The following is a 72,089-nucleotide window of genomic DNA, read 5'->3' as shown; positions in this document are numbered from 1 at the left end:
ACCTCTGGACCACAGCAACTGGCAGAACATTGACTATTTTTGTTCTGCCAGTAAAATAGGGACAAAAGTAGATCATGTAGCTGTTTGCCTGAAACCTAAGGATACGGGCTTAAAGCACAGTCTGCCTATCCCAGGTACATTAAGGACCAGATCTAAGACACCCAGTGCATCTATAGCAAGCAGCCACAAGCTGATTCCATCATAAGCGACTCTAGTAAGTACACTCAACCAACAAGACTGTGTAGCTCTCTGGCTATTTAAAAGTGATATATTTCTTAGTTTGCCTGTAAATCGCCTGTAACAAGGTTTATGGCAGTCACACTATTCATATGCAATAATTGATATGATTATCATTCTAGAAGCCATAACTACATTGGAAAGAACTGGTAAATTAAGTAAATTAGATGTTAAAAGCCAAAGGTCATGCTGTGAATTAGAGATAGATTCCCGAGAGTAAAACAGCATCTAATGCAGCGCAAGATTGACCTCTAGTGGCTATAGCGAAACACTGCACGCAGCTTTCCAGTCTCTTTGCAAAAGAGCTCCTGCTGTTCAAGAAGAAATAAAGCCGTCATTAATATACAGCTAAAACACACTCCAGAGGGTAGGGGCATTGCAGGAAAGAGAGATGTTAAAAGAGATGCAAAGAGTGTCTGTGCAGAATAAAAACAACATCAAAAGGCAGGTTTCAAACCCTAGGCAATATCTTTACTGGTAGAAACCAAAGGTTGAGAGCACTTGGAAAATATATTTGTCTGCATTCTGTTCAGGCATTGCTGAGTTCACTTACTGGTCCCATGCACTTGAAAATAACAATCCCCCCCCTTTGTATGTTGTACTATAAAGGGTTTTCAAAAAGAAACCCCCTATTTCTGAATAAATCAGTCCAATTCACCGATTTCAAGGACAACAGCAGAAATCTGCCCATGCCTTACTGCGGCTCAAGAATACCTCTTTTCCATCCCTCACATAAAAATATTCTCTGTCTTCAATGGTGACAGAACAGACCACCTTATCAAGAGAGAGAGTTCGAAGAAGACAATTTGCCTAAAGCTGTAATCATGGTGCATATGCAAAATGAATATGCCCCCCTCAAGCACTTGAGGACATTTTGCTGACCACAGATCAGCAGCAAATGACACCTGATAGGCACTCGTTTAAAGTGCAGAGTATGGAAAGCTAGCCACAGCATTTTGATGCCAGAGGCTGAAAATCTCTTGAGTAATGTATCCACGTTCTGGCAGCAAAAACACTTTATCTACAAGTAACACTTGGTTCCCCTTCATGGACTGCTGCCTTGTAGTGGCAGTGTGAGTAACTCAGAGAAGCTATGGGCTATGCCGTGCAGGGACACCCAAGACGGACAGGTCATCGTGGAGAGTTCTGACTCAATGCGATCCACCTGGAGCAAGAACTGGCAAGCCACTCCATTATATTTGCCAAGAAAACTCCATGGTCTAAAAGATATGACACTGGAAGATGAGCCTCTCAGGTTGGAAGGCATCCAACAGGCTACTGAGGAAGAGCGGAGGACAAGTATAAGTAGTTCCAGAGCTAATGAAGTGGTTGGGCCAAAGCCGAAAGGACACTCAGCTGCGGACATGCGTGGAAGTGAAGGGAAAGTCTAATGCTGAAAAGAAAAATACTCCATAGGAACTGGGAATGTAAGATCGATGAACCTTGGTAGATGGATGTGGTCAAACAGGAGATGGCAAGAATAAACATTGACATCCTGGGTGTCAGTGAACTAAAATGGACAGGAATGGGCAACTTCAATTCAGATGATTATCATATCTACTATTGTGGGCAAGAATCCTGTAGAAGAAATGGAGTAGCCTTCATAGTCAACACAAGAGTGGGAAAAGCTGTAATGGGATACAATCTCAAAAATGATAGAATGATTTCAATAAGAATCCAAGGCAGACCTTTCAAAATCACAGTAATCCAAGTTTATGCACCAACCACTGATGCTGAAGAGGCTGAAATAGACCAATTCTATGAAGACTTAGAACACCTTCTAGAACTGACACCAAAGAAAGATGTTCCTCTCATTAAAGGGGATTGAAATGCTAAATTAAAGAGTCAAGAGATAAAAGGAACAACAGGAAAGTTTGGCCTTGGAATTCAAAATGAAGCAGGACAGAGGCTAATAGAGTTTTGTCAAGAGAACAAGCTGATCATCACAAACACTCTTTTCCAACAACACAAGAAGCAACTCTACACATGGACATCACCAGATGGGCAATATCGAAATCAGATTGATTATATTCTCTGCAGCCAAAGATGGAGAAGCTCTATACAGTCAGCAAAAACAAGACCTGGAACTGATTGTGGCTCTCATCATCAGCTTCATATAGCAAAATTCAAGGTTAAATTGAAGAAAGTAGGAAAAACCACTGGGCTAGTCAGGAATAATCTAAATCAAACCCCTTATGAATACACAGAGGAAGTGAAGAACAGATTTAAGGAACTAGATTTGGTGGAGAGAGTGCCTGAAGAACTATGGATGGAGGCTCATAACATTATACAGGAGGCAGCAATGAAAACCATCCCAAAGAAAAGAAAACGCAAGAAAGCAAAGTGGCTGTCCAACGAGGCCTTACAAATAGCAGAGAAAAGAAGGGAAACAAAATGCAAGGGAGATAGGGAAGGTTACAGAAAATTGCATGCTAACTTCCAAAGAATAGCAAGGAGAGACAAGAGGGCCTTCTTAAATGAACAGATATAGAGGAAAAGTAATAGAAAGGGAAAAACCAGAGATCTGTTCAGGAAAATTAGAGATATTAAAGGAACATTTTGTGCAAAGATGGACATGATAAAGGGCAAAAATGGGAGGGAACTAACAGAAGCAGAAGATATCAAGAAGAGGTGGCAAGAATACACAGAGGGATTTAGATGCCAGAAAGATTTAGATATCCCGGACAACCCAGATAATGTGGGTTATATACAGAATACATCATGCGGAAGGCTGGACTGGAGGAATCCCAGCAATTAAGATTGCTGGAAGAAGTATCAACAACCTCAGATATGCAGATGATACCACTCTGATGGCAGAAAGTGAGGAGGAATTAAAGAACCTCTTAATGAAGGTGAAAGAGGAGAGTGCAAAAAATGGTATGAAGCTCAACATCAAAAAACAAACAAACTAACTAAGATCATGGCCACTGGTCCCATCACCTCCTGGGAAATAGAAGGGGAAGATACGGAGGTAGTGACAGATTTTACTTTCTTGGGCTCCATGATCACTGCAGATGGAGACAGCAGCCATGAAATTAAAAGACACCTGCTTCTTGGGAGGAAAGTGATGACAAACCTAGACAGCATTTTAAAAAGCAGAGATATCACATTGCTGAAAAAGATCCACATATTCAAAGCTATGGTTTTTCTAGTAGTGTTGTATGGAAGTGAGAGCTGGACCATAAAGAAGCCTGACCGCTGAAGAACTGAAGCTTTAGAACTGTGATGCTGGAGGGGACTCTTGAGAGTCCCTTGGACTGCAAATAGAACAAACCTATCTATCCTGAAGGAAATCAACCCTGAGTGCTCACTGGAGGGATAGATCCTGAAGCTGAGGCTCCAATACTTTGGCCGTCTTGTGAGAAGAGAAGACTCCCTGGAAAAGACCCTGATGTTGTAAAGTGTGAAGGCAAGAGGAGAAGGGGACGAGAAAGGACAAGATGAATGGATGGTGTCATCAAAGCTACCAATATGAATTTGACTCAACTCCAAGAGGCAGTGGAAGACAGGAAGGCCTGGCGTGCTCTGGTCCATGGAGTTACAAAGAGTCGGACACGACTTAACAACTAAACAACAACAACACTTGGTTTTTCTTTCATGACAAACGAAAACTAGTGCCTGAAGTGGCTGCTTCCTTCTCCCTTGCTTCTAAGTAAACGTGCCAGCAATAGGGCTGTGAATCTGAGGCCTGTTTTCTATCCTTTCTCTGCTTCACCAGCCAATGTGCCGTAATGAAGGTGGCAGCATTGCTTATTTCTTTGGCAGTAGATCAGAGATGAGAACAAGCTATGAATCCAGGTTCTTCCATCAGAAGTTAGTTGCAAATTTGAAACAGAATAGAAGCCCCTGCATTGCATGGATTTCCTTTCCTTTTCTCAGGTGTGGGAGACTATTCACGTAAGAGAAACAGTCCCTAAATGTCTGCCTGCAGACATACCTGCCCATCGTAATGCATGTATCACAGCATGCACAAACACATGTTTTGTCATCTACACAAGTCTGCGGCTTGACTTGATACGAATTGAATCTGTGGTGCCCTTTCCTCATCGATCTAGAATCACTCACTTCATATTACTATCGGCGGCGTCATCTTAGAATTGCAGAGCTGGAAGGGACCCTATGGATCATCAAGTCCAGCCCTTGTCCAGGAGGCACACTGGAGAATTGAACTCCCAACCTTTGGCTCCGGAGCCAGAGACCTAGGACACTGAGATATCATTTTGCTGTCCACAAGCAAAGATGTATTTCTGGTTATGGTTCCTCTCATTTCCAAACTTGCATTGACCAATTACATCCTGCGACTGAAGCTTCTTCCCTAGTTACTCCCCACTCCAGATCATAGCAGCTACAATTTGGGAAAGTCTTTGCAGCCCTTTCCTGCACAGATTTGCTCCACTCAGCATCGGAACGTTGATGCTAGGATGGGCAAAAGCCATCTGAATTTTATCACTACAGTGTCCTCCCATTCTGAAACAACCACCAGAGACAGGGTCTTCTCCATGATTGTGTCTTGTTTTCTGAAACTACCATTTCATGTTCATCCTGCTGCAACCTACCCTGACGTTTCTTATGTGCTGGGTAAAATGTTTATGCTACTGTATATATGATTTTACATTATGAGCCTATGGTGACGTTCATAGGGTTCTCATGTGTTCTTCCATCCAAGCAGTGACCAGCCCTATTGTTGCCTAGCTTCTGCAAGGCAGGTGCATTATTGTTTTGTAGTTGGCCTAATCATATATACTCTTTATGATGGGTTGACTGATTTCAACACTCATAAAAAAAAAACTCTGCAGTGACTTTGTCTTTCATTGCATGTTGCTCTTGATTGTTTGGTTTATATTCCCACTGGGAGAAGAGCCAGCTTGTGTAGCCATTGGCAAGCTGCACCATCCCTCCAGAAGAAGGGAATGGTAAACCACCTCTGAGCACTCTCTGCCTGAAAGACCCTGGAAACAGTCACCATAAGTCAAAATCGACTTGACAGCACAAGATTATTATTCATTATTATGGTAAATTTGTTATAAATCAGATTGAGAAACCTGGGTAGAAGGGAAGATAGACGTATTGACCAGTATCCTATTCAGCTTCCGAAGAGTAGGAAATATCAATGGCATGGCAATGTGGAATCACATCCCTTGTGCAAGTACTGCCATGGGCCCAACTGGAAGGTAGATTTTCTTCGCAGAAGGATATTAGCCACTGTAAACAAGTAAGTAACTAAATAAATATTCAGAAATATGTAGGAATAAGGGATTTGTAGGAAATGGGTGAATTCAAGAAAAAGCACTCTAAAATATAAAAAGTACAGTACTCTGAAACGTAAGCATTATGTATATTTCAGAGTACTGAATAGTCTCAGGAAGGTCGGCTGTTTGACTTTTCTGTAAAATAAGATGAAACAAAAAAGTGCTACTGTGGATTATCCTTTTACCCAATGCAAGAGAGGGAAGGAGGGGAGTAGGGGCTCACACTGGAATTAATTTATCAGGCCCAAATCATTAAGTGAAAATATATCATCTTTATTAGGTTCTTGGGCGAGCCACAAAGGCTCATTCGTCTTAAGTGTATCAACTTTCTAGCTCCACTGTCAGATAGAATAATGACAGACATTATAGAGAACACAACCTGTCAAGAAGCAATGGATTTGCTCATAAGTCAGACTGTATAAATATACACATCCTTACTTTTACTAGGGTGGAGGAAATGCTAAGGGAGTAACATGAAGTCTCTTTCTTTCTGGACCCAGAGGGAGAGAGAGGCATGCCATGATCCATGTATAGTGTTTGACAATGAAATATGGCTTCCCTTAAACAAAGTGTGTGTGTGTGTGTGCGTGTGTGTGTGTGTGTGTGTGTGCGCGCGCGCGCGTGTGTGCATGTGTGTGTGTGTGTGTGTGTGTGTGTGTGTGTGTGTGTGTGTGTGTGTGAGAGAGAGAGAGAGAGAGAGAGAGAGAGAGAGAGAGAGCAAGCAACTGAACGGCTAAATTACAAATGTATGGGCAGGGTTTACGAGTGGCATATGTCATTTGATTCTTGAGATTCTGGAGCCCAGCTTTAATATGCCAAATAACCTTAGCTAGATTTAGGAAATCTCAAATTATTATCTACACTGGGCACATTGTGGATTTGAACTGAGTTTAGGATTATGAAATTCTGTTGGCGTTGTAGAAAGACTTCTCCTCACCCTATATCTGTAAATGTGCTTATCTCTTCCAGGATGTTATCGTTACCTCAGAAACCACTGATTCCAAAACCATAGTCCTCAATGTTTATAGTACCTTTTGCATTCCTATTTCCTTTTATCTCTCCATGTCTCCCTCCCACTCCTGCTCAATACTTTGTAAAAAAAGATCTGCCTAGTCATTCAGCTGCTCTGTCTCTTGCACTCTACTTTGTTCACGATCCAGCTCAGTGAGCATGTTGCTAAGATTTTACATCACTCAGTCACCAGTTATAGCAAAAATAGTAGGGCTGTTCTCTGAAGCTAATGCATACTTTGCTGGGGGAAATCCTGCAACCAGCTATAGATCTGTGCTTTTGTAGGCAAGGAAGTTATCTCATCATCACTTTTTTCCCCTCCTGATTTAGTCACAAGAATGCATACAATTGTGAAGAGATATCCTTGTTCTTTAAAAAACTAAACACTGCCTGCATTATCTCTACGAGAATGTTTCCTGTAAACATTCAGTTCCTGAGATATCAGCTATCACAATCACAGCTAACATTTCACTCAGAGTTGTCATCCTGGTATTGGAATATATGAATAAAATAAGAAAGTGGGGATCCATGCAGATCCAAAGATCTCTATGTGTTCCCCTTGCCCATGACCGCTCAAGGACACAGCAGCTGTTGCTTTGTTAAAGACCCCTTATCTTCGACATTTACTCAAATCCGAGCCCTGGTTGATGGCTGGATTGTTCTCTTAGCTACTCAGAAACACTTGCTTAAAGACTGAGGTCCTATGTTAATATGCAAAATACTATATGAAACACACCTCATTTAATGTTATTTATTCCCTAGTATGTGCACATGGCATTGTACTCTAATGTGTTCCCGGAAGACTACGATTTTAGCTGACTCACAAAGGAGACTGAGACCCACAGTGATACACCAGTTCTGACAAAATCTAAAGAGCCTACCAGCATGCAGGTTGCACTCATGCAAACAGCTACTATACTACCTAACGTGACCCACTCTCTCAGTGGTAGAGGTGTGTCCAACCTGGGCTTCATCCTGTGCCTTTGATGCTGTTCTGTGCTGTTAAGTTGCATGTGACCCTGCTTAATGAGTGTCCTCCGAAATGTCCTGTCCTCAGCAGCCCTTCTCAGCTCTTGTCAACTCAAGGCTTTGATTTCCTTTAAGGAGTCAGTGCATCTCTTTTTTAAAAATAATTTTTAAAACATCTAATAAAAATTCAAACAAATTGAAAAATTGCAAAAACTAAAGACACATTTCTTCATCTACATACATAGTGTTTCTCATCATCAGGACCATTTGGGATTGATCACCTATACCTTTTACTCTTTTGGAGCCCTCTTCCCCTTCCAAAAGTGCATAGATTCTTGTGTAGGATTTAGTTCCTTTCCCCTTTGTTAACACAAAATCCGTATCTGCGAACACTTCTCTATGAATTTTCTCCTTTTAACTTGTAAGTTTATCATTAACTTCCCTATACCAATCACTTAACAAAATAGATCCTAGCAATAAGCAATCTTGCTGCTGTTAATAAGTTGGAAACTAATTCCTTGGTTGCCTAATTACCTATATTGCTTTCCAGATATTGACAAATGTGCTATTCTAGGACATATTGCTAAATTTAAGTTGCTTATTTCATTTATTTCACTAAAAACCAATTGCCAAAATTGTTGGAAGAATTTTTGGTCAATTTCTTTTAGTTATCAGAGTCCAAAATACAAAAATACAAACTGCGGCAGCACAGTGGAAATGTGAAGGAAAATAAATAAAAAACTGAGATTCCATCCAGCTTGTTTTTCACAATGAAACTAGCCCTTTGCATATAAAAATCATTCTACAAGTAGCTTAAGTAGAAAAAGAAAAAAACATATTTACTTATAGTTGATCTTTAGTTACAACCAGAAGAGTAAAACAATAAAAAGGTGGTGGATCTCTCAGCCATCTGGAAATGGGAGAAATCCATGTGACTGCATGGTCTGAAGGCAAGGAATCAGTGACTGCACGTCTGCTCTGGTTGAAAGTCAGAGAAGAAAAGACAGAGCAAAAACAACAACAACAACAACCAAAAGCAGAGAGGAAGAAATGGTGAGGGCTTGCCTCAAGCCCAGAAAAAAGAACAAAGGCTGCCTTTGAAGGTAATACAGAAGCTTCAGCATGTGCAAAATGCAGTGGCCAAGTTCGTCTTGGGAATGCTGATCCTGGCATGCCTGCACTAGCTTCTTGTATACTTCCGTGACAAATTCAAAGTGCTGGTTTTAACTTATAAAGCCCTTAACAGTTTGGTACCTTGTTACCTGATAACCTCACCCTAAGATTGTCCACCTGGGCTACCCAGACCAGCCAGACGGCATGTTTGCAGGTGGCCACCCTAAGAGAGGTTCAGAAAACTACCACCAGAAACTGTGCCTTCTCGGTGGTGGCCACAACGCTACGGAATGAGTTACCCATAGATACACACCAGGCCCCCTCCCTGTTGCCCTTCTGAAAACAGATTAAAACCATACTGTTCAAATAAACCTTTGGAAACATCTTACACATGTAACATATTTGGGGCCCATATTCTGAGTTGATCTTGGTTTCAATTTGCTGTCCACGTTTCCCAGTGTCAGGCTGCATGCAAATAGTTAGGTTCTCTAACAAAAAAATGCAATACATACATTCCCACCACATATGCAAATAATTACCTACATACTCTCTTTCCACCATTAGAATAATTAGCATCAATTTGTTTATGTTTCACTGTAGTTACATACTACTTCCAAATCTATTTATAATTTTTTTACCATTATTGACATAGTTTGCAATATTCTAGTATTTGACATATTTTCCAGGCACTAGAATTTATTTCTTCTCCCATAGCTGATTCAGTTCTTCATTCTTATACTTCCAATATATTACCCAGCCTGAACAATAACCACTTTCATTCTTCTTTAAATCTTCTTCATAACAATATTCAACTGTCACTCCTTCCCATAGTCAATCTATCTCATATCTGGTCTTTCTCTTTTACTTTTGCTCTCACCTTTTCCTCTCATTGTTTTCTTCCAGTGAATCTTGTCTTCTCATGATGTGCCCAAGATATGTAAGCCTCATTTTCATCATTCTTCCCTCCTGAGAAAGTTCAGACTTGATTTTCTCTAAGACCCATTTGCTCATCTTTCTGGCAAAGTCATCCAGCACCATATTTCAAACAGATCAGTTTTTCCCCGTCAACTTTCTTTTACGGTCCAGTTTTCATATCCATACATGGCGATCAGAAGGACAAGAGTGTGAATGATTTTGGTCTTGATAGATCCTTGCATTTGATTATCTTCTCTAATTTGTTCATTGCTGCCCTTCTGAATCTTCATCTTCTTCTGATTTCTTGGGTGCAGTCTCCCTTTGGAATGATTACTGAATCAAGATATACAAAATCTTCAACCATTTCAATTTCTTTGTCAACATTAAAGTTGTGCTGTTCTTTTCTGGCCTTAGTGCCTTTGATAGCAACTTGATATTCACAAATCAGCAGATGACATTGTCTCATAAACTAAAGCTTAAGCATTTCATCGAGTCATAGCACGAGACTTAACTTCTGTAAAAGCCAATTCTTGATTTCTCTTTCTTCTTTATTTTACTGTTGTTGTTGTTCGATTACTATGTATTTGCCTATGTTTTTATTGTCTGATTTTATACTGGAAGCCGCCTAGAGTGGTCCAGCAGGCCAGATAGGCGGGGTATAAATCAAATAAATAAATAAATAAAAAGCAAAGGAACGGGCGAGGAAAAGAATGATAGTGTCAAGAGGATCATATTCTCCTTTCTGCAGAAGTAGGAATCCCAATTTTTCAATGTTCTGGACTACATGGAGAAGCTCAATTCCTAGAAGAAACTGTCCTTTAAAGCTGTTGCTCTCCATGTGAAGAATTCTAGGGGAAGGAAGCTAGTCTGATCTCTCTCCTTACAATATTCTGATTAATCCTAATCTTGAATGGGGTTAATTAATCTCTCAAGACAGAGCGACAGTTGCTGACTTCCAGACTTTGAGGTCAAGTCACATGTGTAATTTGCTGTGTCATTTTGCAAATCTTCCTGCCATGCGTCTTAGAGAAACAGCCTTAATATGGTGCCTTTTTTATTAAAAATGGGAGCATCCGCATGCTTAGTTTTGCCAGATAGCACAGTACATATTTATAATACCAATGTAACTATAAAGTACAGAGAAAATAAATTTAGAGGTAGCAATGTGGATTAGAGCTGTGATGAATTGTGTATGTCCTTTCACTTAAAATTCCCTTTTAAATAAATGAAGTTTCATTCTAGTGGCTTTGAACTACACTCACACCAGTATCCTGCTCAATATTTACTCATCATCATCATTTTAGAACTGCAGAACTGGAAGAGGCCTATTGGGTCATCAAGTCCAGTCCATCAAGGAGGCTCAATGGGGAATCAAGATCTCAATTGGATATTTACCTCCAGGCTCAAATACATATTACATGCCAAGGCAGTTTTTTCCTCCTCCTTTGGGAGCTGCAGTGATCATGTGTGACAGCATACTGTAAAAGCATTAAACGAGGTTGCCTTCAAAGAAGACTTGCAGAAAGCCTTTGGAGAGAAAAAGAATATGAAAACCAACTTGGTAGTTTTCCAACTCTGCCTCTGTCTCTGAATAGAAACCACAGCTCCCTTAGAAGGCAGACAACAGGGGGAAATGGATCTTGATCATTAAATGGATTAATTTTAATCTGGGTTGTTTTTTTTTTAATGTTTAGTATAAGATCAAAAAAGCTGGCTAGATAGCTGACTATTGAGAAAGGAGTTGGGACTTCAGTCCCCTACTATGCATTGCAGAAGAGCCAGCCTATGTGGCCATGGATTGGCAAGCTGCACAGTCCTACTTGAAAAGAGTCAATAGAAACTGAACAGGATGGTACAACTTGGCAATTGTAATTACATGTTATTTCTTGGACACATTTTGTTATAGTAAGCTCTTACGGGCTTAGCTGTACAGTGGTACCTTGACTTACGAACTTAATCCATATTGGAACGGCGTTTGTACGTCGAAAAGTTTGTAAGTCGAGCCAAACTTTTCCATAGGAATGCATTGAAAACCATTTAATCTGCAGCTGCTGTTTTTTGTTCGTATGTCGAGGCGCTGTTCATAGGTAGTGGCATTCGTTCCCATAGGAACAAATGCAAAGCCTGTTAATCCGTACTCTACCAGTACAGGGATTTTTTTTTTATTTTTTCTTCTTTTGACCTAAGATGAACTTAGGTCAAAAAAAGGGCAGGAAAGGGCTTTTTCAGGGGGGGGAGGGTTGTACATAAGTTGAGGCTCCATTCACAAGTCGAAGCAACTTTTTGTGTAACTCGAATCATTCGCAAGTACAGTGGTGCCTCGCTTAATGGGCGCCCCGTTTAACGACAAATCCACATAGCGATGTGGATTTTGCGATTGCATTGCAATGTTCCCCGTAGGTCCCATTTTCCCCCAGCTGACCAGCGGGGGCTTCGGAAGGACAAGAGCCCGCCCGTCAGCTGGCCGAAAAAGCCGCAGGCGCTTCGGAAGGAGAGCGGGGGAGCCCTCCCCGGCGCTCCTTCCCAAAAGCCGGCCCGTCAGCCGGATGGGGAATCTTCACTTACCGGTGAGTTTTCCCCCATAGTTTAATGCGTTCCTATGGGGTTTTACTTTCCATATAGTGATGTTTCCAGATAGCGATGTTTTTCCTGGAACAGATTAACGTCGCTATGTGGGATGCCACTGTAGAGACGTTCGTAAATTGAGGTACCACTGTATATTTCTCTTAAAAACAAAGGACCCATTGCTTTGTCCCAATGTCAAGCAATTATTTCCCCAAAAAGATATGTCAACAGTGAAAATTCGCCTCTTCGATATCTCTCTTATCTTAGGGTATGTCTCATTCAACGTGCAAAACCAACACCAACCCGTAGCATTCATGGTCAGCCCAGCCACACAGTTCGTGCTAAATGCAGTAAACTATGAAAAGAGATGAAAGAATATGAACCTCCCTTATTCAAAGCCACACCAGTGGTGTAAGGTACACATAACAACTATTGGCTAAAATCCAGTAGCAAACTAGAGTAGGCCCATCGAATCCATGTAACTTGCCCAACACTAGACTCACCAAATCTCCACTGACTGAATGGGCCTCCTCTATTTGTGACTTACTATTGAATTTCAGTCAATGTGTTTATCAGGGGGTCTCAGACACAAACCTCTCCCTGGCCATGCTCCTGGGACCCGATTTACTGGATTGGCGAGTAACCTAGAACCATCTGCATATGAAACATATGCTTTCCCAGTGAACTACAACCTTTCTCTAACAGATGCAGCAGAAGGGCGATGTTGCCCCCTCCATAGTCAAAATAAGTTTACACAGATCTGTGGATGTGTATGAGCAAGCACTGCCCAGAATATGGGTTCATACAGAACTGGGCTTGTGTATTCCTAAACTTTTCAAGGACAGGGACAATATAGTATATAAAAAGACACAATGGAAAGTTCATTCCATATAGTTTTAATCACCTAAAAAAAGAAGAAGAACATTTCCCCATTCAGAAGATCTTGCAACATAGATTTAGGCTTCACTTGTGATGTTTGCTCCATTCTTCAGTCCTTCCTCTTCACTTTTTAGAGGGAATGTTTCATGACCATCTTGCTTCTCATCCAGTTTTGTGGTTTCTCCTTTCTTAGGATTTGTGTGTGTCCTTATGGGTCCGTCGTCCGTCTCTTCTACTTTTTCATGTTTTCCTCTTGCCTTCTCTTCTTTCGCAAGCATCCGGTAATTGTAGTAATTCATAATAAAGAGGAATGTCCCAGCCAAGACCATTACGGAGCCACATTTAATGAACATATATTTGTAGTCTCCAAATGCATCAATAAGAGTTCCTATCAACACAGAAAGAGAAAACAGAACTTAGTAACAGGACTGCTACCATATCAAAGCAGTCCTACTGCTGTGAGTTTTAGACAGTTAACAGAAAAACAAATCTATTATATTGGTATTTAAAATAGTACCAGGTAATTCAAAAAGTGAACAACAGTTGATCAATTAAATTACACAACTTTACATAAAACAGCATCAAAGTTTGTGCCACACATAGTAAGGCTTATCTTATGCACTCAGTCATACAAGGTGATCACTCTGTATCCGATGGTCATTTGCAAAACCTTAAACTAATTCTGTGTCTGTATTTTGATTAACCATCTAGGTTTATTTGACATTTTGGGTTATTAATGTTTTGATCTGGATTTCATTATTTATGTCTTTGTGGGCCAGGGTGGGTAGTTGTGCTGTCAACCATCCAGAGTAGTGCTTAAACACTAGATGGGGAGAGTACAAATTGAATGAATGAATGAATGAATGAATGAATGAATGAATGAATGAATGAATAAATAAATAAATAAATAAATAAATAAATAAATAAATAAATAAATATTTTTGGTAAAATCTTCTATTTATTTTCTAATTCACATCAACAATGTGTTCTAGAATTATCTTCTTCTCCTTGCAACAAAATGTCTTTGAAAGCCACACAATAATAATCTACTGGAACTGTGGTGATTATTTATTCCATTGTTTTCACATGAACTAGAAATTTTGTACCAGGGAGGGTACTGTCACACCTTAAGGCAAAAATATCCTTTCACATGATCCACCTGAAAAATATTACTTCTAAGATCAACCTTGCATACTTATGCTCATGAATTTTGTTAATGCAATGCTATTAACGAAACATCAACCTGAGGCTAATTGCAGCAGTTCTCATTTTCTGCTAATCAGGATGACCTGGAGGTCTGCTTAACACATTTCTCTGGGAATTTTAATGAGGAAAGTATTGGAAAATTCAACAGTAAAAGACTCTAGCCACAACTCCTATTGCGAATAAGAGAAAGCCATAAAACTTAACAGAAAAAATTACTTAGTTCATTAAAGCAAAACCCAGTAGTGGGTTATTAAATGCCAAAGAACCAATCAATTCCCTTCTTATTAAAATGGGGAAGAACAGTGTAAAAGGCATATTGTAAACTATTACGCATCATTTTCTGCCCTCATTATCAGACTTCAGCAATTAGCTTAATCTGTCTTGTAAAACTGCACATATCTTAGTAAATGGCCGGTGTATATGTTATTCTCAATCATAGTCTCTTGGCAAAAAGAAGATAATGTGTTCCTCCCACACAAAGGGCCATAAGAAAAGGGAAAGGTTTGCTCTTGAAAATAAGGGCAAGTGACTAACAAAACGTATTCTCAAATGGCATTAACAAAACATTAGCAAGTATTTTTTGCATCTTTCACATTTCTGCATGTAAGGTTCTTACCAGACTACTTTCTTTAGTTCAGTATAAATTACAGTGTTAGCCATTAATCATCTCTGTTTTAATAACTGTATCATCTAATAAACCCCAAACTACCTAGACTGTAATATCTGGTCCAAAATTATTTCAGTTTCTGTATAGCCAATGGGGTTTAATCAAATTAAATCTTATTACATTGTTTGGCTGATGTCTGAATTCCAACCACAGAACCCATGGAGAGAGGGGGGGTGGGATAATGCTGGTTATATACATTGCAGAACTGAACCTGCCAATCTGTGGAATAACATTCTTGATGCAACAGTCCATTTATTCTAGTACTAAGAAAATCATCTTGTATCAAATAATTAAGGATTTAAATCCAGCTAAACCACTCTGAACTAATGGAAGGGCTACGTAAGATAGTGCCATTAAAAGCAGCAGTGGGGGTATCCAAAGATTTATAAAGCAGACGAATCATTAGCTATTTGTCTTGAGCCCTTTTCAGCTGTTAGAATTCCTGGTTTCATGAACATAGAGGTAAGCACCTATAGGACACTGCTTCCGTTACTCTGTGTTTTGTTCATGCAAGGAGTCTAAGGGGGAGAGATTCCTACTCTTGTGTAGCTTCTACACAAAAGAACCCAGACTTTCCAGCACTGCACTGAGAGTCCATGTGGACAGCAGCAGCCTCTTCTTTTCATTTTGCATGAACAAAAGCTACAACGAAGGGGGGGAGGTCCAGCTGGGTGATCCTCTCTAACTGTGGTGATGAAACCAGGAATTCTAACAAATGAATAGGGCTTTTATCCTGGCTCGACCCTTTTCCTTTTCGAAACTTCAAATATATCAGGCAGAAAATGCAAACAATACTGTGGGGAAGTGAAGGGAAGCTATCTGCCTCTCAGAACAGGCAGGGGGAGCCCTCCCGACAACTTTTGCCATGACTGTAGCGAGAGGTTTTGTGGCTCCAAAAAACGGCTGCTCCAGTTTCTTTCAGAAGAACTGACATCGTTTCTTAGAAGCCAGAGAACATCCCTGACATTCATGACAACATTGACGTCAAGGAAGCGTTAAGAAAGACAGCAGGATGCATTGCCCTTAGAACCCCAGCAGCTCCTGCATGCATTCCCATCAGGCAGAAAAAATAGTCGCAGCTGTTTTCAGCAGGGGCATGGAGCGCTTTGCTCCCAAGACCCACTGCTCTGCCCCTGTCATCTAGTTTTACCTCCTCCTGTGCAACCCATTTTTGCTATTGCCATACATGGAAAGATATGCAGAGCTGTGCCTCTTCGTGCACAGAGGAAGTCTCTTCCTGTGCCCTTGGCCATTGCTCCGGACTGTTCAAGATTAAAGAAGAGAAGCCCATCAGAAACCAAGCAACTTATTTGCAAGGCTCCTGATCATGGTTTATAGGGGCCGAACCATCAATTCTGAATTCCAAAGCTATCAGGTTCTGGAGGAAAACAGGGTACAGGAACAGAACTACAGAAAGGCAGGGAGGAAGGGAGGCATAGGTATACAATCCAAAAGCAAAGATGGATTATACCTTTATTAGACCACTAAAAACCACAACTACAGTATAAGCTCGTTTTTGATTCTATACAGATCTTCATTAGGCTGGGCACCACAGAACTGGATGGTGGAGAAAAAAAAACATAAACATATCAAGGGTGGCCTGGTATTCTGATATGTGTACCAGACAACCCTCTATTTAGCAAGATTAGGAGAGACCTTCCAGTCAACATCATCAGAAGTGGAATCTGCAGCCCTCATTCTGAAACTTACATTTAAGAAAGGGCTCTGGCACACACCTCTGGCCATGAGTTTTGAAACTTTTGTGATTTTACTTTTTAGGTTTTGCCCCATCCAAAGCTCCATTATTCACAGCCTGATGAAGGCTTATACAGGATTGAATCCTAGCTTACGTTTGTGATTTTTTGAGTTACTGACATTACAGACAGTCCAGCAATTAAGGGACTTTGGGCAGTGAAGTGACAAAAATAAAACGTACTATTTGTGCATTCAACTCTGTGAATGCCTAAAATGCTTTTACAGTATTATGAATAAATATTGCATCTAAATTCCCTCTGTTCAAAAGTTCTGTCATATTGACACAGCTCCTGCAGAGCTGTCTTGTAGACAGCAGATTTTGCTATCAGAAGGTTTGTTGTTGTTCATTGAAGATAATGAGCCTTTGATCGAACTGTTTATCTCAGGAGAGCAAAACCCAGTAAGAACATATGTAGATTCCAACAGTTGCAACATCAGAAGATCTCCAAGAGCAGAAGGCTTCATATTTTCTTAGAGCTGTTTACTGAAGGGAAGTCAACATAGTCTCACATATAAGTGACCAAATAAATTATTCTGAATTCTTGGAATAAGAAATGACAAGATATGGAACCTTAGGCTGCAACTGTGTATGAGAGCACATCCTACCCAAAAGCACAGTCAAATTCAAGAGGGCCACAAAACATACACACTAAACATGGGGAGGAATTAAAAAACGGATAGTGATCTTTGTAAAAATACAGTATCACTGATTTGTTATATATTTGTCCCTTATATTTGTCAGTTCCAGAGACCCTTACAAATACAAAGGGATGAATATTTCCCCATTTTTATTCATCCCCTAGGAAGATGGAAGGCTAGCCTTTCCCTCTCTTCCTATGGTCTTCCCATTCTGCCTATGGGCCTGCCGATCAGCTGACTGGCAGGCCGATATGCAGCCAGCCAGCCCCACAGCCATCCACCCCCACAGCTTATCCCCCTCCCCCCTATGTTTGCTGCTGCCACCATCCATCACCGCCCAACGCTACTGTCATCTAGTGCTGCCTGCTGCTGCCACCATCCATTGCTGCCCGCTGCGGTGACCTCCGCAGCCAAGGCCTGCCATAAGGGGCACTGGCTACCCTTTGCAAAGATGGCGGCTACAGCTTCTTTTAGAACAGGGAAGTTGCAGCCGCCATCTTTGCAAAGGGCAGCCAGATTCCCTTATCCTGCCTTAAGGGAATCCAGGCTTCTCTTAGGCAGGGAAGCTGCAGCCACCATCTTTGCAAAGGTCAACCTAGATTCACTTAAGGCAGGCCATAGCAGCGGAGGCTATTGCAGCAAGTGGTGCTGGATGTGACAGGGGTAGTGGGAAGTGGGCAGGGGGGCAGTCTGTGGGGGTAGAAGGGTCAGTTTTTTTTAAAAGACAGCCTCTAGTTGTCTACCCCCATCCCGAACCAAGAAATAAATTTGAGTTTTATCGGTTCATGGGGAGAAGATTCATGCTTCGTCAATTTTGATGAATCACGAAGCAGGACAATTCGCCAAAATGGCAATTCTCTAATCCACACCCACAAATGCATAGCTATATAATTTTCTGAATATAAATTCTCATGGAACAAACACTCTTTGGGAAAAGCGAAGAGTGGTTGGAGATAAATTTAACCACAATGAAGAATACCAATGAAGAACACACCTGCCCCAAACCATACAGCAAGGATATATCAATGTTGAACCTCTCAGTAGCTTTTTTGATGCCACTAATGTATGCTTCTGGAAGTCTGACTGGGCTGGAGCTTAGAAACATTGCACTACAGAGGTTTTACTCATACTTAGGTCATCAATTCCAGAAGGTGGTGCTGAGGGAGTATTAGCTTGGTCTCATGGCAATTATGCAATGGGTTTCGACAAAACTCTTATCTTATTCTCCTTGCTGTTTAGTATCACCTGCAGGTTTAAACTGAAGTGTAGCTAATACAAAGGTGGAACTCTATCTCTCCTTTTTATCTGCTTACAATAAGAGTATTCTCAGACAATACCTAGGCACTGCAATAAGCTGTATGGGAACTGGTAAGTTCTAGGCCAGACAAGACAGAGGTTCTTTTACTAGCTGATCATTCTGCTCACTGAGTGTTTTTCAACTTGCTCGGGGGGGGGTAGCATGTCCTACAAAAGATCAAACCCTCCCGTATATACCTATAAGAACCCCAGGTTTTTCTATACAACAGTTACTTGACGCACAGATGTCTTCTGTGTCTAGGACAGTACTTCTCAACCTCGTGGTTGTGACCCCAAGGGGTCACAACATATTTGGAGGGGCATGGGTTGCCCTATATGTGTTGTAGCCTCTGTTAAATAATTTCTTCCTTGACCTTTTGGAGCCGGATATTAAAGTTCGCATATGCATGTATGTATGAGAAACAGGCCCTTTTGGGGAAAAAATAAGCCTCTACTTTCTCAGAAAGGATGACTTTACTCCATTAAAAATGCCTTTTTATATGAAGATGGTGGAGGGAGTGGCTTGCAGGTTACTCGATTATTATAAAAAGAGGATGTGACGCAAAAAAAGGTTAGGAACCACTGGTCTAAAAGCTCTGTTTACCAGTTTAAGCTGCTATATCGGCCATGGTCCCATCACGATGGCTACATTATCCTCTTTCCAGCTTAAAAGGCTTATATTTGCCTTTGTTGATGCTCTGAAAATGTCAGCGAGATAGAAGGAGAACAACAAGAAAGCATTCTAATTGAAACTAGACAGTATGTTTACACAGGCGCTTTGTTATCTGCATCAACAATGTCCAGTATATTTCCAGGCTTAATTCAAAATACCGATACTGAACTTTACACCTTTAACAGTTTGGGACCAGTTCACCTGGAGGAATATATCCCTGGCTTTTGGGACTGTTATTCCTACTTTGATTTTTGGAACTGTTTCAGTTTTGTTTCAGATATTCCATTATGTGTTCGATGGTTGTAATTTGATGATGTTTTTATTTTGTGTCTTATTTTTTGAGTGTAAACTGCCCAGAGTGGACTTGTAGCCAGATGGGTGGCATAGAAGTTAAACAAATAAATAAATAAATTTTGGATTTAACCCTGTTGTGAGAACTGCCCAAAGAAATTTAGCTGTTACATGGCAAAATTAAAAATCAACTAATCAATACTGATCATTCAAATGATCAACAGAAACCATCTTCAATGCAACTTGATTTTTTAGAGGGAAGCAGCATATATATTATCAGGTGTTTTTTAACTAATGATGTTTTTAACATTGTTTACATTTAATTGCATTTTAGTATTATGGTAAGTTGCTATGATTTAAGCATTCATTTTTATCTGCTGTAAGTCACCTTGGATCCATTCCCTAGGAGAAAGGCAAGCTATAAATAACTTATGGGGACCCCTTCTAGGGTTTTCTGCATAGAGAATACACAAAACATAGTTTACCTTTCCCTTCTTCTGGAGGCATCCTGAGACTGTGCAGCTTGCCCAAGGCCACACAGGCTGGCTCTACTCACAGGAGGCACAGTGGGGTATCAAACTCCCAGCCTCCGGCTCCACACCCAAATACCTAAATTACTGAGCTATCCAGCAAGCATAATGATATAAATAAGGATATAAATAAATAAATTATGCTGTCCTTCTTTGTTTGACTGCCAATCTATACATCAACTACTCATCTTTCTGGCAAAGGAAACTAAGCCTTTTTGCACTGTGCAATTAACTGTAACTTGTATCTGAGCCCTGTAGACGCACAGGTGCAGCAATGCTTGTCCGATTTGGGACAGGGGTGCACAACCAAATGGCCAAACTATCCTTGGCTGGATTGGGCGAGACTATCCTAAACATGGTTGTTTTGAGGTGTGGTGTGTCATTTGTGGCAATTCCTGCACCCACAAGCAAGAATTGAGTGGAAGCCCCAACACACCTCAAAGTGACCCTATTTGGCCATTCTTCTCTTTAAAGGAACGGGTGGGGGGGATCTCCCTCCTTGTCCCCTTCTCCCGGGGGGGGGGCAGGAGGAAGCATTTGAATTTTTTTAAAAAAAATCTAAGTGCTATCTAGCACATCAGTGCTGCCTTACAAACTTTTTTTATTTTTAAAAAACGTTGCTTCCTCTCTCTCTTCCTTTCCATTTTCCAACATAGTCATGTGGTTTAAGCAAAGTAACAATTTAAGTCAACTGCTTTGGTTCAGTCCCAGCAATTACACATGCTGGAACTGAGTCAAAATATAATGATCCTATCTGCACCACAACCACCACAACAAAAAAGGCCTCTGACAGGGACCCCCAAAAAAGTGTGAGTAGGCATAGATCAGGAATGGTCTGGTTCACAATGGCATATATTGCATGTGGTTGCCAAGAAAAGAAGCAAACCAGCCCATCCCAAACCAGAACAAACTGTGGGACATATGATCATATTATCAGTATGAAAAAGGACCTTTGAAGGATTCTATAAGATCATATTTAGTAGGTTTGCAGAAGACCTGAACATTTCTTGGCAAGTGTTTTTTTGTCTGTTTGTTTGTTTCTTGAACTAAGAGGCTTCATGGTCACAATTCAAAATCTTCAGTGAAATGGAAACTGAATAGCAAAAAGTGGGCTCAGAAAAACAGAATTCAAAGTGAAGCCAGGGGCTTAAGTTGTAACATCTAATGCTTTTCAACTTGAAGTTTAAAAAAATTTGCAAGTCTTTTCAGTGAGGAGACATAAACAAATATTCTTACCCCCAATGGGTGGTCCAAGTAATATGGTACAGCATTCAACAATGGTAACCAGGCCTACAGCACTTGTGAAGCGGCTGGCACCGACAAGATCCATGAGAGTTTCAAATAGCATGGCACAAACCATACCGAAGGCCAGTCCATAAAAAGCAGAATACACCACTAACCCCGCATAGCCTGTTGCTAAGGGGCACAAGAGATGACAGGTGCCATTAAAAACTATGGAGAAACTGAAAAAATACTGAATCTTTGGCCGGATCCATTTGCTGTTTGCAAGGAGCCCCGTAGCTGGTCTAGCAAACATATCAACAATGGCAAGAATTGAAAGGAGGAAGGCTGCAGAATATTCATCGATTCCAAGGTGCTTTGCGTAAGGAGCCAGAAAGACAATAGGAGCAAAAAAGCCTAGGAACATGAGCACGTTCCCTATCAGGTAGATCAGGAAGCCCCTGTGCTTGAAAAGAGATAAATCCAGGAACTTGTTAAAATTTTCACAGCAGTCTTTGTCTTCCTTCTCTCCATCGCCAAGATCAGCCATTTCAACCATGTTTATATCTTTGTTTTTAAGAGTCTCTACAGCTTGGGCATTTGTTTTCTTGTCAGTGGGAGCAGATGGGGGTCCAATAGGTCTAAAGAGTGCTCCTGCCACACAGCAGTTCAGTAGAATTGCCCCAAGAATGAAAAAGCTCCCTCTCCATCCAAAGTTGTCAAAAAGCAGTTGGTTCAAGGGCGCAAGCGTACAAAGCATAACAGGGCTTCCTGCCATCGCAAGGCCATTAGCCAGCGGACGCCTTTTCAGGAAATACTTTCCAATGATGATCACTGAAGGCTGGAGGTTGAGCGCCAGGCCAAGTCCTAAAGCAGAGAGAGCAAAAAAAGACGAATCACCTTATCGCATCGCGTAAAAGTGTGATTTTCCCAATGTCTACTGTCTGACCCACCATATCATTGCAGATGAGGCTCCTCCAGGTAGCCAACCTGAGGAGGCCTCATAAATCTTCTACCAGAGGTACGGCCTTCTTCGCGGTGGCCCTGTCCTTGTGGAATCATCCCAGAGGAGCTTCATCTGGCCTCCTCCCTGCCTATATGTATTTAGGAGGCAATTGAAGACTCTTTAGGGAGGCCTTCCACTCTGACCCTAATTGAGTGAGGCCATCTTACACTTCCATCAGTCATTTATTATCTGTATTTTGGTTTCATTTTTTGTTTTATATACCTTTATTTATGCTCTAGCACCTTGTTTTTATTTGATTGGATTGTTTATTATGTATTTTGCTGTGAACTGCTCAGAGGAGTACTACGGCACTAGTGGAAGTGGTATATTAAATTGAAATAATAAAATAAATAAGTAAATAAAAGCCCCTCAGAGGTTAAGAAGCTCAATCCTTCAGATTTACAGTCCAAAATAGTAATTTTTCCAAGCTGTGAGCAAAACCAACCAAGGGGCTTGTGGAACCTTAGACTAAAACATTTATTATGGTGTATGTACAGTGGTGCCTTGCTTAACGAGCGCACCGTTTAACGAAGAATCCGTATAGAGATCCCTTTTTGGGGATCGCTATACGGATCAGCCCCAATCGCCGCACTCGCTTTGCGACGATTGGGGCCTCCGGCGGCCATTTTGGAGCCGCCGAACAGCTGATCGGCGGCTCCAAAATGGCCGCCGCATGACCCGAAATGGCCCCTATCAGTGTTTTCGCGCCCTCCCCTTTCTTACGGAGGTCGCGAAAACGCTGCGGGGGGGCATTTCGGGCCATCCGGCGGCCATTTTGGAGCCGCCGATCAGCTGATCGGCGGCTCCAAAATGGCCGCCGGAGCGAAAACATCGCTGGAGGGGTAAGTTTCCACGCTTATTGGAACGCATTAAACTAAGTTTAATGCGTTCCAATAGGCTTTGCTTACCCGCACAGTTATGTTTTCGTATAGCGAAGGTTAATCCGGAACGGATTAACCTCGCTATACGGGGCACCACTGTATTCATTAACTAGAAGCCAGTTCATCAGATTACTTCAGTACTGTCTTCTGTTAATGTCTTTAGCATATATTGTTGCAAAGAGTGTTAGTCTGTTTTCACACGTTGGTCAAAACACAGGTGAAATGGAGAGAAAGGGTAGAAACAAAAGAGAATCTGTTGGGGCATAACAGATTCTTTTTTCAGCGAGAGTTTTCATGAATCAAAATCCAAAAAGAGTCTGATGAAATGGATTTTGATCTACAAAATTTCACCCTGAAAGGCAGTCTTTAATTTGTCCTTTGCTTTTTTTCTCTCCCTCTTTATTTTCTTCCCTTTAGTTTGGCCAGTGTATGTATGTGCCTGTGTATGCATGCACACATCCATACATACATACTGTATATTGCAAATTTACACAAAGCAGAATAAGAATAAATAAAATTAACATGTCACATGCATATATGTGTAATCACATAGCAAAGAAAAAAACAGAGCTAAAGTTTAAATATATAGAAAAAAGCACAATGGCCATTTGCAACAGCAATATTTGCTGATAATACAAACCAGTCTAGTTGAGACTTTTATCTTCAATTAGCCTCCTGCAAAGATGCAATTTTATAGAGGGCCTAAATAACACCTTCCATTTCTAACTCTCTCATGCCTTCCCACCACTACCTATATTTTTCTGTTGTTACTATTAATAAGAAAAAATAATCTGTTAAGGAAAAACACAGAATGAGTGTGTGATGCCTTCTGATTTGTAATACTAGAGATCTGGGAATCGGCCTAGAATTGCTGTATTAGTTATCTTTTGGCTGAAATTCCAAATTTGAACCATAATGAGATGGAAAAATGTACTTTGTGGTATTTCTTTAATTGAACAGTGACATGCTCTTTAATGTTCCTACTGAAGAATGGGTTAATGGGGCATGAGTTTTCACAGACCTCTTCAACGACATATAGGCCAAAATCCTCTGATGAGGTTCCACAGCATAGCCATCAATGGCATAACTTTTGGAGGTGAAGTGTCTTGAGATAAGAAACCATTGTAGACATTACCAGTTGTATCCTGAGTTGTGTGACTCACAATGATAATGTCTACAGTGATTTATTTAACTTGATGCAATTTGCCCCCAAATACTGCTGCACAACAGAAGTGTAGCCATGGTGAAATGAAAAAGGTTACAGGTCATATAAATATAAAATCTAAGCAGATCATTACAGGACAGCATTACATGAAGACTACATGTTAGTCTCCCATCTGTTTAACCACCATGGCATCCCCCAGAGAATCCTAACAATTGCTGTTTAGTGAAGAGTAAAGATGGGCACAAAGCTAGGTTCAGAGGTTTGTGCCAGCTGGTACACAGAGCACCACAGGTGTCACACATTCACTGTCCCTGCCTCCCTGTCTGGACCCCACCACCACCAACCAACACATGCTCCTCTCATTCTCTTTGACTGTTTGGCCAGTCTCTGGCAAGAGCACAGGCTTCCCTGTCACACCTCCTTGGCTGAACGCCCACTCAGACAAAGAGGCAGGACAGGCAAACCTGTGCTCCTGCCAGGGACCAGTTGAACAGCCAAAGAGGAGGAGAGAGACGTGTTCCAGCTGATAAGTGGGTCATTGTCTGGGGAGGCAGGGGAAGGGAATGTGTGGCACGCATATGAACTGGCATGAACCTCTGAACCGAGGTTCATGCCCATCTCTAGGAGAAGACTGAGACTTCTCTGTTATAGACCAGCAGTCCTTCTCAAAGAACAAAATATCTCAGGGTTCCCTGACCAGAGAATAATGAAAATCAGCTCATGTCCACCATTTATGTATGCTCTGAATATATACAGCAGGAACTTGAATATTGTTTGGTTGTTCTGGGTTTTTCGGGCTTTTTGGCCATGTTCTGAAGGTTGTTCTTCCTAACGTTTCGCCAGTCTCTGTGACCGGCATTTTCAGAGGATAGCACTCTGTGCTCTGGTGTAGTTGGCTTGGGAGTGCAGTATTTATGGCTATGAGATAGGCTTTTGTCTTTTTCTGTAGAGGGGTGATTAGTGTGTATTGTTGTGGCCGTATGGAGGATTTTCGCAGAACGGTGAGTTTTTTGCCCATAGGAACGCATTAAACGTGTTTTAATGCATTCCTATGGGCTTTTTTGTTCCGCATAGCGACGAATCCGTATAGCGACGATTTTTCCAGAACGGATTATCGTCGCTACGTGGGGCACCACTGTACTCAGTCTGAGTCTTTGGTACCAAATCTTGAGTTCCCAAGTCTGAGTCCCAATTAAAATCAAGCTCCCCCCCCCCCTTAAAAATGAGAGAGAGTAAGTGGAATCCAAGTGGGTCAAGTCTGAGTCACTGGGGAAAAAAACTGAAGTCGGGTCACTGGTGTGACTTAAGTCCAACTTGACAGCGAGTCCCGCGACTCATCCCTGATATATAGCATCACCACTGCTGACTAGGCATATATTTAAAAAAAGCAGAGCACATGCATGGAACACCACAACAAACAGATGGCACTACATTGTGCGCAGCATATAAAGTACCCTCCCTCTATGTATTCCGGGTCAGGTCTTCTTTAGACATGTCCTCAAGAAAAAGCAGAGAAGCCTTTTGCTATTACCTGTAATGAATCCAGCGCAAAGGTATAGCTGGAAAATGCTTGTGCAGAAAGCAGCTGAAACCATCCCCAGGCCACATAGTAGACCTCCAAAGATGACCACTGGCCGGCTACCAAAACGATTGACCAAAATACTGCTGAGAGGACCTAAAGAAATTGAAATGAAAAACATGAATGTGACAAATTTTTTTCTCAGTAAAATATACTCCAAAATTAAACTGATTTTTTTAAAAAAAAAAAAATTCATAATGCTTCATGTTGTTCGGAATATCTTCAAGCTACACCTAGGCTGTTCTCTGATTTCTAGGTCCTGGGTGAAAATAATCGCAAGGTTCAGAAGAGGACATGAGAATGACTGTAATTTAATAGCAAACCAGCAGTATGTTTCATCGTGAACACATCTGACATGAGAATGTTAATGAGCTGCTGTAATGAAAACAGAAAATAGCTTTATGACTTGAAAAAAAAATTAAAATTATACTTTTTTATTCATTGGAACATAATTAATTAAACAAAGTAGCAGATCCTATGTGATTCTAGTGGGGGGGGGAGTCTGGCCAAGAGCCTATGACATGCAAAATGTTCTGTAGGTCTATGACTTTACTGTGCAGAGTTCAAACATACATAGGAAAAGTACAAAGATCATTCACAGTAACAGTAATCAGTGAAGCTAGAAATCTGAGTTATCCGCAATTGGGGACTTCTGTTGTAAATGCTCCCTTTGCTTACACAACAGGCATCTGAGAATTGCACAGACATCACAGATGGAATCTACTTTTATGCACCTCTGGCCTCACTATTTTGACTTTTGTCTAGAGTTACAGCTATACACATACTCTGAAAATGCAGAGGATACATTCCTCATCCCTTATGAAATAAGACTTAAATTAATGGAAACTTATGCCACAATGTATCTATTCAGGTGGAAACTTTCAGGTCCCACAAGACTTTTCTTCACCTACGATGTCTGACTGCCATTGCAAAAAGAGAGCAAAACCGTAGCTCCTACTGTCAGGGTTGCGCATACCTTATGTCCTTAGCCTACTCACTTGATCAAACTTTGGAGTTGTCCTTCCAGTGTCCCATTTTCTTCTTTTTTTAAAAAAATAAAATAAATCAATGCCTTTACATTTCTGCTTCTTAATTAAGAGAGTTTAGGTGAGAATGAAGTGGAAGAAACAGCTGGCAAGGAACTGCTGGCACACTCATAAAGCTGCCACTTACTTTCCTTGACCTTGCCGGGGAAGTGGCAGAAGCGTTGACAGATTCCCCTGAAAAGCTTCAGTACTGAGGAAATAGCCTCAGAGGTCTAGTCAACAGCTGCTGAAGGTTTTATCAATACAGTCTGCAGCTTTCAAAAGCGGGGAGGGGGAGTCGCTTGAGAACAATCGTTACTAGCCTGGTGCACTGAGCAGAATGGCTCATTCTGCGACTCCTTCTAATGAGAAATGTAGAGTAGAAGGGATCCTCATTGCACCCAAATTCATTAATGACAGTTGTCTGCTCAACTCCCAAGAATTCGGTGAGAAATTTTAACGATTAACTTTTCTCTCATTCCTGCTGCTAAGTCAGTAAGACAACCAATTATACTGCTTTTTCCCCACTCTTTCAATGACCTTTCAGATTCTATACATTCTATTAATCATCTGTCATCCAAGAAAACAGCTGGGAAAAGCAGCAGAAAAACAAAAACTGGTTTGCTTTCCTTATGCCAGACTTTAATGGAGGACTCTTTCCACAAGGGATTGTCAGAGCTCTTGTGGAAATATTAATAAAACCTCAGCACAGAAGGTTCCCTGATTCCTGGCATCACCAAACAGAACCCCTAATGAACACCTGGAGAGATGCTTCTAGTCCATATAGGCGCTACTGATCTAATTTAATTAATGTTCTAATTAGGCACAAGGTAAGCACCTTACAATAAAAATTAGGAAGAGAAACTCATGTGGATTATCAAAGTGTATTTTCGTCAAGCATTTTCAATGTATTTTCAATAAGCGCAATCCACTTAACCTCTGAGAGGTGTAGGTCTTTGCATGTGTTGATTTCCCCTTGCCTAAAAAGTAATTGCAGCACTAAATGGATAGAAAAAGTACTAGTGAAGCTTTTCAAGGTCTATTGTGCATTTAATTAGAAGCTTCCTTCTTGCAACTTCAGGCCAATGCAGTACAGAAATTTGTGTAATTAAGGGCACTTATGACCAGATTTATTAGTAAAGCTGCAGCAGCAATAAAACAGTAGTTAATATAAGTAGAAGTCACACACACACAGGAAGATTATAACTAAAGTTGCAAGCGGTATTTGTTGAATAAGGCAATTCTGAAAAGCACATGGCATTCATAAATGTCATGGGCATAACTAGATTATTGTGCTATACGTTGCTGATGTTCCAGCTTATGGCACCCTATGAAAGAGTGAATTCCAGAAGGACCTGCCATCAACAGCCTTGTGTAGGTCTTAAAACGCAAGGCTGTGAGTACCTTTATTAACTCAATCAACTATTTCATATTTGATCCTCCTCTTTTTCTGTTGCCTTCAGCTTCCCCCAGCATTGTCTTTTCTAGTGTTTCTTATCTTCTCATGATATCCCCAAAATGCAATAACCACAGTTTAGTCATGTTTCCTTCTACAAGGCTTGTTCAGGCTTGATTTCATCTAGGACTGACTTTCTGGCAGAAATTGGTATCTCCTGCAACACCATATTCCAAATGATTTTTTTTCCTGTTGGTATTCTTCACTGTCAAACTTTCACACCATACACATCCTTATATTTTAGGATATTTTTAAATTCTTTGATCATTATTTTGCTTCCATGGGAAATTAATGTATTGGTCCTATACTCGCTGAACATTTTGGCATGTCCTTTCTTGAGGACTGAAATGTATATGAACATTTCCAGTTTGTAGGCTATTGTTTTGACTTCCCTACTTCCTGGCATATTCTTGTTATGATTTTGATATATTTCATCTCAGTAGTTTGAAGAGTTCTATCAGTATCTCATCCACTCTATGTAGAGCATTATCCATCTACTTGATCCTCTTCAGGTATATAAAGGACAAGATAGAAAGGTGGACAGAAAAAATTTCATAGACACATTATGCGAAGTTCTTGCACATGGGAAAGGACCTTGGAAAAGCAGTAACTCAGCTGTGCTAAAGAGCACTACTGTCAAAGCGGCAAGATTCCTAATTGGTATCATTCTGAATCTGTTTTAACAACACTTGAAAACTGAAGAGAATAAAGAATTTAGATTTAAAACTACATAGTCCACTTTTCAGGTCTGTAAATGGAAGCCATGAACTTTTCCTTATGATCTCTGCATTATTAATGATCATTCAGTTGGCACTTTAACTTAGTGCTTTTTGAAATTCCATTAGTTGTCAGAACAATCTGATGAAGCCGTGTTTATATTATCAGACATCTGGGAATGTGTGTGTTTAGTCGTTTAGTCGTGTCCGACTCTTCGTGACCCCATGGACCAGAGCACGCCAGGCCCTCCTGTCTTCTACTGCCTCCCGGAGTTGTGTCAGGTTCATGTTGGTTGCTTCGCAGACACTGTCCAGCCATCTCATCCTTGGTCGTCCCCTTCTCCTCTTGCCATCACACCTTCCTAACATCAAGGTTTTTTCCAAGGACTCTTTTCTTCTCATGAGATGGCCAAAGTACTGGAGCCTCAGCTTCAGGATCTGTCCTTCAAGTGAGCATTCAGGGTTGATTTCCTTTAGAACTGATAGGTTTGTTCTCCTTGCAGTCCAGGGGATTCTCAAGAGCCTCCTCCAGCACCACAATTCAAAGGCATCAATTCTTCGGCGGTCAGCTTTCTTTATGGTCCAGCTCTCACTTCCATACATCACGACAGGAAAAACCATAGCTTTGACTATTCGGACTTTTGTTGGCAAGGTGATGTCTCTGCTTTTCAAGATGCTGTCAAGATTTGTCATCGCTTTCCTCCCAAGAAGAAGGCGCCTTTTAATTTCAGGGCTGCTGTCTCCATCTGAAGTAATCATGGAGCCCAGGAAGATAAAATTTGACACTGCCTCCATATCTTCCCCTTCTATTTCCCAGGAGGTGATGGGACCAGTGGCCATGATCTTAGTTTTTTTGATGTTGAGTTTCAGACCGTTTTTTGCACTCTCCTCTTTCACTCTCATTACAAGGTTCTTTAATTCCTCCTCACTTTCTGCCATCAGAGTGGTATCATCTGCATATCGGAGGTTGTTGATATTTCTTCCGGCAATCTTAATTCCGGCTTGGGTTTCTTCCAGTCCAGCCTTCCGCATGATGTATTCTGCATATAAGTTAAATAAGCTGGGGGACAATATACAGCCTTGCCGTACTCCTTTCCCAATTTTGAACCACTCAGTTGTTCCATGACCAGTTCTAACTGTTGCTTCCTGTCCCACATATAGGTTTCTCAGGAGACAGATAAAGTGGTCAGGCACTCCCATTTCTTTAAGAACTTGCCATAGTTTGCTGTGGTCCACACAGTCAAAGGCTTTCGCATAGTCAATGAAGCAGAAGTAGATATTTTTCTGTAACTCTCTGGCTTTCTCCATAATCCAGCGCAAGTTAGCAATTTGGTCTCGAGTTCCTCTGCCTCTTCGGAATCCAGCTTGTACTTCTGGGAGTTCTCGGTCCACATACTGCTGAAGCCTACCTTGCAGGATTTTGAGCATAACCTTGCTAGCGTGCGAAATGAGTGCAATTGTACGGTAGTTGGAGCATTCTTTGGCACTGCCTTTCTTTGGGATTGGGATGTAGACTGATCTTTTCCAATCCTCTGGCCACTGTTGAGTTTTCCAAACTTGCTGGCATATTGAGTGTAGCACCTTAACAGCATCATCTTTCAAGATTTTAAGTAGTTCAACTGGAATGCCATCACCTCCACTGGCCTTGTTGTTAGCCAGGCTTTCTAAGGCCCACTTGACTTCGCTCTCCAGGATGTCTGGCTCAAGGTCAGCAACTACATTGTCTGGGTTGTCCAGGATATCCAAATCTTTCTGATATAATTCCTCTGTGTATTCTTGCCACCTCTTCTTGACGTCTTCTGCTTCTGTTAGGTCCCTCCCATTTTTGTCTTTTATCATGTTCATCTTTGCGCAAAATGTTCCTCTAATATGTCCAATTTTCCTGAACAGATCTCTGGTCTTTCCTTTTCTGTTATCTTCCTCTATTTCTTTGCATTGTTCATTTAAGAAGGCCCTCTTGTCTCTCCTTGCTATTCTTTGGAAGTCTGAAGAATAGCATAGTCTGAAGAATAATCTGGGAATAGCAACCTCTTAATTCAATGTTACTTCTTGTTTGTTGACACAGCAAAGGGTGACTCCCAACTTTAAAACTGAAAGAATATTATTTTCAAAAGCTCTTAGAAAGTTGGATGCTTTTGAATGGCTGAGAAACCACCAAAACAAATTAGCCTGCAGTGACAAGTGGTATTCGAATGACTGACACTGCTGGTCTGTCTTGAGAAAGGCTTCAGAATAGAATCCCTGAGTCAGGAGCTTTAGTATCTGAGACATCATCATCATGTGTTGTCAAGTCAATTCTGATTTACAGTGACCCTTTTCAGGGTTTTCCATTAAGAGATACCATGGCGGCATAATTTTAGAAATGTTGTCTACAAGATCAGAACCCAAAATCAAATTCAGAAAATCAGTTTTGTTCAGACAAATTGAGAGCACGACTGGAAAAAAACAAAAATTGTAACTTCAGAAGTATTACATAACTTTAATATTAATGATGAAGAAATAGAAATAATTCAGGTTTTTCTATACCTTGCTTCAGTCATCACTCTAAATCAGGGGTCTCCAAACTGGCCCTCAGGCCACATCTGGTCTGTGTTGTTGTTTTAGCCCATTCATTCCTTTCAGTCTGTGCACATGTCCATGTGCGCGTGTGTGCATTCATGTGGGCATGCAGGGAGGCAGGAGGGGCACATGCATGTGTGTGCGTGCATGTGCATGTGTGCAAGTGGGCGTCCGTACAGATGCATATGTGCAGACGGCCACTGATACTCCCACGTGTGCGCATTCCTTTGGCCCTCAAAAATGTGGAAAATATACAATGTGTCCCTCATGCTCAAAAGTTCGTAGACCCCTGGTCTAAATGAAGACTGCAGACAAGAAATCAGAAGGAAAAATTAGTGGAATTGTTGGTTAATTTTATTTATTTATTTATTTAAAATATTTTTACTCTGTTTTTCTCCAAAAAAGACACTCCAGGTAACTTACATATCGTATTTTCCCGTGTATACAACCCCAATGTATAAAATGACCCCCTATTTTTGACCCTTGATGGAGGTGAAGGAGCAGTTAATGGGCAATTGCTCCTCCACGTCCATCTCTCCTGCTGCTGCCTCCTTTGCCCGCCCGATCACCTCCTCCAGTGGGACTGCCAGAGCTCACCTCCAGCTCACGTCACCACCTTGTCCCCTGCCCTAAGAAGATAATCGCTGGAGGAGGTGATCCAGCAGCGGCAGCAGGAAAAGGCGCCCGAGCATGCGAGGGTGCTCGTTTGCCTCTGCCTTCTGCTGAGCCTCGTCAGTCCCATGTCAGTCCCACTGGAGGAGGTGACCGGGCAGGCGGGGGAGGAAGCAGCAAAAAAAAAAAAAAAGAGCATGTGTGAATGCTCCTTCGCCTCCATCTCCTGCTGCCTCCACCACCAGAGGGGACAAGGCGGATGTGAGCTGGAGGTGAGTCCCATCAGTCCCACTAGAGGAGGTGATTGGGCAGGCATGGTTGACAGCAGCAAGAGGCACCTGAGCCTCCGTCTCCTCCTGCTGCTGTCTCAGAGAGGACAAGACGTGAGCTCTGGAAGTAGCAATTGGGCAGCGATGGCAGCAAGAAGTGCTCAAGCGCATGTGCGACTGCCTCCTTCTGTGTATAAAACAACCCTTAATTTTTCCTCTAATTATTTTACGGAAAAGTGTCATTTTATACACAGAGAAATACGGTAATTAAAACACAATATTAAAAGCTAAATATATTAAATTATTCAAATATTTAAAAGAATCAATAACGTATATTAAAAATGTTAGGCAAAAGCATTACTAAAAACTGATTTAGAAGCAACAAACTATAAATCATTCCATTCATTATCTGCTAGACAGATAAAGAAAAACCTGCCTGAAGAAAAAGATATTTGCCTGCCTGTAGAAGGACAGCAAAGATGGGGCCAGTCTGGCTTCCTGTGGGAGGGGGTTCCAGAGTCTAGGAGCAGCAACAGAGAAGGCCCTGTTCCACGTCTCCACCAAGTGCATCTGTAAGGGTGGTGGGACCAAGAGAAAGACCTCCCTGATGATCTTAACAATCAGACAGGCTTTATAAAAATGAAGAATGCACAAAAGCAGGATTGCAGTTGAATGTTAGAAAGACAAAAATCAGGATAATAGGATAATTACATAACTTTAATTCTGGCAGTATAGAATTTGAAATTGTTAAATATTTGTCCAAAGAGACACTGAAGACATATGTCCAAAGAGACACTGAAGACAAGAAATCAGAAGATGACTCAGACTCAAAGATCTTTGTGTGCTGCTATTAGAAGGCAGACATGTTAGTCCTTCAGTTCCATAGTTTTTCTGCCTATTCTCCTGCTTGCTCATTAGTTTCAAGAAACAAGCCCACAAAAGATGAATAGGGGACCTACTTCAACACTGTTCCTTTTTAAATTTTCCAAAATTTGCTGTATTTGACCATGTGAGGACTCAAAGATAATAATAATCCCGTGTCTATTTTTACCCTAACATTTGTATGCAATTGAAAAGAAAGGTATCTATGTCTAGTTCTGTTTATAGAAATTTTACAGAGAAAAATGAGATATATGCACACACAGGGAACTCAGAAAACAATGTTGCTAGAGGAGAAATAAATTCATATATGGTATCTGCGCAGTTAAGCAGTAATTTGTTTATAGCACTTTCTATCTCTGGGAATGTGCTTGCTTTATTCAGAACTTCATATCATTGTCTGTTATTAAGTTAGCACCATGCAGGTCTAACAGTTTAAGGCATTTATTTGTTTCTAGAGAAGACAATGCTTTGTTTATAGCATGACCGCACTATATTTCCATTTCAAAGTCTGTTTTGAGCATGTAAAGGCAACTGAAATCTTGGCTTTCATGATCAGAATTAACAAGCCTCCTGCTCATCTCGGGGGTGGGGGTGGGGGGGATGGGATGTTATTCCTACCAGGGCCTTCTTCAGATATATCCTCTGCTTAAAACACTTGACAGTGATTTTCAGCAAAGGTTGGTTTATATATGTGATACATCTTTTTTTTTTTGCAAGCAAACCCCTTCATGTATGAAGCCGAAGGAGAAAATGTCATGTGAACCAGGCTGCGTCCCACTGTGTCCATAAACACATTGGCATCTTTTCTAGCGTCTGTTACCAAGGAAATCATTGCTGACAGTCATGGTGGTATCTATTTACATCTCTGTTCTTGTAATGTTCTCTCCCTACAATCCTTTCCAGATAAAGGCTCATGGGGAGAAAAACTCAGCAGGAAAAAAAATGACCCGTGGGAAATTACCCTTCAAACATCATCTGTGTATAGTCTGATTCACAAATATATATTGTTCCTATATGCTGATCCAGGCTGATGACCAAGTGGATTTAAGTACATAGTTGCTGTCACAAAAGCGGAGGTAAGTTTTTTAAAAACACAAGATAACAATGAAATAATGTTTTTATATTCATTCATATCCTTTAAAATAAGATCACAGACATTTTCTGTTCTGTAAAGTTCTTAAGTAGTTGACTTTTCTTGTAGTTGTTGTTGTTGTTTATTCGTTAACTTGAGTCCGACTCTTCGTGACCCCATGGACCAGAGCACGCCAGGCCCTCCTGTCTTCCACTGCCTCCCAGAGTTTGGTCAAATTCATGTTGGTTGCTTCGATGACACCGTCCAGCCATCTCGTCCTCTGTCGTCCCCTTCTCCTCTTGCCTTCACACTTTCCCAACATCAGGGTCTTTTCCAGGGAGTCTTCTCTTCTCATGAGAAGTATTGGCGCCTCAGCTTCAGAATCTGTCTGTCCTTCCAGTGAGCACTCAGGATTGATTTCCTTTAGAATGGATAGGTTTGTTCTCCTTGCAGTCCAGGGGACTCTCAAGAGTCTCCTCCTCAAGAGTTGTAGTAGACATATCTAAAGTAAATCACTGCATTTCACTTAAATAAATCACAACAGTTTAGTGCCCACTGAATGCATGTTCATCACAAGAGTGACAGATTTCCATTCATTGCCTGCTGATACATGAAAGGCCATGTCGTCAAGTCAGATTTTGGTGTTAGGCAGAAATACACTAACTTGCCTACGGGATGCCAACTCCATAACAGGCTCATCTGTTATGCTGTCCAATTATTTTTCACCTTGAGATCAGGTCTGAGTCTTACCTTTTTCTGAATTAGGCCAACCTTTACTACCATTTCATCTGCCCTCACCATTATAAAGAAAACAATAATTTTTATCTCCTTCACAAATAAGTTTTAAAACAGTTTCAACTATTATTATTGGATTTAAAACTTATATTGAAAATGTATTGGAACTTCCTCCAGCTTGGACACTCTATTTTTTGCTTTGCTTATATGGTCAGAAGAAGACTGAGGCTTGGAAGGGCAACTAAAAAAGAAATAGAGAGGATCAGAAAGTGTTGTCAGGGTTCAGTAGAAGAGGCACCAGGACCCAGTCCAGAGCAAGACCACAGGAACAAGTTAGAAACAACCCCACAGCCCAAGCAGAGACCAACCAGATAGGGTTTTGAGTCCAATCAGGAGCCAAGTAGAAGGATGACGCAAACTGTGGTCAGGCAGCCCAGGAGTCGAAGTCAGGAGGCACAGTATCAAAGCAGAAGGGCCCAGGGACGCAAGGCAGGAAACACCAGGGTAAGCAGGCACAGCAGGAACCACCAGGCAAGGCAGGAAGGAGGAGGTTTGGCAGGCGAGGCAAGACAGACAGGCAAAACAGGAATAACACCACAGCCAGAGACCTTCCTTGCTGAGACAAAGGTCGGCAGGGAAAGCCTGTTCTCATATAGCCCAGTCCTCAGATTCCACAGGTGGCCCTCCTGAGGAGCTGGGCAACAGCTTCAGGGAAAGGACCAAGTCCTGCAGTCTCTAGAGTCTGGGGCCGATCTTGCATGCACTAAGGTTGCATGGTTCCGGCATCGCCCCAGTCCTGACAAGTGTAAGGATGTGTCACAGAAACCAAGGCCAAGTTCATCCACATGAATACATTCCCAATTACTATGCACAGGCAATAAAAATGTAAAAAAGGAGGGAAAAAACTGAAATGCAGTGTTGGAAGAACTTTCTTGTTACCATGGTCAGCCAGAAAGAAAAAGAAATGGATTATAGATCAAATCAAATCAAGTCTGTACGCTCACATGTAAAAAGTGACTTCATGAGGCTATTGCAGTAACCACTGTATGGGTCTGGATCATGCTTCGACATAAACCTACCTTTAGGTAGTGAAGAGAGGCAATTTTAAATATGGCCATTTATATGAGGTAAAAATATTTTAAATAAAGTAAAATGAAGAGGTTGAAATTTTTCCTCACATTAGATTGTTTTCCCTCATAGTCCGCAGCTATGTGAGTCATGTGAAACTTGTTTCTGCAACACACACTCTGATTTATTATGTATTTACTTAGTAAAATATTATGTATTTACTTAGTAATAGACTTAAAAGGTCATCAAGCCATTGGTTCACTTATCTATTTTGACAACCAGTCTCCAGTTTCATCATTATATCATCCTGAACACACCCAGTCTTCTACAATTTTGGGAGCTAAATGGGGGGGTGTCAGTACTTGGATGGAAGACCATCAGGAAACAGTAGTGATCTCCACAGAGAGCTAAGAAGCAAGTCTGCTAAAAAGCCTGGAAACATGGCTGCAGGTCAGTGTCAACAATATAGGGCTAGAGCAATCAATGGCCTGACTTGGTATAAGTCAGCTTCTTGTGTTTTTAGCTAAGGCTGCTTCTGCTTCTTCTGGCTAAAGACTGACCCACATACAAAAATTTGTGGTCCATCACTTCAGCCTTTTCTCTGCTTGTGACTATATCCTGGATTAATCGATAATGGCTCAAGTGGTCTAGGCTAAATCTTGTTACTTTCTAACTCTATGATGCTCTGAATTTCTGGTGATGATAATTGTTATGACAACTGTTCAAGTACAATCCAGATGAAGATTTAGAGAATGCATCAAGAACATTGTAACAAACACCTGCCCTGTGATTCTGCACAGCAAGGTGTCACAGGCTTATACTTGAAGTTTAATACTTGCATTGACAACATATCAGAGTCCCTGTGAAAGTCAATGATGCAATGGCAGAAACTGTGGTAGGCTGGAAAAGGGCAAGCTTCCCATTCCTCTATATTGGCCAATATCCTACTGTGTAGCTTCATCTACTCAGGAATGACACCAGTTTTCAGTTTCAGGGTATGTGAGCACTACCTAATATGTGCCCTGCTATCAGTGCCATCAAAGAGGTGTGGGATGTTTAGAATATGCTGATACCTCACTTCTATGACGTTCCTAACCAGACCATATTGTCTGAAATCCACCTCATAAAGGAAAGGGAAAAATAGAACTAATGAACAAGCCAGGCTAACCATATTCAGCAAATATAAACCTGCCTTTCAATACCCAAAGCTTGTGTTTAGAAATAGGAAGCTGCCTTACACACATCAGACCTTTTGCCCATCGCAGTGAGTACTATAGCTGTCTCGGTATTCAAAAAACACATTTTTCTCATGACCTACGATCGACTGCAATTCTTTTAACCAGAAATGTCAAAGACTAGGACTGAAGGTCTTCTGAATGTCAAGACAGTACAGTCGTGCCCCGCTTTACGATTGCCCCCCATTACGAAGAAACCGCATTACGACGATGTTTTTGTGATCGCAAAACGATGGTCTGAATAGGCTTTTTTTGTATTGTGATGATCAGTTCCCTGCTTTGGGAACCGATTCTTCGCAAAATGATGATTTTCTTACAGCTGATCCGCAGTTTCAAAATGGCCACTGGGTAAATAAAATGGCTCCCTGCTGTTTTCTGGGGTGGATTCCTCGCAAGACAGCCACCGAAAATGGCCGCCCTATGAAGGATCTTCGCTGGACGGTGAATTTTTAGCCCGTTGGAACGCATTAAACGGGTTTTAATGCGTTTCAATGGGGTTTTTAATTTTCGCATTACATTTTCGTTCTACAGTGATTTCGCTGGAACGAATTAACGTCGTAATGTGAGGAACCACTCTATTCTGCCACTAAGCCATCCTCTAGTCTAGCAGATGCAATCTCACTCTGCAAGACCCTGAGATTAATGAGGTTTCGGCATCTTTATCTGCATGTCTTTATATTTTACACGTATTACTAGAACCAGTCACATATCCAGTCTAATTCTGTAAGGCTTCCTCCTTCACTGAACTGATGGGGCAGGTATCTCAGGGATTAAGACCAAGGAAAAGAAAGCAGCCTCCAGTAACGCCACGCTGGAAAGACAAGAGTCGCATTGCCATCTGAGAGAACGTTATCTTGATTATTAATGCTCAGAGGAGAAAGGATCACCAAACCTGAAGGGAGAAAACAGGATGGGAGCGGGTGAAAACATGTGAAACTGTGGGAAGGGAAAAAAGAAACAAGTAGTAAAACCGAGCCAGATTCCATTCAGGGCAGCACACTGGGATCTGTTCTTTCCCCAGTGTGTCTTAATAATCAGGCTATAAATCTGGCTTTTTTCTTTTGACTCCATATGGAATAAGAGAAATGGGGAGTTTTCAATGTTACCATTATTTAGCAAAATGTTAAGATGTAGAATTTCTAGTCATCCCTAAATAAATTCAGATTAAGAAACTGAGAACAGAAATCCAGATCTCTTTTGTACACGGGGAGAGTTACACTTAAAGGAAAGGAGCAATTGTCTGTTTCCTTGTCACAGATGGCATTTCATTTCCTACTGCTGACATGGGCTAAGATGTCTCTGTCTGTGATTGCTTACTCGTGACAAGAGGTTTCACCTACTATTTCCACTAATCTCATAAACACCCCTATGATGTTAAGAGGAAGTACAAAACAAAACAAAAAGGATAGCATGGTTGCAAAGAGTTAATCAGTTCTCTTCTGCATTGCCAGTGGATATTCATCTTTCTTCCACCCTCCACTAAATCTATCATAGCTGTTATTCTTGTCCAGCGACCTTGACAACCATGGTGAAAGGCAAAATGATGAACCTTTGGGATGCAATGAAGGAAAACTGGAATATTTCACCTGAATTGGTAATGCTATTATTACTGTTAAGCAGGATTGCGGGATTTACCTAAACTGATGGTGCTCAGTAAATTTTTGATTTTAAAAGTTAAGCACTTTTAGGTCCAATTGCTTCAACTGGGGGAAAATCCCTATTGAAACCAGTGAAACATTAAAGTGCTTCACTTTGAATTGTGTACTTAAGGTTTGGGGTTTTATTTTTTCTTTCTTTAAAAAGGACATTTTCAAATTTAAAAAAAAAATACAATTCCTAAGAAAATTAGTTGAAGGGTAAAATGTTAATATTCCTATTGAAACAGGAACACACTCCTGAATTGTAAACTGCTTATGAAAATTTGAATTCTAACATTCATTAAATAAATGTATATTCACATTTTTATTTGCATGCACATTTGTTTCACCTCTAATATCAATCAAACCGGGAAAAGGTTCTTGAATGTTAAACTGAATCCTTTGGCCCTTCTTTCAACAAACTGAAGAATGAGATGCATTATTTTTAATGCTTTATTTATGCCCCACTTTGAATGGACTTTTTGTACCTGCCACTATAATTTATAGTAGTCACTGAATAATAAAACACAGCTATAAGATTTTGGATGAAAATGTTCAAGGTCAATTGTCAACTTCCTTCTTCCTAAGCACAGTACAATGACCTACAATTCCCTATTTGAACAGATGTTCTTGAGTTAAAAAAATCACAGGCTCCAGAAACAGGTTTGCATAGTAGCTTCAGAGGTATATTTTCTAAATTCATCATACAATTTGAAATGATAAATAGTAAGTAAATAAAAGTGACAAACATTCCAAGATTCAAAAGACCAAAGTCATATCACCACTCTCATAAAATGCACTATCTATCCAGTTCAGTCCTGAGGACTGCATAGACATTCATTGTAGAGTGGACCCTCGACTTACAGACGGCTTCGAGTTACAGACTTCTCTGGCAGCAAAATTTAGGTTCGACTTGCAGCCAGAGAATCGACCTACAAACCAGAAAAAACCCAAAATGTAATGAAAATGGAATAAAAATGGCCGGTTACGGCATTAATTGGTTTTCAATGCATTGTAGATCAATGGAGACTCAACCTACAGACTTTTCGACCTGCAGCCACCGTTACAATACGGAGTACACTCTTATCTACCTTGGTTGAATTTGCATCGAAGTTGACCATTTTGCAAAACTCTAAGGTGATACCAATTAAACTACACAGAGAGAGTACAGGAGAAAATTTGCCTCCCTGGTTAAGTCAAATTCTTACAACTAAATGAATATAAATGAACAAGTAGCAGAATGCCTGGTCTGGACTCAAAATTATTAAGAAGGGGGAAATGGACTAGCTTCACAATGTCCTTTGACTGCTAGCGTTAGGACCCATCCTTAGGGAAGCACCCCACAAAGGGTAGAGATGGAGCCTTTGAATCAGTGGTTCTCAGCTTTTGGCACTGCAGATGTTCTAGGTCTGACCTCCCCCACATCCCTGACCATTAGTAGAAGTAACTGTGGCTTCTGAACATTGAACTCCAAAATGCCTGGAAGGTCAAAGGTTGAGAAGCACTGCTTTAAAGACTGGGAAGAAAGTAAAAAAAAATCCTCAGACCAGAAACAGTAGACAGACTTAGACTGTCTTCCTGCAGATATATATTTAACATATAACTTGTGATACATCCCATGATTTGAATGCAGTTAATCATGTGATGAAAATTGAATGAGAATGAAGCCACATTGTTAAAACACTTGACCTTAAATATTTTATATAGAAAAGTACATTATGACATAGGCAGGTCTTTGTTAACCTTTTTTTAATTACATTGGTTAATGGCTCAGATACAAGTGCCCCATGGGAGTGGAAAGCACTTCAATTTGCCTGTGGCATGCTGCCATTCCCTCACCACCATAGCATTGGGCAGTGCCTTGCAAGGCATCACAGCCATCCAAAGCTTGCAGAAAACTTTTCAAGGCAATGAACAGCAAGGAAGGCAATGTTCAAGTCAGTGAACAGCACAGGCTGGCGTACATTATTATTATTATTATTATTATTATTATTATTATTATTATTATTATTATTATTATTATTATTATTATTATTATTATTATTAGTAGTAGTAGTAGTAGTAGTAGTAGTAGTAGTAGTAGTAGTAGTAGTAGTAGTAGTAGTAGTAGTAGTAGTAGTAGTAATCTTCACATCTAACGCAATGCATCCAAACTCCTGACAGAAGGGCCCGATGCAGATGCAATACTTGCAAAGTGTAGACTGCTTACAGAGGGGAAGGAATGCATGATCCTTTCATCTTCCTCTTTCCCAATCTAGCAAAAAGTCCTCTTTGAACAACTATTTAGCACTACAGGCTAAATCCACTTTGGTGCCAACAAATGAGACTCAAGTCAACATCTATATTAACTTCCAAATCAATGGAAGTTAATATAAATGTTGACTTAAGTCTCAGTTATTCAATGGACCAACTCTAGTTGGGATTAACAACAGGATTCAGCATTCTATCCTGTATAATGCTCACTGTTCCCCCTTCAGTAAGGTTTACACAGGCACTTCAAATGCTGTCTAAGACAAGGATCTGCAAATGATAACGGTTTCAGGCAAACAGAAGTGTCCTGCCTCATTCACCAAACAAAGGCAGAGCGGAGGTCCTGTCATGTAAACAACATGGTCTCAAAACAAAATGCCTCTTAATGAGGATCACAAGGACGAAATGAAGAAAAGCTGATCTAATATGACTGCATGTGAAAACCATTATTATCAGACAGATTTTCCATTTCTCCCTGTTACTGTCAAAGGCAGACTCGCATCAGCCAGCATAGATCAGTGCAAAATTACATCAACAGAGTTTATGATAACTGATATGTAGTACCTGGGCACCAATGGTATTTTTCTCCATAAAGCTTTTTTTCTTCAAAAGGACAAGCAACTCATGATTGAAAGGGGCACCCTACCTCAACATTTCGCAATATGGTACCCCCTGTTTTGACCATGAACCATATCCACTTACAAGGCACCTCATTAGGCAATTATACTTCAAAGTTTCATACCTATTTTTATTAGGTACCGCTTCATGGATTGCTGCCTTGTCGTGGCGAAGGGGCTTGAGTAACTCAGAGAAACTATGGGCTATGCCGTGCAGGGACACCCAAGACGGACAGGACATAGTGGAGAGTTCCGACTAAACGCAATCCACCTGGAGTAGGAAATGGCAAGCCACTCCAGTATCTTTGCCAAGAACGCCCCATGATCAGAAACAAAAGGCTAAAAGATATGACGCTGGAAGATGGGCCCCTCAGGTCGGAAGGCGTCCAACATGCTACTGAGGAAGAGCGGAGGACAAGTACAAGTAGCTCCAGAGCTAATGAAGTGGTTGGGCCAAAGCCGAAAGGACGCTCAGCTGTGGACGTGCCTGGAAGTGAAAGGAAAGTCCGATGCTGCAAAGAAAAATACTGCATAGGAACCTGGAATGTAAGATCTATGAACGTTGGGAAGCTGGAGGTGGTCAAACAGGAGATGGCAAGAATAAACATCGACATCCTGGGCATCAGTGAACTAAAATGGACAGGAATGGGCGAATTCAGCTCAGATGATTATCATATCTACTATTGTGGGCAAGAATCCCGTAGAAGGAATGGAGTAGCCCTCATAGTCAACAAAAGAGTGGGAAAAGCTGTAATGGGATACAATCCCAAAAATGATAGAATGATGTCAATACGAATCCAAGGCAGACCATTCAACATCACAATAATCCAAGTTTATGCACCAACCAGCATTGCTGAGGAGACTGAAATTGAACAATTCTATGAAGATTTACAACACCTTCTAGAACTGACACCAAAGAAAGATGTTCTTCTCATTCTAGGGGACTGGAATGCTAAAGTAGGGAGCCAAGAGATAAAAGGAACAACAGGGAAGTTTGGCCTTGGAGTTCAGAACGAAGCAGGACAAAGGCTAATAGAGTTTTGTCAAGAGAATAAGCTGGTCATCACAAACACTCTTTTCCAACAACACAAGAGGCGACTCTATACATGGAAATCACCAGATGGGCAATATCGAAATCAGATTGATTATATTCTCTGCAGCCAAAGATGGAGAAGCTCTATACAGTCAGCAAAAACAAGACCTGGAGCTGACTGCGGTTCTGATCATCAGCTTCTCATAGCAAAATTCAAGCTTAGACTGAAGAGATTAGGAAAAACCACTGGGCCACCCAGGTATAATCTAGACCAAATCCCTTATGAATACACAGTGGAAGTAAAGAACAGATTTAAGGAACTAGATTTGGTGGACAGAGTGCCTGAAGAACTTTGGATAGAGGCTCGTAACATTGTCCAGGAGGCAGCAACGAAAACCATCCCAAAGAAAAGGAAATGCAAGAAAGCAAAGTGGCTGTCCAACGAGGCCTTAGAAATAGCAGAGAGGAGAAGGGAAACAAAATGCAAGGGAGATAGGGAAAGTTACAGAAAATTGAATGCAGACTTCCAAAGAATAGCAAGGAGAGACAAGAGGGCCTTCTTAAATGAACAATGCAAAGAAATAGAGGAAGATAACAGAAAAGGAAAGACCAGAGATCTGTTCAGGAAAATTGGACATATTAGAGGAACATTTTGCGCAAAGATGAACATGATAAAAGACAAAAATGGGAGGGACCTAACAGAAGCAGAAGACGTCAAGAAGAGGTGGCAAGAATACACAGAGGAATTATATCAGAAAGATTTGGATATCCTGGACAACCTAGACAATGTAGTTGCTGACCTTGAGCCAGACATCCTGGAGAGCGAAGTCAAGTGGGCCTTAGAAAGCCTGGCTAACAACAAGGCCAGTGGAGGTGATGGCATTCCAGTTGAACTATTTAAAATCTTGAAAGATGACGCTGTTAAGGTGCTACATTCAATATGCCAGCAAGTTTGGAAAACTCAACAGTGGCCAGAGGATTGGAAAAGATCAGTCTACATCCCAATCCCAAAGAAAGGCAGTGCCAAAGAATGCTCCAACTACCGTACAATTGCACTCATTTCGCACGCTAGCAAGGTTATGCTCAAAATCCTCCAAGGTAGGCTTCAGCAGTATGTGGACCGAGAACTCCCAGAAGTACAAGCTGGATTCCGAAGAGGCAGAGGAACTCGAGACCAAATTGCTAACTTGCGCTGGATTATGGAGAAAGCCAGAGAGTTCCAGAAAAATATCTACTTCTGCTTCATTGACTATGCGAAAGCCTTTGACTGTGTGGACCACAGCAAACTATGGCAAGTTCTTAAAGAAATGGGAGTGCCTGACCACTTTATCTGTCTCCTGAGAAACCTATATGTGGGACAGGAAGCAACAGTTAGAACTGGTCATGGAACAACTGAGTGGTTCAAAATTGGGAAAGGAGTACGGCAAGGCTGTATATTGTCCCCCAGCTTATTTAACTTATATGCAGAATACATCATGCGGAAGGCTGGACTGGAAGAAACCCAAGCCGGAATTAAGATTGCCGGAAGAAATATCAACAACCTCCGATATGCAGATGATACCACTCTGATGGCAGAAAGTGAGGAGGAATTAAAGAACCTTGTAATGAGAGTGAAAGAGGAGAGTGCAAAAAACGGTCTGAAACTCAACATCAAAAAAACTAAGATCATGGCCACTGGTCCCATCACCTCCTGGGAAATAGAAGGGGAAGATATGGAGGCAGTGTCAAATTTTATCTTCCTGGGCTCCATGATTACTTCAGATGGAGACAGCAGCCCTGAAATTAAAAGGCGCCTTCTTCTTGGGAGGAAAGCGATGACAAATCTTGACAGCATCTTGAAAAGCAGAGACATCACCTTGCCAACAAAAGTCCGAATAGTCAAAGCTATGGTTTTTCCTGTCGTGATGTATGGAAGTGAGAGCTGGACCATAAAGAAAGCAGACCGCCGAAGAATTGATGCCTTTGAATTGTGGTGCTGGAGGAGGCTCTTGAGAATCCCCTGGACTGCAAGGAGAACAAACCTATCAGTTCTAAAGGAAATCAACCCTGAATGCTCACTTGAAGGACAGATCCTGAAGCTGAGGCTCCAGTACTTTGGCCATCTCATGAGAAGAAAAGAGTCCTTGGAAAAAACCTTGATGTTAGGAAGGTGTGATGGCAAGAGGAGAAGGGGACGACCGAGGATGAGATGGCTGGACAGTGTCTGCGAAGCAACCAACATGAACCTGACACAACTCCGGGAGGCAGTGGAAGACAGGAGGGCCTGGCGTGCTCTGGTCCATGGGGTCACGAAGAGTCGGACACGACTAAACGACTAAACACAACACACCAATATTTAGGCATCATGGGGAACTGTCGTGAGGAATTAAGATATGTCACATTATAGGATGCTGAGAAAGGGCACAAGTTAGAAATCCAGAAGTAAGACAGGGCCAGCCCAATATTTCATCAGTATTTCCGGGAACTATTGAATGCAAACACTAATTCACTGTTTAGTCATAACAAAGTATCTGATCCAAAGTTTAATTGCCAATTATTGTCCTTTGAACCTTCATTGTTTTATAGCCAATATTTGGCTATCATACCTTATATAACACATTATGCTTGAAGCACAACCCTGAATTGAGGTAGTGAGTTATCATTTGAAAATGGTCTCTCCATAATGTAGAGCAGTTATATAAAATTTTCCAAACTTCTCTTTTTGCTGTGAAAGTCTCCTTTTCCTGGAACTCAAAATATCAGTCTTTGCTCCCGATTAAAGTCATTGTTTCACTGACTTGCTGTTGCTGCTTGAAAAAGCAACCCTGAATGGGAAACCAGCTTCATACACTGTATGACTTTAGTGAAATCTGCATTTTGTAGAACATCGCAAAGTGAAAGTGTTCAGATGTCTCTATAGGGGAGAACAGGAACTTTATATTGATGGAGAATTAGCGCAATGAAAGCACCCCAGAAGGAGACCAGAGTATGGCTTAATAATTAATAAGAAGCTGATGGCATATACCAAGATCCAGGTCTACAGAGCCTGTGTCCTGAGCACACTCCTGTACTGCAGTGAGTCCTGGACCCTTTGTGCACGGCAGGAGAGGAAGCTGAACACCTTCCATATGTGTGCCTCTGACATATTTTTGGCATCACCTGGCAGGACAAAGTTCCAAATAGAGTAGTCCTAGAATGACTTGGAATTGTTAGCATATATGCATTACTGACACAGTGACTTCTACATTGACTTGGGCATGTCATGAGAATGGCTGATGGTTGGATTCCAAAAGATCTCCTGTATGGAGAATTAGTGCAGGGAAAGCACCCCAGTGGGAGACCACAGCTGCGATACAAGGATATCTGCAAGCAGGATCTGAAGGCCTTAGGAATGGACCTCAACAGATGGGAAACCGTGACATCTGAGCGTTTAGCCTGGAGGCAGGAGGTGCATCATGGCCTCTCCCAATTTGAAGAGGCACTTGTCCAGCAGGCCAAGGCAAAAAGGCAGTCCCAAAACCAGCAAAATCAGGAAGCTGGACAGGGGACAGATTGTATTTGTCTTCGGTGTAGAAGGGATTGTTACTTTCGATTTGGCCTCCTCAGCCACACTAGATGCTGTTCCAAGACCACTATTCAGAGCATGTTACCATAGCCTTTCAAGACTGAAGGATGGCTACACAATGATATTAGCCAACATATTATCCAAATCCAAGAAACTGCAAGCTAAATCAAAGGCAACATAGCTGCCATTGTGTGTGTGTGTGTTTAGTCGTTTAGTCGTGTCCGACTCTTCGTGACCCCATGGACCAAAGCACGCCAGGCCCTCCTGTCTTCTACTGCCTCCCGGAGTTGTGTCAGGTTCATGTTGGTTGCTTCGCAGATACTGTCCAGCCATCTCATCCTTGGTCGTCCCCTTCTCCTCTTGCCATCACACCCTCCTAACATCAAGGTTTTTTCCAAGGACTCTTTTCTTCTCATGAGATGGCCAAAGTACTGGAGCCTCAGCTTCAGGATCTGTCCTTCAAGTGAGGATTCAGGGTTGATTTCCTTTAGAACTGATAGGTTTGTTCTCCTTGCAGTCCAGGGGATTCTCAAGAGCCTCCTCCAGCACCACAATTCAAAGGCATCAATTCTTCGGCGGTCTGCTTTCTTTATGGTCCAGCTCTCACTTCCATACATCACGACAGGAAAAACCATAGCTTTGACTATTCGGACTTTTGTTGGCAAGGTGATGTCTCTGCTTTTCAAGATGCTGTCAAGATTTGTCATCGCTTTCCTCCCAAGAAGAAGGTGCCTTTTAATTTCAGGGCTGCTGTCTCCATCTGCAGTGATCATGGAGCCCAGGAAGATAAAATTTGACACTGCCTCCATATTTTCCCCTTCTATTTCCCAGGAGGTGATGGGACCAGTGGCCATGATCTTAGTTTTTTGATGTTGAGTTTCAGACCGTTTTTTGCACTCTCCTCTTTCACTCTCATTACAAGGTTCTTTAATTCCTCCTCACTTTCTGCCATCAGAGTGGTATCATCTGCATATCGGAGGTTGTTGATATTTCTTCCGGCAATCTTAATTCCGGCTTGGGTTTCTTCCAGTCCAGCCTTCCGCATGATGTATTCTGCATATAAGTTAAATAAGCTGGGGGACAATATACAGCCTTGCCGTACTCCTTTCCCAATTTTGAACCACTCAGTTGTTCCATGACCAGTTCTAACTGTTGCTTCCTGTCCCACATATAGGTTTCTCAGGAGACAGATAAAGTGGTCAGGCACTCCCATTTCTTTAAGAACTTGCCATAGTTTGCTGTGGTCCACACAGTCAAAGGCTTTCGCATAGTCAATGAAGCAGAAGTAGATATTTTTCTGGAACTCTCTGGCTTTCTCCATAATCCAGCGCAAGTTAGCAATTTGGTCTCGAGTTCCTCTGCCTCTTCGGAATCCAGCTTGTACTTCTGGGAGTTCTCGGTCCACATACTGCTGAAGCCTACCTTGGAGGATTTTGAGCATAACCTTGCTAGCGTGCGAAATGAGTGCAATTGTACGGTAGTTGGAGCATTCTTTGGCACTGCCTTTCTTTGGGATTGGGATGTAGACTGATCTTTTCCAATCCTCTGGCCACTGTTGAGTTTTCCAAACTTGCTGGCATATTGAATGTAGCACCTTAACAGCATCATCTTTCAAGATTTTAAATAGTTCAACTGGAATGCCATCACCTCCACTGGCCTTGTTGTTAGCCAGGCTTTCTAAGGCCCACTTGACTTCGCTCTCCAGGATGTCTGGCTCAAGGTCAGCAACTACATTGTCTGGGTTGTCCGGGATATCCAAATCTTTCTGATATAATTCCTCTGTGTATTCTTGCCACCTCTTCTTGACGTCTTCTGCTTCTGTTAGGTCCCTCCCATTTTTGTCTTTTATCATATTCATCTTTGCGCAAAATGTTCCTCTAATATGTCCAATTTTCCTGAACAGATCTCTGGTCTTTCCTTTTCTGTTATCTTCCTCTATTTCGTTGCATTGTTCATTTAAGAAGGCCCTCTTGTCTCTCCTTGCTATTCTTTGGAAGTCTGAATTCAAGTTTCTGTAACTTTCCCTATCTCCCTTGCATTTTGCTTCCCTTCTCCTCTCTGCTATTTCTCAGGCCTCGTTGGACAGCCACTTTGCTTTCTTGCATTTCCTTTTCTTTGGGATGGTTTTCGTTGCTGCCTCCTGGACAATGTTACGAGCCTCTATCCAAAGTTCTTCAGGCACTCTGTCCACCAAATCTAGTTCCTTAAATCTGTTCTTTACTTCCACTGTGTATTCATAAGGGATTTGGTTTAGATTATACCTGAGTGGCCCAGTGGTTTTTCCTAATCTCTTCAGTCTAAGCTTGAATTTTGCTATGAGAAGCTGATGATCAGAACCGCAGTCAGCTCCAGGTCTTGTTTTTGCTGACTGTATAGAGCTTCTCCATCTTTGGCTGCAGAGAATATAATCAATCTGATTTCGATATTGCCCATCTGGTGATTTCCATGTATAGAGTCGCCTCTTGTGTTGTTGGAAAAGAGTGTTTGTGATGACCAGCTTATTCTCTTGACAATACTCTATTAGCCTTTGTCCTGCTTCGTTCTGAACTCCAAGGCCAAACTTCCCTGTTGTTCCTTTTATCTCTTGGCTCCCTACTTTAGCATTCCAGTCCCCTAGAATGAGAAGAACATCTTTCTTTGGTGTCAGTTCTAGAAGGTGTTGTAAATCTTCATAGAATTGTTCAATTTCAGTCTCCTCAGCAATGCTGGTTGGTGCATAAACTTGGATTATTGTGATGTTGAATGGTCTGCCTTGGATTCGTATTGACATCATTCTATCATTTTTGAGATTGTATCCCATTACAGCTTTTCCCACTCTTTTGTTGACTATGAGGGCTACTCCATTCCTTCTACGGGATTCTTGCCCACAATAGTAGATATGATAATCATCTGAGCTGAATTCGCCCATTCCTGTCCATTTTAGTTCACTGATGCCCAGGATGTCGATGTTTATTCTTGCCATCTCCTGTTTGACCACCTCCAGCTTCCCAACGTTCATAGATCTTACATTCCAGGTTCCTATGCAGTATTTTTCTTTGCAGCATCGGACTTTCCTTTCACTTCCAGGCACGTCCACAGCTGAGCGTCCTTTCGGCTTTGGCCCAACCACTTCATTAGCTCTGGAGCTACTTGTACTTGTCCTCCGCTCTTCCTCAGTAGCATGTTGGACGCCTTCCGACCTGAGGGGCCCATCTTCCAGCGTCATATCTTTTAGCCTTTTGTTTCTGATCATGGGGCGTTCTTGGCAAAGATACTGGAGTGGCTTGCCATTTCCTACTCCAGGTGGATTGCGTTTAGACGGAACTCTCCACTATGTCCTGTCCGTCTTGGGTGTCCCTGCAAGGCATAGCCCATAGTTTCTCTGAGTTACTCAAGCCCCTTCGCCACGACAAGGCAGCAATCCATGAAGGAGCCGTGAAGCTGCCATTGCTGCACTTATATTTTTCTCTGCCTGACCTAACCTTTCCTGCTTAAAACATGAGCAGATTCAGGATGAGATCCAGCGGCGCTAAACAATTGCATCAGATCACACTGGAAAGGGTTGCTTCACTGAAAGTAATCTCTCTTAAAACAACCCTTCTCTGCCTACAGGAATTGCTTCAGCACAGAGCATGGTCAGACTGGTTCACAATCTCCTGCTCGTTGTTTGATCACCAGGAAACAGTACCATTGCACCTGGGTATAGCAGAGCTTGGAAATGCTTACATTTACAAATTACAACTCCTACAATCCTCTACCACCCAACCATACTGGCAGGGGAAATCTGAATCCAAAAAATAAACCATACAGGGCATGTTGGCATCTTCTTTCTTGTTTCTGCTCATCTATCAAACATCTGTTTGACAAGAAAAGAATGGCGCCCTCGATCAACTGGTTATTGAAACTCTCACAAGCAAGAATTCCTTTCACTGGGTCAGGGTCTCTTGGTTATACGTAAGAGGGAATATAAATAATCTACTTTATATGCTTTACATATGAAATAGCCCTCTGCATATATAACTATATTATCCTGGATTTCTACTTTCAGCAGAAATAGCTACATAGTGTTGAAACAGCCCCTCTTTAATCAAACATTAACTCCACAATCTTGTATGAACCAGTGCCCTGATGCACTTCCAAGGTCTCTTAAATAGCTGTTACAATTTATGTTGTACTTTGATTCTGTTTGGGTTTCATCGTCATCATCATGGTCTTTTAATGTTTTTTTTAAAATCATTTAAGGCTGGGGGGGGAGTTGGGTTCTTATGTCTATGTCCCACACTTAACCCAGGGTAGTGGCTTGCCACTAATGGATGGTATAAAAATCTAATTAATAAATAAATATTAGAAATGAAAAAAGCTTAGAAAAAACAGCAGTGGTTATTTTAGGCATGCTGTACTTCAAAAGAATTAAAACTCTGTGTAGGTATCTGTGTGTATTCTTCAGTTCCTGGATATTAAGCAGAAGCTTTTGAAGGTTCAGATGTGTAGGAAGGAGGAGGAGGACTAGACACAAGGAAATGTGGTGCAATTCTGAAGGAAATAACATTTTTTGCAAGATTCAGCAAGTTTTAATCCTGCACCTCAGGAACTGTAGAAAGAGAAAAGCTTCATATAGTGAGGTGGTGAAAACTTAATTCTCCCTTTGCAAAGAATGGGAAGACTTTCTCAGCCCAAAGGCTGAAAATCTCAGGGATATCCTACCAGAAATGTGTGGAGAAGCATCCCATGATCTGACCAGAGCAGCACTTCACCCACTCACAATACAAGACAATACTGATCAGTGGGGCAAAGCAGGAGAAGCACTGCCCAACTTTCACTCTTAGACACACACACTCATACATAACACTTATACGTACATGCAGGTATCTCCATGGTCTCACTCTCAGCCCTCACCTGTGTACACAATTAGGGTTGCAGAAGGAGAAAGACTTCAATTGGTGACAATGGGAAGCTTTTCTTAAGCATAACTATAGGGTAGCAGATGATTATCAGAAGGATCACAATGTACAATGAATGCAGTGCCCATGTTAACCTATCTCTCCCCACCAGCTGTGTTCTTCCTTGAAAACAGTTTGCACATTGCAACTGGGCTTGTTGTGGGCAGGGATGGTTCTAATGGCATGAGTGGAAGACCTTTTTCAAGCATAAGAATTGCTTAATAAATATTTTATGGCTGTCCTAGCATGGAGGGATGGGATGTTTAACTCTTGCCTCCCCAGGAAGATACTGCCATCAATGGATCACCTAAAAGTAGTAATTATGTTGGGAGGGGGGGCTTCCATGGACACCAGTGAGAGGCTTTTCTCCAAGCGATTCAAGTAACAATTGCTGTATAAGAGAAAGAGGTAGGAAAGAGGTAAGATAGTGAAACCCCTCTTGCCACTATTCTCCCACCAATGGGGTAGGTCAGTGGTTCCCAATCTTGGGTGAGCCAGGTGATCTTGGACTGCAACTCCCCAGCTGTGGTGGCTGAGGTTTCTGGGAACTGCAATCCAAGAACACCTGGCGTACCCAAGGTAGGGATCCACTAGCATTTGTTGTTTAGTCGTGCCCAACTCTTTGTGACCCCATTGACCAGAGCACGCCAGGCCCTCCTGTCTTCCACTGCCTCCACTGGTATACGTGATAAGACACACATACAGTGGTGCCTCGCTTAACGAGCGCCCCGTACAGCGATGAATTCGCATAGCGATCCTTTTTCTGGGATCGCTAATGCGAAGGCATCGCATCGGCCCCAATGGGTGAAATTCGCATAGCGAAGTTCGGTAAGCGTTTCGCTTACCGACCTTCGCTTTGCGACCTGCGGATCAGCTGTTCAGCGGGTCCAAAATGGCCGCCGGAACACCCGAAATGGCCGCGGGCAGCGTTTTCGTGCCCTTGGTAAGCGAGGGGAGGGTGTGAAAACGCTGTGCGCGGCCATTTCGGGTGTTCCGGCGGCCATTTTGGACCCGCCGAACAGCTGATCCGCGGTCTTGCTGCGGCCGAAATGGCCGCGCGCAGCGTTTTTGCGCCCTCCCCTCGCTTACTGAGGGCGCGAAAATGGCTGCCGGATCCGGAAAACATCGCTGTACGGTGAGTTTACTGCTAATTTGGAACGCATTAAACAATGTTTAATGCATTCCAGTGGCTTTTTTTGATCCGTACAGCGATGTTTTTGCATAGCAAAGGTTAATCCGGAACGGATTAACCTCGCTATGCGAGGCACCACTGTACATAGGCGTATACTGTATTATAATAATAACTGTATGCCATCAAGTCAATTCTGACTTACAGCAATCCTTTTCAGGGGAGAGAATACCCAGAAGTGGTTAATCTCTGCCTATGGATCCACTGGAAGGACAGATCCTAAAGCTGAGACTTCAATACTTTGGCCATCTCCATGAGAAGAGAAGACTCCCTGGAAAAGACCCTGATGTTGGGAAAGTGTGAAGGCAAGAGGAGAAGGGGATGACAGAGGGCAAGATGGCTGGACAGTGTCATTGAAGCTACCAACATGAATTTGACCCAACTCCAGGAGGCAGTGGAAGACAGGATGGCCTGGCGGGCTCTGGTCCATGGGGACACGAAGAGTCGGACATGACTTAACAACTAAACAACACCAACATGGAGCCAGAGATTAGGACTTCAGTTCTCCACTGTCCAGAAGAATCAGCCATTATGGCCATGGGCAAGCTGTACAGTCCCGTATACTTCCCGTGAAAATGTGCATGTATTGTTTTATCTGGAGACACAGGGCAAATTAGCAAGTTTCCCCCTTTATTATGTACACAAAAAGCAAAAGATGGGAGCAAAACCTGCAACTGGGTTTTCCCCCCTCAATTCCTGAGGATGTCACCTTGCAAAACACAGAAAATGGCTACAAATATAATTGATCCTAACTACTTCTGAGAAAATGTTCACAGCTTCGTGAATTAAAAAGAGGATGCCATTCGGCAATCAGATGCTACAAATTTGGGAGATTAAAAACTATGCATGCTTGGAACTATTTTGCTGCTGTTATGTGCTGTCATATTGCTTTCAAATTAGTCTAACCTTAATAGGGTTTTCAAGATACCTGAGATGTTCAAGAACAGTTTATCATTGCTATAACCTCCCAGAATTTCCATGGCCTAAATTCTATTCTGACACTCCATCCGTTACATCACAGTGGCTCTGGAAATATTTATTTTATTTGAAATATCTTTCATGCCACTTTCAATATTTTCACTGGTTATTAGGCAAAATTGTGTTTCAATTGTGTAAGACATTATGATCTTTTGAAATGGTTGTGTATGATTCCTATTTTCCAGACAAGCAACTGAGCCTAAAGCATGACATTGTCCCCATAATACTTGACATATACACGGGCCACCTATCTCCGGACTAGATCAGATGGAAAGCTCTTTAATCTCTCTAGATTGAGAGCGAAGACCAAAGTCCAACTGAAATGCATGCGGGACTTCCTCTTTGCAGACGATGCAGCCATTGTTGCCCACTCTGCTGAAGACCTCCAACAACTCATGAATCGTTTCAGCAAGGCCTGCCAAGACTTTGGACTAACAATCAGCCTGAAGAAAACACAAGTCATGGGCCAGGGTGTGGACTCACCTCCCTCTATTACCATCTCCACACAAGAATTGGAGGTTGTTCATGACTTTGTGTACCTTGGCTCAACCATCTCTGACACCCTCTCTCTAGATGTCGAGCTGGATAAACGCATTGGGAAAGCAGCCACCATGTTCTCTAGACTCACAAAGAGAGTATGGCTCAATAAGAAACTGACAACACATACCAAGATCCAGGTCTATAGAGCCTGTGTCCTGAGCACACTCCTGTACTGCAGCGAGTCCTGGACCCTTTGTGCCCGGCAGGAGAGGAAGCTGAACACCTTCCATATGCGTTGCCTACGACGGATTTTTGGTATCACCTGGCAGGACAGAGTTCCAAATAGAGTAGTCCTAGAACGAGCTGGAATTTTCAGCATGCATACATTACTGAAACAGCGACGTCTACACTGGCTTGGGCACGTTGTGAGAATGGCTGATGGTCGGATTCCAAAGGATCTCCTATATGGAGAATTAGTGCAGGGAAATCGCCCCAGAGGGAGACCACAGCTGCGATACAAGGATATCTGCAAGCGGGATCTGAAGGCCTTAGGAATAGACCTCAACAGATGGGAAACTCTGACATCTGATCGTTCAGCCTGGAGGCAGGCAGTACATCACGGCCTCTCCCAATTTGAAGAGACCCTTGTCCAGCAGGCTGAGGCAAAGAGGAAGTCACAAAGGAAGCAAAACCAGGGAGCTGGACAGGGGACAGATTGGATTTGTCTCCAGTGTGGAAGGGATTGTCACTCTCGAATTGGCCTCCTCAGCCACACTAGACGCTGTTCCAAGTCCTCCATACAGAGCACGATACCATAGTCTTTCGAGACTGAAGGATGCCTATACGGGCCACATTTCACTATTCAGAAACCAGGGCCTGTATCCTGTTCAGTATTTAATTGCACATGGAGTTCCAAATGCTGAAGCTCCTGCAGCTATCTGATGAAGTCTTGGTCATGTGCAATGAGGCACATGACTGACATCGTGTTAGACTGCTCTGGCAACTTCCTCCAGTGGATTTTCCAGTGCATATAGAACAGGATACTTGCCAAGGCATTTTGTGCACTCAGCTGCAAAACCAATGCAAAATCCAAAGTGATCTTTTTTCAAAATATTATTGGAAAGGTACTTGGTACTCAGGAAAAATTCACATCACTATTAATCGAAGAGCACTTGGTCTGTTTTCTATATCACAGAAAAAGAATCCCCTCCTCTGCATTTATATCAACTAATCTTCTATTCCTACTGTCTTATATTTCTATACACCTTTTCCATTTCTCATTGTTACCTGACTTAATGTACAAAAGAAAACTAGACTACCCTAGCAGCATAGCTGCAGCAATATATGGCTAAAGAATCTCTTATTTTGTCTGATGGTCTAAGGGCAATGTTCAGTAATTTTAATATTTGGCTATGTAATTAATGAGGACAACAATCCTGCCAGTTCCTACTGCTCACACAAGGGTCCATTATGCAGGCATTTGGACAGTTTTCCAACTTGCACAAGGAGAAATTCCTGGATATTTCCTTGCATAAGCTTGGAAACTGTCCAACTGCTCACATGACAGGCCACAGATTCAGATCTCTCCCTTAGTGTTGAGACAATTTTGGTCCCAGCCATTTTGTATTTGTTTCCCCCCCCAAAAAAATACCCAACAATTCTGTTGGTAGAATGAGTACGGTGTCTGGAGATGTTGTTTACAACTGCACAGGTAACAGTTAAATACCTAGGACCTAAATATCTGGCGGAACACCTTCTCCCACCTAGATCTCCTCAAATCACTCATTCTAGCCAGGATGGGCGGCTGAGGAGCCTAATGCTGAGGGAGGCCCGGAGAGAAAGAACAAGAAACCGGGCCTTCTTGGCAGTGGTCCCTCATCTCTGGAACAGTCTACCCTCAGAAATTTGTCTGGCTCCCTCGCTGGGTGTTTTGAAGAGCAAATTTAAGAACTGGCTCTTTAGGCAGGCCTTCCCTCCTGTCATTACTTAATTTATTCTTGCCGTGTTGAATTATATTAATGCTGTTGTTTTATTTTATACCGTTATTATTTTATGAATTGCTGTTAGCCGCCCAGAGTAGATTTCAGTCTAGATGAGTGGGATATAAATTAAATAAATAAATAAATACATTTGGAAATGAGTACAATAAAACACTACACAGTGGGACTGAACTGTGCCAGCTTAGCATGTGAGAATTAACCATGACTATTAGTAGTTTCACATCATAAACATCTTTTCTCTTTTGTACATTCAGATAATTCCAACTGGAGTCAGTTTTCTAGGTTAACTTAGAAGCTTGTGTTTCTTCCATTTTGAAATCAAATCCAACCCAAGTAGATAATTCTGTTTTACTCACCTCCACCATACATAGCAGCCAGCATAATGGAAGACACCCATGCAATCGCACTGTACGATGTGCCAAAGAAATCCTGGATTTCTTTGAAAAAGATTGCTATGCTTTTAGGGAAAGCATATGAAAATCCAATGGATATGAATGCTCCAAATACCACCGCCCATCCCCATCCACCATCTGGAGGGGTATAGGCTAGGCTTGTTTCTGCTGGAGGTGGCATGTCAAGGCTAAATTAAATCCCTGTAAGCACTTTTCTGGACACCCTGAAAAACAAAGTGCACACCCAGTGTCAGCTTGTATCACATTCCTTGGACACAATTAATTCACTCTAATAAACATTATCCTTTTTTTCTATTTCTAATTCTTATTGGTTTCTACATGCACTTCTCCCAACAGGCATTTCAGCAGCTATGAACTAAATCATACATCCTTGGGGAGTTGAGATTAAAAGAAAAAGTGTGAGGCCAAAAATACCAACCTACTCTAACATAAAGCTTAGGTAAAGGTAAAGGTTCCCCTTGACAATTTTTGTCCAGTCGTGTTCGACTCTAGTGGGCGGTGCTCATCCCCATTTCCAAGCCATAGAGCCAGCGTTTTTGTCCGAAGACAATCTTCCGTGGTCACATGGCCAGTGCGACTTAGACACGGAACGCTGTTACCTTCCCGCTGAGGTGGTCCCTATTGATCTACTTGCATTTGCATGTTTTCGAACCACTAGGTTGGCGGGAGCTGGGACAAGCGACGGGAGCTCAGTCCGTCGCGTGGATTCGATCTTACGACTGCTTGGTCTTCTGACCCTGCAGCACAGGCTTCTGCAGTTTAGCCCACAGCGCCACCACGTCCCTGCAACATAAAGCTTACTCTAACATAAATGTCTCGGGAGAACATTTCAATTTTTCTGAATGGAAGGAAAATATCCAGAATCTGGGAAACCACCAAACACTGGGACATTTGGGGAAGCTGGGAGGACTAAATTCAGCCTCAGATCCTGGAGTTCCCCATCACAACTGCAGAGATGAGTGCTGTGTCTTATCATGGAGCTGCCCCATGATAAAATTAAATTACAGGCTTCCATATGCAGGATGAAACAATAACAATCTGGTAAAGGTTTTCCCTGGACACAATCCAAATGCTGGTACTAAAGCCATAAATGGTCTAAGCCTTGGATATCTGAACTGTAGACTACCCAAATGTTAAGATTCTCACTGGAGGCCAGGATGTCTCCACCTGGAGAAAGAGTACCTTCATGGAAGTGGCAAGCCACTGGTAATGGTGCGGCTAAAAATATGGTAAATAAATAAAATAAATAAAACATCTATGGCAGTTCTCTCACCTTAATGTATATTACTTCCAGCTTTCCATGTAAAAACTGTGTTTTATTATCCACACAAACTATCCTGTTGTTTTAATCTGTTGAGATTAAAGCCATTGTGGCACAGCTGTTTAGGTGAAGAGGGACTTGGGAGTCCCCACCAAGCCAGACAACCTTGAGCCATCCTACCTACTTCACAGGGTTGTTATGAAAAGAAGAAGAGGAGAGAACAATCGTGTCCTGTACCTGAAGGTCACTGAAGAAACAGTGGGATATAAATGTAACTAACAAATATGTACATTAAATCCAGTGATGGACATTGATGGATAGAACAGCTTCCATCAGTAGATTCGGGAGCAGGGAAATCTCCGTTCACCATAGCATATGCCCAGAGATCCCTAAAAAGCTGTTGCAGAGGGATGGGAAACCCTCTGGAGCCGGTCTTCATGGGACGTCAAAGGCTACAGTGGGGACAGGAAGGCCAAAAAGGTCTGTCACACTGATACTGCAACACCAGCACAATGTTGCATTGAGATCTGGACTTTTAAGAATCTAGCTCAAGTGTTGTTTTTCTTGCTTTCTATTATTACTGGGGATGGGGGCAAAGGAGAATGATTCATGTCAACAATTATGTCTAATAGAAAAGATTTTTAAGATATACAAAAGGCAAGCAGAATAAGTAGCCATAATCCTATGAGTTATGCCCACAAGCATGAAACAAAGAGGGTACGTTTGGCCACAAATTGAGTCAAGTTAAAGAGACAGCATAAATGCACTCTGCCACATACTGTACCATGTTGTACTGTTCGATGTATAACAGATAATATCCGCACTGACTTCTTAACTTGGAACAACTTGGCACCAAAAGTCATGATGTTTGCCTCAAAGTGGGGTAAAATGAAAATAGGATTTTAGTCAGTAAATTAAATGCATACAGTATTTCACTGATGCTGACTGTCATATTTTCTGCACCTCAACTACCCTCACATTTCAATACATGCTAGAGTGTGCTAGATCTTTCCTGACAGCCTCCTGATTCGTTTTTTCTGTTGTTTTTTTTACTATATCGCTTCCCACAACCTTTAATTAACTTCAGGGGCAGTTATTTCTTAAGACCCAAAGGCCATGTTAAAACCAGTATTCAGTCTTTAGGCAACCACTCTCGAACCAAAGATGGTGGACTAAAGACGTAAATCAAGGCAGAACTCTGATACATTCAATTCAGGTTTTCTCATGGGCTGCTTCATTGGTTTGGGTTTTTTTAATGCCGTCAACTAAAGGTTTGTGCAAACCTAACCAAAGAAAGGCCAAACATTATTCTACTTTTATTTTAAATATTCATGTTCAGCGAAGCCACCCCCACCCCCATATGTTTTGCAAAAAATAAAACAGAAACATATTTTCTCAGTATAGTATTTACCTACATCTTATTTATGGTTTTCAGGTACAACTGAGAAGTGATGCTTCTAACAGCATTGAGACAGTTGGATTTCTCTATGTCCCAGGTACATCCTAGGACAGACACCTCTTTTGACTACAGTTTCCAGATCCTACCAGTTAGCATGCCTCATGGATTCTGGGAATTGCAGTCCATTAAAAGGATCCTTTGCATTCTCTGGTTGAACAGGCACCATTGTCTGGGAGAACGTTCATACACAGAGATGACACTTATATCATGTCCTTGCCTGTGACTGAATTTTAAAAGGACTTCAGATCCCCCACTTGTAACCCTCCCTTGTTTTTTCTGCAATCTCATCCATCTTTTTCCTTACAACAGAAAATCCACTAACAGAATACAGAATCACTGCTTCTTACCTGCTAAGCTATGGGCTAGAAATTTGGAATTTTGGAATGCAAATTCATACAGAAATATATGGTTTATATAGCTATATTTCTATATTTTGCACATTAAGTCTACACAGATGTGTGTGTGCATGCACACATGCTTGTGTATGAGTCCATATTATGTGCCATCAAGTTGCATCCAATTTATGGCAACTTTATTAATTCATATAAAATATTAATATTAATAAAAATATTAAAATATTAAAAGGACCCAAGGCAGCGTAGTAGGGCTTTCAAGGTATATGAGATATTTAAGTGATTTTTTTCTTTTGCACCCTCAAGCAAGTGCATATTTGAACCCAGGTCTCTTGAGTCCTAATCCTTCCTTCTATCCCACTAAACCATACTGGCTCTCTCTTAAATATCAAAGGATACAGGGAGAAACAGTCTCAGGATGTCTGGGGTAAATAACAATACATTGTGTCTTTATTAAGTGGTGAAAAGCTTTGAAAACTTTCTTGCTTAACGTGTTTCAGCAGGGCCAAATACATACATCCATGGAAGCCTCCTGATCCAGTGGTGCATTTCTGCTGCTGGATAGGCGAGAGGAAGAGACCTTTGCAGAACTTCCATCATCTTTGGTACTACACCCTGTAAAGCTATTCTGGGGGCCCTCCAGAAGACTGGAGAAGGTGGCACTGAGGACTAGAGAGAGGAATCAGGCAAAGATAATCTCTCCTTTTATTTATTCACTTTTCCTTGTTCCCTCATGAAACTCATGATGGTACACAAAAGCTTCCCCTTAAGTCTCCCATCCAAGCACTGATTATATCCAGAGCTGTTTAGCTTAGGCATCATAGGCTCTTCAAGCCATAGGGAATGATCCTACCACTGGTTGGGGGGAAAGCTAGATACTCCCCAGCTGATTTAGAAAGTGGCACTGTCTAAATTTTAAAACACCTACTGCAGAGCACCTTGATTGCACAGATAACAGACATATGCTGAGAAGCTGTACCTGTCGGATGAGATGCGTTGCGCAATACATCACACTATCACACCCCTGAAAAACTATCCTGGCCAGGCCCAAACTATAATTTTCCAGTGCTGATCTCGCCTGGATGCTCGGGGGATGGGGAGCGGGTGCAAAAAGCAGTATACTGTACTGCTGCAGACATCAGCTACCCGCACTTCATATCTCGGGTGTATGATTATTTACTCTCTGATATCTCACTGTCAAAGGAAATAGCGCCTGTTGTAAAAGTGGCTGCCTGCCACCACCATTGGAACCTTAAGTTTCTGCATTAGAAACCCAGGCGACACCACGGCTTCTTGGGTGGAGGGGATTAAGCAAGCTGGGCAGGGCAGCGACCTCTGAAAGCATCTGGTGCCCTATTTGGGGTTAAAACGCCCTCCCTCTCTCCCCCTCTTTCGGAAGACGAGCGACCTCGGAGGATATTTCGGCTCCTTCTTCGGACGCTCCAGCTGCATACGAGGAGAGCGCCCACGCACCCAAACAGACGCGTGCCCCGTGGCACCCCCGCGCTCCCTGAACTGTCCACGTCCCCAAAACCTCAGGGGCTGGCCCCTCTTTCCCGGCCTCCCTCCTCCAGCGCCTGCCAAAGTTTGGCGCCCTTTTCGCGCCCCCGAGCAGCCGCGGGGCGGTTCGTGCGCTCGCCAAGAGCTGCCCGGCGGGACCGTCCTTACCTGCGCGCTCCGGAGTTGGTGCCGCCGCCGCCGCCGCCGCGCGTTGCTCTCGAGGCCTTCGGCGCTGAGGGGGTGGGAGGGGAAGAAGCGGCCACAGGGAGGGGCCAGGCCGAGGCGGGAAGGCTGGCTGGGGCGGAGGGAAGGCCCGGAGCCAAGGAGGCAAGAGACGTGGCTTTTTCAGGTCAAGCCCCTTTGCCTCCGGTTTGGGCCCGTCGAGCAGCGTCGCCGTCGGGGCCCGCCTCAGCCAAGGCGCCGGTTTCCCGTTCCCTTTGAAGGTGCTCGCCTCACGCTTGTGCCCGGACCGGTTCAACTTAGCCTCGGGTTTGGGGCGCCGTGGGGGGAGGAGGGGAGAGACTTGTGCTTATAGAAAGGCAGACGTGAACCTGTCTTCTTTCCAGAAATGCGCTTTGCCTTTGGCTTCTTTCCTTACGCGGTGGCTAGTTCCGCTTTGGCGCTGCCGAAGCCGTGACCTTTCGGTCTATTTATTTTAGATATGTGTGTGTCAATAGATATCGTAACAGGGAAATAAAATAAAATGCACAGAAGTGTAGGAATAGACAAGAAGACCCTGGCATTCAAAAGGGGATGCAGAGCGGGTCAGTGAGAAACAACAGTCCACGAGCAGGGGCCTCGAGAACCACAGGAAATCCTAGGTTTTCCTCTCTTGGGTTTGAGAGGAGCTTAGCTCTAGGACAGGAGACAGAGACCAAACCTCAGGTGAACCTCAGGTACCCAGCTGCCACCCACATGCCTCCAGCATCCTTTATCTCCTGGGCATGCCGCCCCCTTTCACCAATGGTGAAAAATAGGATCAAGGATGTGGCACAGGCAGACCAGCAAGAGGGCTCACAAGCAGAGGTCATCTCCTGTCAATGCTCCTCCGGTCAAACTCCCAATAAAAGACAGACATATGACCAGTCCTGGTGTTGACCCTGTGGTTAATCTGTTGAACTGTAATGTCTAGTCTGCATCGGCATGCACACCCTTCCAAATGATACTCATAGAGGAATCCAGGTGGGGAAAAAATTCTTAAAAACATGCTTGACAATGTAACAAGGAGATATTTGGGAAATAAGGAAGGGGAGATTCAGTCTTAATAAGTGTACTGTAGTTTGAAATAGGCTACTGATGCTGATTCAATAGGTATGTTTTGCTATTGCTGCCTTGTCGTGGTGAAGGGGCTTGAGTAATTCAGAGAAGCTGTGGGCTATGCCATGCAGGGACACCCAAGATGGACAGGTCATAGTGTTCTGACTAAACGCAATCCACCTGGACCGGGTAGGTGGGGCTCATCAGCCTGGGAAGGCAGCCCATCTAGGAGAAGGAAAACTCCAATTTCAAACCTCCACTGCCTTGTGGCTATATCCATGGATGGAAAAAGCTTCAGGAGTAAACCTCAAGGCAAAATCTGGAGCCGGAGTCCCAGAGGCAGTTAGTGTTGTTCTGGCAACTCCTGCGACGTTGTATTGGCTCTTGCCTTTCCATTGGACTATTTCAGCGACGTGGAGAGGGGGGATTTGCTGCTTGGGTAACAGCCTATCCTCCATATTATTCTACCCAGGCTTCATGCTCTGGAGAGGACACTCATACACAGCGTGTTACCATGGTCTTTCAAGACTGAAGGATGCCTAAGAGGAAACCCTCCGGAGAGCTTTAAGCACAGTGGGGCAGTATATAAGCAGCACTCTTTGCTTCTCAAGGGTAAATCAGCATTTATGTAAAGCCTATCAATTTGATGGCTTTAGTTTGGTTTGGATTAATAGTTGCGTTCAGGCCACAGTGAGCAACATACATCATTTTGCATTCTACCAGTTAAGCTGAGGTCTTCATACAGACAATGATAAAATAAACACATGAGAAGACCTTCCCCCTACATTGGCTCCTTCCACAAGTGGAAAAGTCTTATTTTTTCATGCATTATTTCCTCCAAAAAGTCAGTTTCACCTCCAGATGAAGTGATACTCAGTAGTCAAAATAACTAGACAGCTTAACTGTTCTGACCCGTTACAAGTGCAGTGGCATCACTTGAACTCAGAACCCAGGTGAATCATCTTATCGGGTCAGCCGGGGGGCTCCAAACTATCATGCAACAGAAGTCTTGCTTTAAGAAGCTTAACTTTTCCGCTCAGTAGCAGTGAGCAAGAACCTTCCTGGAAGAAGCAAACTGCTGAAAATAGAAGCTCCACTTCTACAGCTGTGAAATATTTTTGCTTTGGTCGCACGTGCGCCCCGCACAGTATCAGTTGCATTCTAAACCAAGCACAGATCTCATCAGCAGTGGAGGCTTTTCTGAGGAGGGAATTTAGAAGCTCAGCTCCCAAGAATTGGGGGGGGGGGGGGAGGAGAACATGCTGGCAGGAAGAGATGTAGCCACTGATGCTACAAAGTTACTAAAATAGTAGCAAATCTGAAGCAATGGAAGCCCCTGCATTACCTGGAATTCTTTCCCTTTTCTTTTTATATATAATATATATAATATATATAATTATTACTACTAATCTTCACAATAATCTTACCAATTTTTTCTAAGCCTTTAAAATGTCTTATATCTTCTTTCTTATAATTTTAACCAATTCTTATAATTTTAACCAATTCATATTCTCATCTCTCATCCAATTGAACAAAGGTTTCCTTTTTTTTCTAGCCTCATCTATTTCTTTGTATTTTAATATTTCAGTTAAAATATCCATCTCTGCTGCTTCTAAAAAGATTTCTGTTAACTCTTGGATTGTTGGAGGTTCCTCTTTTTTCCAGTACTTGGCATATAAAATTCTTGCTGCTGTCATTACATGTATGATCAAATATCTTGTTTCTTTTTCTATCAAGTCTGGAATTATATTCAACAAAAACAGTTTAGGTTCATATGGAATTATAGAGGATAACATTTTTTGTAGAATCTCATGGATAATTTCCAAAAGCTCTTCACTTTCCTACAAGTGCACCACATATGATAAAAACTACTTTCTTTTGATTTGCATTTCCAACATTTGTTAGAGGTACTTTGGTGTATTTTTGACAATTTTCAAGGTGTCATATACCATATAGAACATCTTATATATTTTTCTTTATAATTAACTACTTTTGTTAACTTCATATTGTCTCTCCATACAGTACTGTATTTGTGACCATGACTTCACTGTAGCCAATGATGCTACAAAGTTACTAAAATAGTAACAAATTTGAAACAAAATGGAAGCATTAAAGTTTGTGTTTGAGATTTTTTTTAATGTTTCCTATATTGCTGTGTTTTTATTATGTATGTAAGCCGCCCCAAGTAGACTTTGTCTAGGGGGGCAGGGTAAAAGTCTAATAATAAATAAATAATAAATAAGCCCCTGCATTGACTGGACTCCCTTCCCTTTTCTCAGGTGTGGGAGATGATTCACATGAGACAAGCAGTCCATAATGTCTGCCTATAAACATATCTGACCATTTATCTGTGATGATTCTCAGTCATCCAGGTGAGGATATTTGGAAGTTGAGTCATGACAACTGGATTTCTTTCCTGTTAAGCTGAAATGTTTCGCTACTCATCCAAGTAGCTTCTTTAGTCTTTTCTAGTCTTGGTGAGGAGGTTCTGTTGTCTGAAGAAGCTACTTGGATGAGTAGCGAAATGCTTCAATCTAATAGGAAAGAAGTCCAGCTGCCATGACTCAGCTTCCAGATGCCTGACCATTGTAATGCACACACCACAGCATGTAAAAACACACACACTTTCTCATCTATACAGTTGTGTGTATTGGATCTGCGGTTTCTTTTCCCCGTAGATCTGGAATCACTCAGCCCTTGTCAAGGAGGCACAGTGGGGAATTGAACTCCCAACCTCTGGCTCAACATTCACGTACCTAAACCACTGAGCTATCCAGCAGTTTATTATTATATCTGCTAGCCAGTTTCTATGTAATCTGGGTTCTTCCAGTTTCAATTTCAACACCTCCTCCCCACTCATACTTCCCTTTTCTCCACCCCTTGTCTTCAGTGTGGAAGAGATTGTAACTCTCGAATTGGCCTCCTTAGCCACACTAGACGCTGTTCCAAGTCCTCCATACAGAGCACGCTACCATAGTCTTTCGAGACTGAAGGATGCCTACTGTCTCTTCCCCTCTCTTGATGTTGCCTTCCATAGCCTCTGCACAGCTCCACCAGCAGGTGGCTCTTTGGCCTTCTAAAAATAGATGTATCCCACAAACCAGCTGCAAAACAACAAAAAATTCCCAAGCAAGAGAAGATAAATCTCCAGTAACGTCAAATAGATATGTAAAACAAACCCGGATCGATGGGTGACAAAACCACCTCTTGAACAGAAGCAAACAGCATGTGTGGATGAGCCCTATTATTGTTCCACTAATTCTGTTTCACCTATTCCTCATTTTCATCCTTGCAATCCTGCAGGCAAAGCTTCTGCAAATTTATTCAGAAGTAATTCTCACTTTTTTCATTGGGACGTACTCCTGAGCAGAAACACAGAGTGTTGCAGCTTTTGTTTCTCATTCATTCCCATCAATCTTCTTCTTCCTCACTTAGACTGGAAGCCTAATCAGCTATGAGCCCTTTAAACCAACATTAGACCATCTAAAGCTGTGCTTAATCCAAACCCTTACTTTCCCTTAGTTGTGTCTCCTTGCCAGCAGATCTTTAAACAACAGACAGATCTTTAGACGACAAAACTGTTTCGCCAGCAGGCTGCACTGTCAGGAAATCTCTGAGATCAGCCAGCAGAAGAGGGGTCTGTTTGCAAAAGGAATTTCTGTTGTCAGAAGAGGCTTGTTCCTAATCCAACTCACCACTCCCAGCCAATGTATCTTTGAATTAGAGCTACAACATTACAGAAAAGTCTAGGGATCAGATTTTAAGAATTCAAGGACCCCCCCAAGTCCCACCATTCAGTGGGAACCCTGTCCCAGGGCCAAATCAAGAGACGGAGAGCCCTCAAACCAACAGGAGGTAAAGCAGCCTTTTTGACAACTCCTATGGTGCAGCGGGGTGCTTCTCTAATGTTTCCAAGCAGTAGTGCAGGAAAGGCATACAGATGGAGGGACTGCTCTACCTCTTGCCAGTTTCAGGGCTTCCAGCCACACAATTAGGCCTGAAGGGTCCTTGGATCCTGAAAATCCCATGCCTAGAAATGTCTTCTGTGGCTAGAAATCTTTTTCAGCCAGCTAACTCTTGCACATAATAAATTCATATAAATATTATAGCCTCATGGCTTCTGATTATTATTTCTTGCATGGAATTTGAGCCCTTCAAACCTCTGATCAAAGTCCAATTAATTATAGATGCTTACATTTCTTCTGACTATGAAATACATACACACAAACATTTTGCAAACTTTATAACTTATATTAGTCAATATTTCATTAAAAAGTGAGCTTCTCCTTACGCTGTTCTCTACCAGTTGTCCCGCAAACATAATGGCCAAAATTCTGTCGCTTACGATAATAAATCGTACCAGAGAAGGCTCATTAAATCAATAGGGATTTATAAGTCATCTCCTTCATAAGTTTCAATGATTTAGTCCCCAATACTTTAACACAGTAAGTCACAATTAGAGTAGGCCCATCTGAATCAATGAATTTACAGAGGAGTTGAGTCAGCAAATCCTCATTGATTCAGTGTGCCTAGTTTAGTGTTATTTACAAGCAACAGGATTTTGATATATTAAAGCTTGTTGTCAGTGAGAACCTTTATTTCTTCAGTGACCTTAATATATTGCTTGTATAGGTCTGTTTTGGGGAAGAAGATATGGGCCTGGAGGAGCCTTTGGTTTAATGTTCCAACATTAAGCCTCAATTTATCATTCTAGTTAACGTGTTGTATAGTATGTAGCCAAGTTAGTTCCTTCAGGTTGTTTTCACTCATACATAAAAACTCACAAATGAAATAAATCACCACCATCTGCAGGTGATATTCGCATAATTCTGAATACTGTACTTACTTTCAGAGTAATAAATATTTACTTAATTTCAGGCTGTAATTATTTACCACTATTATTGATAAATATACCCATCCACCACAGTGTCTAAGTACAGTATATGTGAAAGGAGGCAATTAAAACACAATAAAATAATGGCAGAATTAATTCATTTTTGTAATAAATAATACTATAACATCATAAAAAGCAATAACTGAGGAATTCATGTTCATACAGTACCATTAAATTTTCAGATATTTGTTATTTTGTTGTGATAATGTATTCTGGACCTCTTCCTACTACCAGATCAATATTGTTCTTCAGCCTCTAGGGATAAGGTTTCATTGACCCTGCCCAACTCCTGATTTCATGTATTGATTGGGTTTACACTTGACAAGTGATCTTTTTTCACATTCCCAATATCTTCACTGTTCCTCTATTAGGACCAAAAATGTTCACACCTTTTTTGTTTTGTTTTAATTACCGCAACTACAATGAATTATAGGTCCGATCTAAATAGCACATACAGTATACACATACCTGCAGTATACATACATACCTACTTACCTCCCTGTGCACACATTAGCCATAAAGGAGGCAATATAGATAGTTATATGATGCCAGTATTTTCAACCCAGTAGCCTCATTGCAGTGTCCAATAGCAGCCTGAATTATAAAAAAGTAGCACAGGGCTTGATGGAATATGGCTGGAAGAAGGGATGTTCAATCAACTCTGGCACCTTCCATGATCTATTTTTGATCTCCTAGTTTCTGTCCTTTTCAGGCTAAATCAACAGCTTAGCCTTTTGTGTCTCATGTTTCTTTTTGTTCACTTGTAGCCTACATCATTTAGTTATATAATCTAGCATTAGATGCTAGATATAAGTAAAGGTTCCCCTTGACATTTAGTCCAGTTGTGTCTGACTCTAGGTGGTGGTGCTCATCCCTGTTTCCAAGCCATACAGCCAGCGTTTGTCCATAGACAGTTTCCATGGTCATGTGGCCAGCGTGACTAGACATGGAACACCATTACCTTCCCACCAGGGTGGTCCCTATTTATCTACTTGCATTTACATATTTTTGAACTGCTAGGTTGGCGGGAGCTGGGGCAAGTGACGGGCGCTCACTCCGTCACGTGGATTCGATCTTACGACTGCTGATCTTCTGACCTTAGGTTTTCCTGATTCTTTTTATAAATATTTCACAACATTGTAAGATATTCATAAAATATTTATAAAAATATTTATAAAATATTTTATAAGATATTGATATACATACAGATAGATACAACAAACACCACTGATATTTTATTGTTCAAAATATATCCCTGTGCTTTAACTTGGAAGCAATCCAATTTTTCATGTGCCACTGGCATATTGTTATTATTATTTAGAATCCAGTCCTATACTTTTGTCTAGAAAAATCTGCTTGATTTCACAATGGCTCACATAGATATAACTTGATTTTGTTCCTTTATAGTTTTAAACTCTGTACTTCCTACTTGCTGTAGACTACAGAAGTAGAGGACAAGCTAGAAAGTGTGTATTGTGTTCATGTCTGTTCCAAGAAGCTGGCAATACTGGGAGGCACATCAGTGGAGAGGCAGTGCTGTTTCCAGAAACATGGGTTCTATGAATCCCTTCACCCTGACAAGCCACTTCTCACTGTTCCCCCAAACCTTCTCCTTACCTATTCCAGCTTGTCTTGGCTAATGGAAGCACTTCTTATCAACCTTAATTTTAAGAGGCAACAGTCTTCAAAAATACTGGTTCACAGAAACAACATAAGTCAAGGGAGAACTTCATGTGCTCCCCCACACATAAGAGATCTTATTGAGATCACCAGGCATCCTGAACTTCTCCATTTCTTTTAGGAAAAAAAAACACTGGCACACAGGTCCCAAAGCTCATTGCCTGTTCCTGGAAGCTTGCAGGAGCATCACTTTTCCTGTTGCCCTGCACCAACTCACCAAACAATGAAAAAAAATATATATAGGCACCCATTTTCTGTTTCAACTTTTTTTTCTGTTTTGCTTGTAACAAAAAAAAAATGAGAGGTGATGTGGGTCCTGACATAAAACCCCAGAATTTTGTCATCTACGTTCTGTTTCAGTGACCCCGTGCACAGTACTACACCAGGCAACGGTGAAAGGAAACTAAAAATGGAATCTCGCAATCACTGCCCATGTAACACTGTCCTGTAAATGAAGAACCAAAAGAGCCACCAGGTTCAGCTAGAATCAGTTTAAACATGTTAATATTTTAAAATAGAAAATGTACATTGAATAGTAGAGTAAAGGTAAGGAAATAACTTTGGAGTGGGGGGGAGGACCAGTTATAGGTTCTCCAAACCAAAGGTCGTTACAGGCTTGAGGTAAACACGATTGCAACAAAAGTTCAATTGATTACTGTATAAGACTCTGTTAGAGAAATTAGTTAGAGTTAGAGACATTAATAATCTTGCATAGTTTAACACTGAGGATCAGTGGGAAGGAGGTTTAAGGCTCTAAAAGGGATTCTCCGCTTTCCCACTAATCAATTAGCAAAGCTCTTTTCTCATGTTGTGGGTGCCCCATCCCTGGAGGTTTTCAAGAAAAGATTGGACAGCCATCTGTCCAGGATGGTATGAGGTCTCCTGCCTTGGGTAGGAGGGTTGGACTAGAAGACTTCCAAGGTCTTTTCCAACCCTATGGCAATTCTATGATATGGTTCGTGCATCTGGCTTGCCCGTCCTCACTTCTTGTTTGTCCTGCTTGCATTGCCGTCTCTTTCTCTCTAACCATCAAGCAGAGCAGATGTGTAGTTTCTGCTCCTGGCCTCCAACCATGCAGCTAGAATGGTGGACTGAGCCTCCCACATGGCTGAAGCTGCAATTTCCTCCTTTTTCTTACTCTTCTGATTGTAATTCAAGATCAAAGTAAATATATATTTTTTCGTTTCTACTTAAAATGACCCCCCCTCCCCTTATATACAAAGTGAGAACAAAGGTCGAGATGGAGGCTGGCCCTACTTTCCCCCTTTCTATTCTCTCTTACATTTCTCCTGTGCTGCATGGGTTTGTGCAGGGTTTTTTTTTTGTATTTACTTCCTGGCTAACTATAAAATAGAAATACAGTACCAAGTTTCCACAACAGACTCATAGCAAACTTAACAATAAATGTAACCCTTTCTTATCTATGATATTATTCCATAAACAGTTACCAAGGCAAAGGTGTGTTTGTGTTCTTGAAAATGCAACAAAAATGTGAACAGAATATTTTTATTGCTTCATAGCCAATCAGGCTGTATGCACGAGCAGAGATTAAACCAGTTCTTGGAAAACAGTATTTGGCACCTGATTGTACATATGAACAACCAGAAAAACATAAAATAGCAACAATAAAAATAAAAAACAAGCATTCTCAAATAAATGTCAAGTTATGAAATTAACTTCAAGAGCTTGTGAAGCAGGCAATGAGTTCTGTCTTTCTTTGGCTTGTTTAACAAATTTTGCACCCCTATAGGATATATAGTAGGTGCCTGCTAGCAGAAATAAAACTGTACATAAAGGGAAATTGTTCTTGATCCCATTGTTAAGAGTTTAAGCTATTGATCCCTCAAACCTGCATGCAGAGGGAATTTTGTCAGAAAATGTACCTTGTCCTCCATTTTAGAGCATCCTGTTGGACAATATCCACCTATAATAAGGGAGCACTTCAGGGATTATTAGCCCCCCCCTTCTATTTAATTTCGACCTAAATGATATTGTTTCCTTCCTATCCACCCCATCTAAACATATCAGGAACATACCAGTACTTTTCTATACAGATTATCCTATTCTCCTGTCCTATATTTCCCAGAAGGTAAATGACACCAAAACCAACATTTTCATTTTTGGGAAAAGGAGACAGGAAATTGCTTGAACATATAAATACTGTACCATGGAGTAAAATTTATACGTTCAGGGTCATGGTCAGGTCATTTAGAATCTGTAGCTCTGTCTGCTGAGGTATCCACCAATGCTATTTATTGTTTTCCTTCTTGACCAGTTGGAAAAATGGTGGCACCGCTAATACAATCGTATAAAGAGACAAACTGCTTCCTCGGATGCTCTATGGCAGTGGTCGCCAACCTTGGGCCTCCAGATGTTCTTGGGCTACACCTCCCAGAAGCCTTCACCACCACCTGTGCTGGCCAGGATTTCTGGGAGTTCAAGTCCAATAACTTCTGGAGGCCCAAGGTTGGGGACCACTGCTCTATGGAGCCCTAGTATGGGCTTTTCAAATATTACAATACTGGAATCTGTCCAACTACATTTTTAGGGCTACCAAGATCTACTTCCATGGCCACAGTCCACTCCGAGACACTGCGCTACTCCATGGGCACTCTTGTTAAGAAAGCAGTTGTGCTGTTCTAGCTCAAGATACTGTACCATATAGTGCCTCACTACTAGTCTCATTGTCCTATGAAGAAATGGGAAGGGACTCTTGGCCAGCTAAAATATCCACAATTATATTGAAGCTGGAGTTACTCCCCAGCCTACCTCCCCAGGAGGGGATATGAGATTGCATAAGATATGATTAAAAGATTATATGATACTGATATCCAGACTTCCATAACCAGACTATTTTTATTTATTTATTTTTTTATTTATATCCCGCCTATCTGGTCTTGCGACCACTCATATGTAGTTAGCTGCCACTCCAATAGTACAACGGCTTTTCTGTGCCTTTTAGAAAGCTGCCCTTATATTTGTCTCTTGTTAGTGCCCAAGAACTGAGATACCTGCTAACAAAATGCAGATTAAACTCACTGCAGTTGAAAGAGATTCAAGAATGTTACATGGACCAACACAGTACAGGCAAAAAATACGAACAGGTTTGTTCGAACAAGCATTAACTGATGTTAACAAAAACGATTTCT

At 41.8% G+C, this 72,089-nt stretch overlaps 1 protein-coding gene across 2 annotated transcripts; it reads right to left on the bottom strand.

Annotated features, from left to right (window-relative positions):
- Positions 1–12,939: 12,939 nt before the first annotated feature.
- Positions 12,940–61,402, bottom strand: LOC110089505 (monocarboxylate transporter 2). 2 transcript variants are annotated; one of them, XM_020812617.3, is made up of 5 exons: positions 61,278–61,402; positions 56,480–56,739; positions 25,800–25,943; positions 21,232–22,083; positions 12,940–13,326 (listed from the first exon to the last, which is right to left on the bottom strand). In XM_020812617.3, the coding sequence occupies exons 2-5, from the start codon at positions 56,694–56,696 to the stop codon at positions 13,016–13,018; spliced, it is 1,524 nt and encodes a 507-aa protein (XP_020668276.2). In that variant the 5' UTR covers positions 56,697–56,739; positions 61,278–61,402; the 3' UTR covers positions 12,940–13,015. The 2 variants fall into 2 exon arrangements, with proteins under 2 accessions (XP_020668276.2, XP_078241228.1); XM_078385102.1 differs by lacking the exons at positions 56,480–56,739; positions 61,278–61,402 and adding an exon at positions 41,323–41,354.
- Between the last annotated feature and the right edge of the window lie 10,687 nt (positions 61,403–72,089).

Source organism: Pogona vitticeps, chromosome 2 (genome assembly GCF_051106095.1).
Source record: "Pogona vitticeps strain Pit_001003342236 chromosome 2, PviZW2.1, whole genome shotgun sequence".
NCBI classification, from domain to species: Eukaryota; Metazoa; Chordata; class Lepidosauria; order Squamata; family Agamidae; genus Pogona; species Pogona vitticeps.
This window is presented reverse-complemented; position numbering and strand designations above follow the sequence as displayed.

Excerpts from the sequence above, each read along its gene's own strand:
- LOC110089505 (XM_020812617.3), bottom strand. The coding sequence starts at position 56,696 with ATGCCACCTCCAGCAGAAACAAGCCTAGCCTATACCCCTCCAGATGGT. Across the intron at positions 22,084-25,799 it reads TTGCGCTGGATTCATTACAG|GACTTGGCCTGGCGCTCAAC; the intron begins GTAATAGCAAAA and ends TCTCTGCTTTAG. Across the intron at positions 13,327-21,231 it reads ACTTGGACCACCCATTGGGG|GAACTCTTATTGATGCATTT; the intron begins GTAAGAATATTT and ends CTGTGTTGATAG.